Source organism: Lutra lutra, chromosome 3, assembly GCF_902655055.1.
Source record: "Lutra lutra chromosome 3, mLutLut1.2, whole genome shotgun sequence".
In the NCBI taxonomy this organism is placed as follows: Eukaryota; Metazoa; Chordata; class Mammalia; order Carnivora; family Mustelidae; genus Lutra; species Lutra lutra.
Window position 1 is genome coordinate 192,879,336 of NC_062280.1, and position 72,089 is coordinate 192,951,424.

At 38.5% G+C, this 72,089-nt stretch overlaps 1 long non-coding RNA gene across 1 annotated transcript; it reads left to right on the forward strand.

The window, feature by feature from the left end:
• Nucleotides 1–11,656: 11,656 nt before the first annotated feature.
• On the forward strand, nt 11,657–55,443 carry LOC125095493 (uncharacterized). Its single transcript, XR_007125918.1, has 3 exons — nt 11,657–11,761; nt 15,223–15,403; nt 55,163–55,443. It is a non-coding gene; the product is annotated as an uncharacterized LOC125095493 (long non-coding RNA).
• Nucleotides 55,444–72,089: the final 16,646 nt, after the last annotated feature.

Sequence of the window (72,089 nt, forward strand, 5' to 3'; positions counted from 1 at the left end):
AGAATCAGACACCTAACCAGCTGAGCCACTGGTTCCTTACAACCAGTTTTTTTTTTTTTTTAAGAGACTGGGCATATAAATTACAAACATATTTGGATAATTTTGCCCTACATACTATCTAGAAACTTGTTTCCAGCTATATTATATCAGCCAACAGATACCATGAAAATAAATATTCACAGTATAATTGTGAAGACATATCTTATTGGTAATACCCCAATATCTGGAGTTTTGGCAGGGAAGTCGACTAGAGCATGTGTTATTTAGTTGATGTATGATTTGATGACTGAATGAAGTTCATTGGTAGTTGTACTTATTAACGTATTTCTTGTCTTATCTTTACAAAATAACAGCAGTGGATATATAAGATACAGATTTCCTATCCTAATGCCTCTGCTCATTTACATATTCACTCAGTCACTCATTCCTGAATACCTAATTGTCCTATGATCTACATGTGGTGTTGGGAACCTATGCTGAGCTGGCAGAGCCTTCCTTTCAGAGACCAAAACACTTGGTCTCCCAGGGCAGGTACACACTAGCCACACATTCAGACAAATAAAGGCAAAATTCCCACTGCTATAGGACCCTGGGATCATGACCTGAGCCAAAGGCAGCGGCTTAACCAACTGAGACACCCAGGCATACCCCCCCCTTTTTTATTTTTAATGTAATGTATGAAACAACAAAGTAGTATAGGAACATAATATATCATTTACAAAGCTAAAAGTAGATTATATGTCTTTCAGCTGTCACATACTTAAACCCTAAAACAGGACAAAATGACTGGTTCTACCTGAGTTTTCATCACTGATCACACCTTTCTGCTTTTCCTTGGAGGTGACGACCTTTTTGGATTTTGTCTTTATCCTTTTGCTTAAAAAGTTTATCACCACATATGGTTCCCTCAAAAATCTTGCTTAGCACTCATCGCTTTTGTGCGAGTCTCCTGCAGCTCTATTCCCTGGGTATTAGTCACTCTCCCACTGCCAGAGAACAGACTCTGAGTCTTAAAAGAAAGGCAGCATGGTTTCAAAAAGGGAAATTGTGAAAGCCTGCTCAGCATTCTCTTCCACATTCTACATAGAACATAGAATGGGGCAAAAGTTGAAAGAGCACAGCAAAGGGCAAGAGATGGTGAACTTAGCATTTCAGAGGTTTGGCCAGTAAGACAACATGGGAGAGAAGCAGATAGCATGGGAGAAATGGTGAGGATGTTAGAATGGGGTGCGCTTGGGTTAGAATCTCAGCTTCTCCAGTTAGGAGCTGGGTGGCCCTAGAAAAGTAATTCATCTTTTGAACCTCAGGATTCCCCAATGGGAAGAGAGTCGAGATTGCTTCCCTCAGAGGTTGTGAAGACCTGGCACCTAGTCAGCCTTCAATAAGTATCAGTTTATTTTCCTGTGGATGAGCCCCACCTACACCCAAAAGTCCAGTCATTGGCTGGCTCTCTCTTTCCTATCTGTGTTTTGAATATATTCTGTTCCTTGTCTTGAATTTGTCATGTTTGACTATTGGCATGGCCAAACCACGGTGTTGTAATTTATCCAATTCCTTCTTCTTTGGCAGAATTTCCCCACAAATCTTTTGTCTTTAGGTTGCCCTGTCATCTTGCCTTAGTTTGGTTAGTTTTCTTGGCATTTCTGATGTTTCTCAAAAATAAAATTTTAGTGTTCTTTTATGTCAGAGTAACCCACAATAATAAAGCTTAGAGTCTATATATTTCAGTGAAAGCTGGACAAACACTGCAGCATCAGGAAGGACAAAAGTATCAACATCAGATTGATTCTGCTATGCCCAAGGGCCTATGAGACACCTGGTCATGCCTTTCTTGGCCGCTCACTCTGGTGCTGTGAACTTGACCTATGGAATGATTCAGCTCTCTCATTGTGCTATGCTTTCTGGAAAACTTGGACTTAGTCTTATGGCTAATGCCCCTCTCATACAAAGACTTGCAGGCAGTGAGCTAATATACTGACCCAGTAGGTGACTGAACGATGTGGATATTTGAGATTCAGAGGGAGATGCAGATCGGACATAAAGAATCATTCTAATTTCCTGCAACAAGAGCTGCATTAGCAAGAGAGAAGTGGTAACATGGTGATGTATCAGAGAAATATTGGCAAGAGTCTTGGGGAATAAAGTTTTCCTTCATATGTTTTCTTGTATAAAGTTGCACTTATATCAGCAAATTCTTTAAAAAAATCAGTAGATGACAAATTTTGCAGGTCAAATGTCAGTATTGATCAAAATGTTGGAAAGCGTAATCATCTTCTAGGACATATGCTATTGATTTATTTTATTGAGTTTCTACAGGTCTATTAGGGCTACTCCTTGGTGGGTGTTTTACATCTAAAAGCACAATTAAAATCCATTCATAATATCTGTTCAAATAAAGCATCTGTAGATAACAGCCACAGAGGTCCCCCCTCCCAAGCCACCTTTTGAAAAAGAATGCATAATTTTCTGTGTGCACATGTGTAACTTGGCTTAGGCACCAGGGAGATGATTGAAAACCAGTTGCCAAGTGTAGGGGGAAGGAGGGATGATGGTGGGCTTTCAAAAAAAGGTTAAATGGAACTGTTTTGGAAGGCTTAAGGATTTTTTTAAAGTAGTTCTGTAAGATAGGAGGTTTCTTATTGTGGGTGGCCCAGGGCTTATGGAGAATTATAGGACACTAAAAGAAGGCACATGTACATAACTTCATTTATTCAAGGAGTGTGTTAGTTAGAGAATAAATTCACCATTATTAGATTGCCAAAACCTGAAGACACAGGAACCTAGAAAATCAGATATTCAAATCAGCGATCAATTTATGACCACAGTCAAGATGTTTGAATATGATGTAAGATGTTTATAGATCACACTTACCTCATGGATGTGCTTCACATGGTTTGATGTATTCATTCTTCTGGGCCCCCAGCAGTGCATTTCTTTCATGGTGACTCTGATCTACATTTAATGGATGTCCTTGAATATGCAATTGCTCAACAAAGTTCATGGGGAGTTAAGAAGTTTGGAAAAATGTAAACTGAATCAATAAAGAAAAAAGATGAAATGTGTATCTACAAAACGGCTTGGCAAGGATGGAACATTTACTTCTTTTAAAAGCATTGACAAATGGCAAAGTGGGTGATCAATGCCCAAGCATTGATGCAATTTTTCTTCTTTATTCTCTGTCTATATTGGTGCAAGAGACACAGGCTAAGAACAAGAGTTAGATGAACTAAGTTCTAGTACCAGCCCTCCCACAAATGTCTTGGTTTCCTTATTTTTCTCTTCTGTCATATGGAAGTTGGAATACATGGTTAAATATTTTTTATTATAAAAAACACTATCTTCAACATCACTGAAAAGCTACATATTCCCAGGATAGTAAATAGCAACTAACATGAAATAACTTATTCTATGCCAGTTGGCTTGCTGATTGATTTGATGGTAAGCCATGTCCAAACTATGAGAAGCCCTGGTCCCATTCCCCAGGGAGGGAATGAGCTAACAGTAGCTCAGGTCATATCTGGTAGCTTACTAATCATAAACCTGTTCAGTATGTTCACAATTTGATTTCTGACTTTAATTTTCAAATACTAGGCAACATGGTTGAAAGAAATCCCAAGAAGTAGTCAGAAGAAGGAAGAGAAGCCCAACTTAATAAGTGTCAGCTTCCAATTTATTTCCATATACAGATTCTTGTCTAAAGGTGAGATAGATGGGAAGTATAATAGGAAATTAAAAATATGAATAGAGGCACCTGGGTAGCTCAGTTGGTTGAGTGATCTTGTTTTAGGCTCAGGTCATGATCTCAAGGTCTTGAGATGGAGCCCCAAGTTGGGCTCGGGCATGGAGTCTGCTTAAGATTCTCTCTTTCCCTCTCCCTCTGCCCTTCCTTGCCCCTGGGTCATGCACTCTCTATCTCTCAAAAGAATATATTACTAATGATACTAAGATAATTAACAGTTGATTCAGATTCAAGTCATCCTTTTTATGAGGTTTTGAAATTTTTGTGTGTGTGTTTTAATACTTAGAAGACAAAACTTAGAATCCTGGCATTGCCTTGACTCTCACCCAGTGACTTTGGCTTTGTCTGTCATGTCATGTTTCCAATCTCATCAGATTTTAGTTATCAGGAATCTTCACTTCTGCCCCTTTCTTTTCAGATGATTGTCTCCTGCTGAAAGACTTTCTCATCTTGGGCCCAAACAATGAGTTCTAATATCTTATTGGGACCATCATGGTCTTGGTGACATGTGATTCTAATATCTAAACTGAGGAATTATCTCCTGAAAACTGTATTTTTTAAAAAAATGAATTCTAAGGAAGTTTACTATTTTGCTTCATTTAATCATTGACTAAATAGGATTTTGATTTTATTCTCCTTTCATCATTATACATATGAATTGACACAATTAAATTGGAATTTCCCTTTCTTGAATGGACTTAGTGTTGTACGGTGAGCCAATTATTATGATACATCGAACTTGATGCAGATGCAGCATTTGGTTTTTAAAGCACGAAATAGAGCATATGTTAGATATTTTGCTATCTACACTTGACTTTCTAAAGACGTATTTGCTCAAAGACTTGATACAAGTGAAATAAAATCTTGTTTCAAGTCAACCAAATACCAAGATCATATCTAATCAAGTTTCATTTACAGCTGTGTACTATAGTGATATTCATTTAACTGATATTTTACAGGAGAAAGTCATGGTAATGATTATATCAAAAGCTAACAATCACTGAGAATTTCTGATTGATCAGGGTCTTCATAGCCCATGTGTTTTCCAAAGCTCACATCCCTGTGAAGTGGGCATTTATTACCATCCCAATTTTTACTTGAGGATTTGAGGTTTAGAAAGTTGCCCAAAACTTGCACAAAATCATGCATATAACAAAGGAGAGAAGACCTTCAATCGGCCACACAGACCTAGTGTTCTAGAAGCTCTCCTTGACTCCTGTTTGTATCTGAAACAGCTCCCAGGGCTTGAAGGAGGTAAAGAATCAGGTAGGGTGAATAATTCATAGTGGTTTGCTCAGGACTTTCCCACTTCCAGCACTGAAAGTCCCTTATTCCAGGAGACACGTTAGTGTGGGGAAACCCACGTGGTTTGTCATCCTAATCTCGGTCCCTGCCCTGAACCAACCAATCAGGTTCTGCCTTACAAACACCCCAACCAACTAAGATGTACACAATGTGTGGAAAGGATTGCTTTTTAACATGTCATTCATTGGAAGACTATTTTCTATAAGGTTTCTAGAGAAACTAAATCTCAGGACCAGCTTTCCTGTGTTGCACTGACAAGAGCTCAATGGATCTAGTCATACACAGTGCTCATGTGGATTAAAATTCTGAGTTATTTGTCACTAGAAATCCATGTCTTCTGAAGAAAGCAGTTGCCCCACTCTCCAGAAGAGACTGAACTCCTCCGAGTTATCACGATTTGAGCTCACAGTGCTGCAAAAACTGTATATGAAAAAGAGAAGCCAGTGTGATTACTGTCTCTGATCATAGCAAGAAGGAGGTAGGTTGTCAGAAAATTGTAATTTTAACTGAAAAGTGACATAGAAATGCATTGATAGAGTACAGAACACCCCTGACATCTGTATTGGCAGTCACCGTTTGTATTCTCCCTGGATTAGGAAGCTCGATCACTTTATTAGGGAAAGCCATACTTGTCATACCCCGGTTTAAATGGTATGGTTTGTTTAATAAGCCTTTCATATTTCACTTATACACTTTTATGCCTTGGATTTTGCAGATAAAATTCTCCCAGCATGTGAGATCTCAAGGGACATAGCTAGAATACTGAGAAAGTTGGCAATGACTATTTCTATCTTACAGCACAGATCAGAAACAGTTAGACCTGGAAGACACCTTAGGGAAAATAGAGCCCATTTATTTTATAAATGAGGAAATTGAGACTTATCTGAGTTAAGTGACTTCCTATGGCCATCCAGCGAGTTCCTAGTACAAACAGGCCTAGAATAGAGTGTCGTTGAGAACAGATCTGCCAATATGGGGTGTACCTTGAGCGTTCCTTATGTTACTTGAAATATAAATTAATAGCTGTTACAGTGAAAGAAAAATTTAGACTCTTACTGAAAAATTATATGATCACAGGTATCCATTTAAGTGGAATATGACGTTGCAGAGAGCTGTAGTGAAGGTTTGCCCCTTCTTGTACCTGGAATCAGAGAGCAGAAAAGCAGCAACAGCTCATTTAAGCCTCCGAGAATTACACTCTGCATTTGATTTATTTTTTAATCTTCGGAAAATTAATTAACTCTTCAGTATCTTACTTCTATAACCTGCAAAGTGGTTTCAGAAACAGTTCCCTTCGTGATCACAAATGATTATTGGAAGGAGGACATGCTGTTGTGTGCCTGCCATACGCGTTACAGAGCGGATCCAAGGGAATCTTCTTGTCATTATGTAAATTTCCCTGTCAAGGAAGAGAAGGAGGGAGGGTGGGCGTGGGGACCTCTGAGGCACAAGAGAAGATCCGCCGCAGCGAGATCAAGAGAAGGAAAAGAAACTATAATCAAAATTTAAAAGTCTTCATTTCAAACTCAGAAAGAGAGCAGAATAAGAGAATAAAGTGTTGAAAAAAATAGCGGAAGGAGCAAAGGTTTTACATTTTTAAGAGAGGAAACTACACACTTGATGAGGGAAGTAAAAATGTTTGATTCTCTGTAGAAAGGATGGACGGCGTACTCAGATTCTCAAAGAAAGGCTTCTCTTTTTTGAAGAAATGCCAATGTGTAAGAAGGATCTAGATGAGAGGTCTAGAAAGCAATTTTTGTCAGGAAAGTGTCTATGAGAAAGCTGATGGAGATGACAGAGACATCTGAACCTGAGCAAACAGGGATACCAGGCATGAAACCTCATGGTGTCCCTTTCAGGAGTGGGCAAAATATGATTTATTTGTGAGGGAAATTTCTGGAGAAGAGAATAAAAACCACTGCCCGAAAATCATCCGAAAGCTGTGAAACAGCAGCAGAATAAGACAATTTATGTATTATTTACAAATGAAATGCTTGCTAAAGACGGCATTTGTCTATAGTTATAAGACTCTGGAGGGTCATGTCGAATGAATAAGGAACTAGATTGTCCTTCAGGGTACACGGGGGTGCACACACGGGGGAAACTGCATCTTCTTCCTGCAGATGCCTGAGACACACGGGACGGCCTCACAGGGGCCATAGACGTAGGCCCCTGTATGACTTGCATGGGGGGCGGGCTCTCTCTTATGTCACTGTTCCTGGTGGGAGGCAATGGGCAAAGAAGCACCTTATAATTTGTGAACTTTGTGCCAGCAAGAGGTTTACCCGGGCAGCTTACAGTCAGAATAGAAGTTAGGTGACTTTCAGGAGTTCACCTGGAAGAGAGGGCAGTCCAGAGGGAATGGGGTTAAGCTGGATTTGTCCAGAACTTTAACACCTATTATTAGTATGGAAAGAAAGTTCACCAGACACTGTAAAGTGCTTGAGATGGATTGCTTCATCTTTTTTTTTTTAAATTTTATTTATTTATTTGACAGAGAGGGAGAGAGCCCAAGCAGGGGAGAAGGCAGGCAGAGGGAGAAGCAGGCTCCTTGCTGAGCAAGGAGTCCTATGTGGGACTTTATCTCAGGACCCTGAGATCAGGACCTGAACTGAAGGCAGATGCTTAACTAACTGAACCCCCCAGGTGCCCCTGGATTATTTCATCTTTACAACAAGTCTTGAAGGTGGGACCTGTCATCTTGTTTTATAGATAGGGGTTGAGGCTCGAACTAACTTCCGCACTCTGTTGGCATGACATTAGGGAGGAGCTGGGCATTAGTTAACCTGGTGTGTTTGAACCCGAGTTTGTGGGATTTCCAGGCTATGGGAAGCCACACAGAGGAGGGTTCAGAACCTGACCCTGAAGCTAAACTACCTGAAGGATATGCAGGAGAGTGCCGGCAAGTTCGTTGACCTCTTCGGGTCTCAGTTTTCTTTCTTCAAATTGTTTGTTAGGAGGAATAAATCAGTTAACTTGTACAAAGTCCTTAACATAGTTTCTGGTTTGTGTAATCTTTTCATAAACTCTACCTGTGGCTATACCACTCTCCAAGGTTGAAGAAAGACAAGCAAAGAGAGACTGTATCTGTGCTGCCCGTTGTCCCTGGTGCTCTACGAACTAATTGTCCAACTGGTGGGTTTCAACCATTTAACAGAAATTATGTTTGTTTCCTCATATGGCCATTCCTTCACATCCGTCCCTGATGGCTTCATACCTGACTTCTACGGCAGATGCCTCCCTCCTCCTGTAGGCAGCACTCACTCACGGATTGTTGATTTACATCCCCAATGCTGCTTTGGTTCTACCATTTTCCCTCTAAAAATTCTTCAGGTCTCTCTGATGCTAGCAAAATAAAGTCCCAGAGACACAAACTGGCTCATCACATCAAGATTTAGTTTAGATCACATTTACCTTAGGGGTCCTCCCCATGAACTCCCTGGTCCTGCTGAACTGGCCCCATCCATATCCAGTATCATAACTGATCTCTTAACATGACCTTACTGATCCCATTTATGTTTTAAACACCTTCCCCTGCACACCTTTCCATACCCTGCGGCGTTCTGACTGCGTCTACAGTGTCCTGCGGTGAAGCATCCCTTGTCACTTGTAGAGCCTATCACCTTGACCACTTGGTATTTGCAAAAGAGGGCCTGCCATGTTTAATTCTGCATGTTAATATCTCCTCTCCTTGGATCTGATAATAAACTCTTGGAACCTAGATTCGATGCTTCCTTTTTGCCGATAGGAGTGGAGCATGGAGAAGTTAAATGACAGAAGAAGGACTAGGGGGAGGGGCAACAAAGAAGAAACTTCATAACTAATGAAAATAAAAATGAAACACATGAGAGGGGGAAGCAGAGGAAAAATCCAAAATCACCAATATTTACATGACTTGTCGAAGACCTGCTGTTGGCTAAAGAAAGCCCAGAGGAAGGGATTGGCGCTGATTAGTAATGAGAGAGAGATTCCCATTCACTCATTAGAGGACTTGAGTTTGGAAAGACCGAAGAGAGACTGAGCAACGATGCGAACAACTCTGAGTTTTAAGAAGTAGGAGTTGAAACAATCCGTGTAAACTGTACGGATACCACAGAGAAGGATAAACTGGATCGAGTATTCGTGGCATGGATTAGTTCTATAAATAGTGGAGGTTTACCAGCCATACGACTGTTTCAACATGGAAATGATGTCAACAGGCATCATCAAGGCAGGGACAGCTTTGAGTTGGCTTCATTTCCTAGGGCTGTGAGAGAAAGAAAGTCACATTGATGTGTATTTTTTTCCCCACTCTTCTTTGCCGTTCTACCATTATAAAGAGACCACAGGTTTCTCTGGGCACAGCCACGACTAGAACCTATGATCTTTCCTCTGAACCACTAGGCTGGTGGGTGACTTCAGGTTCCCCCCTAGAGATTGTCATGAAAAGAAGTAGGAAGACAGACAGCGAGGTTTGTGAAGTCTGTGCAGCACCACACACACACGGACACACAGGAAAAGACGTGTGAGCGTTATCTCCATTTCTGGGCACTGCGAGATTCATGTTCTGAGGGGATTTTGCTGCTTTATAGAAAAGCTGGCCCCAGCAGGGATTGCCAAAATAAAAATTACATATGACACAAAGTATTTGGAGTCTTTCTGTAGAGAGGGGGAGATAATATCCATAAGGTATGCCATGAGAATTCACTTATAGGAGAAAATATATGGCAAATTGAATTGGGGAAAAATTATTCCCCACCAAGAAAAAAAAAAAAGTTGATACTGTGGCATGGGAATTTAAGAGTTTCTCAGAGGTGGCAGCTTCCTTTGGGAAGGAGAAAATATAGAGAAGGCTCAAGACACCCAAGGGTGGGGCGGATGATTAAATGGCGAGGAGAATGGTTTGAAGGGAGAAATATTTGGAAAAGATAGAGGAGAGGCAGTAAGGGAGAAAAACAAAGCAAGGTAGGTAATTTAGGAAAGAAATCAGTCCTTGGAACTGCGGAAATGCCTTTAGAGATACACAAGGGGAAGAGAAATTACCCAAATAACAGATTACAAAACAAATGAGAAAAGTCTGCTTTCGAATGCTACGGTAATAGAACAAAAAGCTGAAGATAAACCTGAGGCATGGACAATGCCCAGGCAGATGGCCCAGGTCACTGCTGCCACTAGCGCTCCCACGGTGACTTATTTATCTCCCAAAAGATATTGTTTAAAATAATTCACTAGGAAGGTGTCCCCTGTAATTCTCTGGGGGCTCTCTGGCCAAGTGACTAGATAGGATACTTGATAGAAGAAAACAAGTAAACCTTTGATGAAAGGGATTTGCTAAATCAGTCTTTGCTAGTTGTTGTTGTTCTTCTTTTTTTAAAATTTTGAATATATGCACTTTAAACAAGTGTTTCCAGTTACAAATAAAACGCCATACCCAGTATCCAAGGAAGCACAGCTTTAGTGCATCTCCTGCATAGAAAGGGGCAGGGCTTGAGGTTGATAGCGTAGGATGATGACTTATACCCTTCGCTCTAGAAAGCCTGGCGCAGTCATCTGCTCAAACATGGGTCCTGTCTGGCGCAGGGTTCTGCTGCGAAAGTTCTCCTCCTCCTAGTAGGCTGGTAGGAGCTTTGTACTTATGCCTTCCATACCACCGTGAAAAAATAAAGAAGAGAGAGAAAGGGAAGGTGTGTGAGTTATCTGATGCTCACCCACAATACAGGAAATCTTGCCTTCAGGTTTTCTTTCTTGTCTTCCGGGATGAGGCTATGGGAGGCGACAGAACCACTTAGGTTCATGTTGGTCTAGAACTCAGATTTTGTATCCCCTCATCTATTTGTTCCACCACCGTGATTGTGCTCTCACTCAATTCAAGGCACAATTCCAGGCACTTTTTTTTTTTTTTTAAGATTTTACTTATTTATTTGACAGACAGAGATCACAAGTAGGGAGAGAGGCAGACAGAGAGAGAGAGAGGAGGAAGCAGGCTCCCCTCTGAGCAGAGAACCTGATTCGGGGCTTGGTCCCAGGACCCTGAGATCATGACCTGAGACAAAGGCAGAGACTTAACCCACTCAGCCACCCAGGTGCTCCTCCAGGCACTTTTGACTGAGTCTGTCCTCGTTGTTGTAAGGTACAGCAGAAACATTAGCTGAGGCTTTATGGGTCCTCGCCTACAGGCAGGCTGTAAGACTAAAGATTGTCATCTGGTGCAGACAGAAGTCAAGCAGGCCAAAGACCAGAGGGCCTGGCTGAAGCAAAAATCCCCAAGAGGAGAATCCGTGCTTAGTGCCCATACCTCCCGTTCTTGTGGCCTTCCTTTCCTTAGGAGTTCTGTGGATTCTCTCTTGCTGCCTCTTGCTGCTCACACCCATTCCTGGGTGACCTTCCAGGGGCGTATTCCTCCCCCCCATGGTGTCATGTGAGCACCTTCTCCCTCTCTCTCTGCTTCCTAGCTCACCTTTCCAGAGTTGTATCCCATTGTGTGTTCTCTCTTCTCTAAGAGAATAAACTCTCAGTGCAGAATGCTATGTATTGATGTTGATGGTATATTTTATGATTTTCAGCTTATGATCACTTTTGTTTGTGTGTTTTCCTTGGCATGCATAAGAATCTGGACAATTGCGAGCAGTTACTGATATCTTCATCTTGCAGAAGTATAGAGCACGGAAGTGAGATGTTGAACATCAATCACGTGCATAGAAAGATGCAGAGCTTGGAGTTGAACCCAAGTATCTGATGGTAAGTCCAAATATAGTAACCCTCTCAGTGATGTTTTTGGCTGAGCATTCTTGAGACACAATGCTTAACCACTTAGATACTCCTACTGAATGGGGAGTTCCAAGCTAACTAGCTGCATGATCGTTCTGCAGTAAAGGGAGGGTTACCAATAATTAAAATTGAGTTTATAAAACCCTACGTTATAGAAGGTAAGTGAGGAGGGAAAACAGACAGATGGATAAATTTCTAAATACTTCTGAGTCAGAAAATCTTTGAGCAGGGCAGAATATTTGGTTTCTGAATAAATCATAATTTGATTTGATAAAAAGTTAGGCTGGCTGGAAAATCTATGAAGTGTGACAAAATGATTATTGTTTAATTGAAAATAATTAAATATGGGACACTTGGGTGGCTCAGTGGGTTAAGCCTCTGCCTTTGGCTCAGGTCATGATCCCAGGACCCTGGAATCGAGCTCCACATCGGGCTCTCTGCTTAGCAGGGATCCCGCTTCCTCCTCTCTCTCTCTCTGCCTGCCTCTCTGCCTACTTGTGATCTCTGTCTTTCAAATAAATAAATAAAATCTTAAAAAAAAAGAAAATAGTTAAATAAAAAGGTAATGTAGTTCAGATGAGTGAGGCAGCAAATTATCAACAAATATAAAAGCTACAAATTTAAAAGTAGGTTCTGGGGACTTTCATGACTGGAGATAAATATACTGGTGAAGCCATTTATTGTTATTCAAATGCCTAATAATTTGGTATTGATAACAAAGAGGTGAATTTCTGTTTTCAAGGTCATGATGAATGCATGGGGCATTAAGTCCAATATCAATAAATATGTAGGAAGAATAATTTGTCTGGGGAAGAAACAATTAGAATGGAAAAAGAGCCCATTAGAATCCTAGCCATATTTAGAGCCAATCACAAAGAAAAAAAATAATCCATGAGTCAGGACAGAAAACATTTTTTTTTTTTTAAGATTTTATTTATTTATTTGACAGAGAGAGAGATCACAAGTAGACAGAGAGGCAGGCAGAGAGAGAGAGAGAGAGGGAAGCAGGCTCCCTGCTGAGCAGAGAGCCCGATGCGGGACTCGACCCCAGGACCCTGAGATCATGACCTGAGCCGAAGGCAGCGGCTTAACCCACTGAGCCACCCAGGCGCCCCAGGACAGAAAACATTTTTAAAGAAAATAAATCTACAAGGAAATATGAAGGAGAAATAATTGCCCTCTCTTTGAAGCAAATATAATATGCTTCATAATATAATATGAAGCAAAACTAATAAGATTCAATTAGGAACTCCATTACTGTACGGCAATGGTTAGGGGGTAAGCTGAAGGCATGGGCAGGAAATGACAGTCTCCTTCATCCTGTTTATGCTAGAGACATGGGAGGAAGACAAACCATGGGATGACAATCAGCAGCCTCCTCATGCTGTGAAGGCAGGTGGCTGTATGCCTAAACTCACAGGCATGCAGAGGTCTGCTCCATAGTTCAGTTCATGAGCGACAACTCCAGTCTTTACTACACACAGAAAACTCATCTCCCTGGGAACAAGCCACCTCCCCCTGTCCCAGTGCCATGAAGACTTCTGGGTTTCTACACACCCTGTATTTTTATGAGCTCATCTCTTCTCACGCTGTCAATGGGAGAGAGCATTGGGCTCACTTGGAAACTTGAAAACTCAGCTCATTTCTAATAAGTTCAAGTTTTATGATTTGAAAAACTTTTATCAGTAAATAAAGGTCAACCATCTGGCAGCAAGTGTCTATTTGGCTCTGCTTTGGTTTTCTACACTATGTTATAAAAATATTACAGTCTAGTATGACATTAGCAAAGTGTGACATCTGGGCTTATACAAAATATAAGAGTTGGCAGGGGGACTAATTTCCCTTCTGAAAAATTGCCGTGGCACAAAGGAACTGAGGACAACCCAATGGCTGAGAATACAGCCCCAGACACTGCTGTCCTTGAGCCAACAGCATGCAGAACGTCTGCCTGGGAGGGGAAAGGGGCCTAATTACCCCAGAGGATCACACTGATGGATTGCCATGGGCCTTTGAGAATAGAGACTATTTTAGCAAAGGAGGAAAATTTTTCCCTACCTGCAATGCTATCTGGTCATACATTCAAGAATTAAATGAGAATACTTAAGGAAAAACCAAAAAAACAAAACCAAAAAACAAAAACCAAAAAGCAAAACAAAAAATCTGGAGGTATGGCAGTAATAAAGCTGGGCAACTTTTCAGTGGGTTTAGATGTTAAAGCATTTACTTTGGGGGTTGAAAAGTATAATTAAATTTTGGCACTGCTTTTAGGTGGTAATAATTTTTATTAAATTCCTTTTTCGTATGACCCTTTTTATGAGTTCAAGACAAACGCCATATTTATTTTTTTCCCCTTAGGCTCGCTGGGTACATTTTAATGCACTGTAATCTGAAAGATATCGAGTCCCTGACAGAAAGAATTCATGCGTCTGGGCAGGACCGTTGTGTGATCTCAGCTAGGAGCTGATTTTTTTAAGAAAAGAGAGAGGATCAAATTCAAAGAAAACTTCTCTTCTCATCTCTGGGCACTCAATTTTTGTGATGATTCAGGGACTCTTAATGGCCACTGGTACTACTCATAAATGGAAAATTACAGTAGCATTTTTTCATAGGAGTTAAAAAAATCCCTAAGCTTTAAGAAGCTTGGATATCTACAGCTCTGGTGCCTATTTAAGGAGAACTAGGGGATAAGAAATATTTTATCAGGAATCGAAATGATTGAAACCATGAAAATCCAAAGTTTTTACAAAATGCCGCATCATGGTAACAGGGAATACATTGGTGATTTGTGATGGTGGCATTTCCTTTTTTTTTTTTTTTCCCGGACTCAGTGGTGGTGGACAAGTTTGAATATCATTAGCTTCCTTCTGAGCTACCTCTGTCCTTCACCACCAGATTTCCTTTCTCAAGTGAGAAGAAGCAAATTATCACGTTTCCATCTGACTTCCTGGGAACGTGGTTCTCAAGGGAACACACAGGTCCAGATGGCTATTGAGGAAGTTCATGGAGAACCATCCCTGGAGAGCAGTCCTGGGCTCCCCTTCTTTAGCTCTTCCCACTACGAACCAATGCCCAGGCCAGGGCAGGCCTTACCTTTGGCTACTTTCCTCAGACTGAATAATACCCATCCTAGGAGTCAGTGAGAATGCCCGGGGGCTTCTGGAATTGGTAGGTATGATCATAACAGGGGCTGGGAAGAGTTTAGGGTGCTAGGACTATTTTTAACTCTCCTTGGGTGGTCCTGTCTCTGAGGAACTTACTTCTCAAAGAGCCTTATTACCCCAGAGTCGATGGTTATTATAAGGATGTGGCACTTTCTGTGACTGTGGAAGAGCTCTAGGGAGCCTTTTGCAGTCAGATTTTCCTGCCCTCCATTATACAAAGCTGTGGTCTATCTTGCTCTCCTGCATTTAGTATTTTCCTTCTTTCCTCAGGGGAGTCTCAAGACAGAAGAAGATCTTGACGTGAGTCCAGGGGCCTGAAGGCTGATGGGCATTTCCTGCACACCTGGGGATTCCAAGGGCAATGATCTGCATAGCCCTCCTGGGGTCCACGCAGCGGCTCACCTGGATGGATTGCCCCTCCTGTGCGGCTCTGGGCACTTCTGCTCTGCTGGTAAGCACCTCGTTGCCTGGGCCTTTCCCCTCCCAGGCAGACCCGGGACAGGGCTGTCTGTCTTTTCTCAGCCTCTTCTGAAATCCTATAATCTGTGGCCTTGGTGTTTGACTTCTATCACTTAACATGGTGTTTTAAAAGTTCACTCATGTGGGACCATATCAGAATTCCCTTCCTTTTTAAGGCTGATTAATAGTCCATTGTATGTAGATACTCCAATCCGTGTATCCATTCATCCATTGGTGGAGGTCTGTTTCTGCTTTCTGACTATTAAGAATAATGCTACCAGAAATAGTTTTTGTACAAATTTTTGTGTGCTCATATGTTTTCAATTTTTCCCTCCTTATTTCATTTCTTTTATGGGGTAAGTTCACAAAACTAAATCTCTTCCTTCTTATATTTTATTTTATTTTAAGTATTTTTTAGAGAAGCAATATGTGTAGTGGAAAGAGTATGGACTTTGGGGGACATATAAAATTGGGTGCAATTTCTAAATATGTTCTCCAATGTCTCCATCTTAGTTTCTTCATTTGCAAAGCAGGTATGTGTATACCAACTCAAAAGGATAATGTGGTTAGGAGTGCTAGACTCCTTTCCTCAGACAGCCTGGAGAATAGAAACCCTCCCATTGTCTCTGTCATAAGAATGGTGCTGCATGCTAGGAGATGCCCTTACTCGGCTTCTGTTACAAGCATGGTCTGAGTTATTTTCTGAACTGAATTCCTTGAGGCTTCATTGCATGAATGGAGGCTAAGCAGGGAGAAAGGAGAAATGAACATATTTTGGAAACTTTTGGTGAGAGGGAGGCTGGAACTGTATCCAATACTTTGCAAATATTGCCACATTTAATTCTCACAGTGGTTTTGTAAGATAGATCCCCTTTTCTCGAGAAGGCAAGATGGAAGCCTAGACATGTCAATTAATTTGTTAGAGTTCACAAAGTTAGTAAGTGGTAGATTTGGGGTCTCCTGTGAGATAAGTTTGTTGTGAAGGCTTCCATTCTTTCCATCATACTGTGGGTTCCAGAGCCATGAACATCTCCTACATAAAATGTGAAGGTTTCCTCATTTTTTTCCTAGGTCATGCTATGGGTAATGGGCATTCCCCAATTCTCAGTGACTCACAGAAACAAAGGTTTCTTCTTCTTAACATTAAAGGTTAAGTATAGATTTACTCTTCGTGTATTCTTCATTTGGGGTTTGTGTTAAGCAAGGACTATCTGGGATGCATCTTTCTTGATGATGAAGGACTAGAACAATGGTAGAACGATGCAACAACCTTGGAACTTCTGTTTTGGTGTCAATGCATCATTTCTGTTCAAAATCCATTGGGCATAGCCAGTCACATGGCCAGGTCCTGTCTCATTGTTGCATGGCATATGTGCCTCCCACATGGGGAACCAGTCTGGAGCAGGAACTGGTAGAAAAGACAGAGACTATTTTGAATAAACAAAGTAATCTTGCATGTGAGACTTCCACATTACTATGCACATGGCCTGAATAGCAGGAACTAGGAATCCATGGCTTCCCAGACTCCCTCCTACCTTGATGGCAACTTTACCCCAGTTTCTCTTGCTGGCTCTTTCTCTTCCTCTAACTAGCATCTAAGTGTGAGTGCATCCTAGGATGCATCCCAGGCTCTCCTCTCTCTGCACTCAAACTCTAGATGACCTCATCCAGTATGGTTCTAATCACCTTCAGCTTGCTGATAACTGTCTAATTTATCTTTCAAGTCTTGACCTCTCTTCAGGCTCCAATGGCCTTATGTTATCTCTACTTGGAATTCTAATGTGTAGCTCAAATGTAATATGTCCAAAATGGAACTGGTTCCTATCCATCCCTACCCTGGCTGGCATTCTTCCCTGTTGCCATAAATGGTACCATCTTCCACCCAGTTACTCAAAGCAGAAATATATGGTCCCTCCCTTACCCTCCCTCCCACATCAAATCCATCAGCAGCACATGCTATTTCATCTTTCAGATATTTCTCAAAATTATACAAGTCCTTTAGTGGTAAATGCCTGCACATAAGCTCAAGCCACTCTAACTCTTAGCTTGATCACTGCAATAGTTAACTAACTGGCTTTTGTACACCTTTTATTTTCTACCTAAACCTCCTTCTTCACATCCTCATCAGAATGATCTTACAAATGTATAAATTATGCCTTTTCCTCCGGAATTTAAGGAAAAGAAAAAATTTTCATGCCATGGGTTACCAGGCCCTGTGTGACCTGGCAACTGCCCCCTCTACTGGGGTAGTAGACAGTGTTCTCTCAAAATGTATGCCCTCCTTGAACCTTAGAATGGGACCTTACTGGGAAATAGGGTTTATGCAGATGTAATTAGTTATGTTAAGATGAGGTCATACTAGATAAGAGTGGGCTCAAATCTGATATGATTGGTATCTTCATGAGAATAGAAGAAACCCAGAAGCATTGAGGAGACACAGAGGGGGAAAGGCCATGTGAGGTTGGAGCCAGAGTCTGGAGTGAGGCAGCTATCAGCCAATGAATAGTGAGGACAGCCAGAGGCCACCAGCAGCTGGGAGAGAGGCACAGAACTGATTATCCCTCAGAGCCAACAAAAAGGAAATAACCCTGCTGACATCTCGATTTTAATTTCTGGCCTCATGAACTAGGAGAGGATAAATTTCTCTTGTTTTAAGGTGCCTTAAAACAAGAGAAAGTAATTTGTTATGACGGTAATTAGTTACGGCAGCCCTAGGAAACAACAAGAACCACCTCTTCTTGCATCATTTCACCCTTGTCCTCATGGGACACTGCCACACTGACCTTCATTTTGTCTCAAAGTTTAGTCTCAGCTTGGATCTTTTGAAAGTGCTCTCCTTATCCTCTTCCAGAGCTTTTGCGAGGACTGGCTCCTTTACCTCATCTATGCCTCTGTTCCTACTACTATAACCTCTGATTTTGGATCAACATGTTTACAGTAATATCTTGGCATGGATATATTCAGAAAGTATTCAGTGTATTTACTTCTTTGGTGTCATCCATTTTCACCCACGAAATCTGAAGCAAGGGTTTAGCACTTATATTGGAAGCATCTTCAATCAATAATATAAAGTTTGATTTAACTGTGGGTCAAATAAGATGGAGGGAAGGTGTGGGAATAGGAGGGTATCCCTTGGTCAATGAAATTCATGAAATTTCAGAATAAACTGATCCACTGGGATTGTTTTCAGGACTTTAAAAACTCCCACTGTGGTGGATTCATGGGAATGGTGTGTATGCCCCCTATAGCCACGAGGGGATTTCCTGGGTGAAGGTAGTCAGCACTTCTAGAATGTACATCTTGGAAGAAAGCAAATTTTGGAACTAAAGGTATATTTCACATGATTTCTTAACTGAAATCTTTCTGATAGAGAATCTGATAATTCTCTAATTTAGATTAAAAGTCCAGATATAAGGATATTTGTATTTCAGTACACACGTGACAGGGCCTCAAGATGAGCTTGAGACCCTGGTTGCTAATTACATGGGACTCTTATGAAGAAGGAAGAATACCCACAGGATTCCGAGCATTGGCTCTCCCTTCACTGGCTTGGTCACAGCAGGGCTATAGCATTTATCTGAGCTCAGGGGGAAAAAGGTAGAAATGAACATACAAACCAAACTGTATGTTACTTGTAGCTTGCAATGTGTATTTGTGTGATTAGAGTCAAATAATTTAGCAAACTTCTCACAGTTTTTGTTTCATAGGTTCATGTGGTTCTTCTCCCAGAATACTTGATACATTCTAAATCAGAGCTCCTTCATGGAGTATATAGATAAATACCCAAACAGAATTACCCTTGATTGTTAGACCTGGTGCCCCAAAGAAACTAATGAATCCATAACATCGGTGGGCAAGAAGGAATCCTAATATAAACTTAACTATTGATTTTAGGAAACAAAACATAACTTCAGTTCAGTGGGGCCATAAATGTTTTCATGAGTCACTATCACTCTTTTCCAACACTGGATCCCCACAGTAGTGATATTCTTACCCTGGGACATTCTCTGTGGCTGCGTGGAGACCCTTTAGCTCTGTGACTTTACCACAGTGGTAATTCTTACCTCAGGGCTCTTGGTCTGTAATGAGTATGCATTTCAGAACGAGAAGGTTCTTGTGAGCTCCTTGATGAAATTCTCTGGGAGATTTCATCAACAAAATTTCTGTTTTTCCGGACTGGGTGCATGAATTCAAATTCTTGATTTTAATGCACGTCACCAATGTGGTCATGCTTATGGGTATATGAGAATTCCATTTTTTTAAAAGATTTTATTTATTTTATTTGACAGAGATCACAAGTAGGTAGAGAGGCAGGCAGGGCGGGGGGGAAGCAGGCTCCCTGCTGAGCAGAGAGCCCAATGCAGGACTCGATCCCAGGACCCTGGGATCACGACCTGAGCCGAAGGCAGAGGCTTTAACCCACTGAGCCACCCAGGCGCCCGAGAATTCCATTTTTTTAAACTTATACAAACATGGCTTCATCTTTGTTATTTAATTAATTCCTCTCAACCATTGGGCAGGAATTAGCTGATACAAAACCAGAGTTGCCTTATGGCTGACCAGCTACCAGAGTCTAAGTGCCTTGGACTCAGGTTGCTTTCAAATTTTCCTGAATCTGGAGAATAGGTAGAGTATCAGACAACTGGCTCTGTAACAGACTGTGAAGTACACATCAGCAGCTGATTTGTTTAGATCTACTGTACAATGGGAAAAGATGATTAATACAACCTTAAAGACTTAGGTAAAATTGGGTGTTTATGTTGAGATGGGACATCTGAAGCACAGAAATATTTAAAAACCTGCCTAAAGGTGCACAGATCTAGTAAGTGATAGAATGAGGCCAAACAGAAGAACTGTTATCAGATGGAACTACATGTAGACATTTAGGCTCCCTTTCTGGCTGCTCAAGACTACAGGTCCTAAGTCTGCAGGACCTCATCTGTTCATTGTTATGTCCAAATCTACAACCTCTAAAATTTCTGTGAAGAGCCAGAAATGAAGGGAGGTTTTTTCACTGATGTCTTGGAGAGCAGGTTTGCTAATGGCCTAGAGACCATAGAAAAGAACAATAAAAAAGAAAGAAAACAAAGCTAGAAGTTCAAGGAGGAAAAGTGGTTTGAAACAATCACATGTAATAACAAATCCTTTGTGAAAAAAACAATTTGCTCCACCATATTTTAAGACTGGAACATGTGAAAATGCAGAATTATTTTTATTATAAATCTGCTACCTCTGGGAGCCCCCTCGGTGGAAACGGTGTAGCATGCATCCCCTTGGGGGGTGTGATAGATTCGCTATGCTGTGAAAGCATATTACCCATTTTGAAATGGAAGGCAGCCCTTCAGGTTCCAAACCTCAAAGGGCAAATTGTCTTTGCCTTCCATCTCTACATTCTCTTTCTGTCACCAACTCACTTGCTAATTTTTGTCTGAGCTCCACTTAAATATGAGCTAAAGCAAACTTAAATCATGCAGCTCAATTTAAAATAAGCAATGTTATAGTCTCAAAAGCTTTAATTAAAATTTTTTTTTCTATTTTTAAGAAATACTAAACTAAATCAAAAGCTCCTTTATTATTATTATAATTTCAGTTCTTTGGTTTATTGTGTTCTTTTTCTAGCTGCTAGAAGATATTTTAAATATGTCTTTGCTGAACCAATACTCTTACTTTTGTGGCTAAGCACAGAATGTCACATTTGATTGAACTATGAATTGAATAGTCCTCAAGCCACACACATACCTTAAGATTCTTTTATGCCAAAACAATTCTAAATGCTCAAAGTAGATTGCAACAAAGACTGATATAAAAATACAAGTGAATTTGTACACATTTGTATGAATTCATTTTAGTGCTCTCTATATTTCTTCTCTACAAGGATAATTTGAGTATCATTTTCTGCTATTGTTTTTAGAAAATTAACACCCAGATGCAGAATATGAAATACCTTTACCTTACATCATACACAAAAAAGCAACTCAAAATGGATTAAAAACAAACCTAAGACCTGAAAATTTTAAAACTCCTAAAAGAAAAGCAGGAAAAGCTTCAGAACATCGATCTTGTTAATGACTTCTTGGGTGTGACACCAAAAGCACAGGCAATGAAAAGACAAGTGGGACTACATTAAACTGAAAATCTTATGAAAAGAACAACCCACAAAATGAAAAGATAACCTATGGAATGGGGGAAAATATTTGCAAACTATATGTATCTGATAAGGGGTTAATGTCCAAAATATATAAAGAACTCATACAACTCAATAGTGAAAAAACAAATAACCTGACTATAGAATGGACAGAGTTTAAATAGACATTGCTCCAAGAAAACATACAGATGGCCAAAAGATATACGAAAAGGTGCTCAACATCACTAATCATCAGAGGAATGAAAATCAAAACCACAATGAAATATAACTTTATACCTATTAGGATGGATACTATTAAAAAAAAAGGTGTGGAGACATTGGAACTTTTATAAACTGTTGATAGAGTGTAAAATAGTTCAGCTGTCATGGAAAACAGTAAGGGTCCTAAAAAATTTAAAAATAGATCTACCCTATGATCTAGTAATCCCATGTCTGGGTATATATCCAAAATAATTGAAATGAGGATATGGGAGAGATAGCTGTACTCCCTTGTTCATTGCAACATTATTCACAATAGCTAAAATACAGAAACAACTTAAATGTCCTTTGATGGGTGAATGGATAAAAGAAAGGTGATATATACATATAATAAAATATAATTCAGCTTTTCAAAAGGAAGAAATCCTACCATATTTAACAATGTAGATGGACCTGGAGAGCATTATGCTAAATGAAATAAGCCAGTTACAGGACAAATACTATATGATTCCACTTCTATGAAGTATCTAAAATAGTCAAACTCATAGAAACAGAGAGGAAAATGGTGTTGCCATGGGCTGGGGAAAGGAGGAAGTGGTGAGTTTCTTGATGGATATTATGTTTGTTATGCAAGTAAATTATAGAGACCTATAGTACAAATAGTGCTTTTAGTTAATTTTATTGCATTATGTACTTAACCATTTTGTTAAGAGGGTAGATCACATGTTAAATGTTCTTACCATAAAAAAAAAAATACAAAAAAGTGAAGGAATACAAGGACATTTTTGGAGGTGATAAATATATTATTATCTTGTTTGTAGTGATGTTTTGGGGGGGTGTCCAAACTCATTAAATTTTAAATTTTATACACTAAATATTTGTAGTTTTTTAGTATGTCAATTATATCTCAATAAAGCTGTTTATTTTTTTATTTTTTTTAAAGATTTTATTTGTTTATTTGACAGAGATCACAAGTAGGAAGAAAGGCAGGCTGAGAGAGAGAGAAGGGGAAGCAGGCTCCCTGCTGAGCAGAGAGCCCGATACGGGGCTCGATCCCAGAACCCTGGGATCATGACCTGAGCTGAAGGCAGAGGCTTTAACCCACTGAGCCACCCAGGTGCCCCTCAAGCTATTTATTTAAATAAAAAAAAAGAAAAGAGAGAATTTGTTGCTAATGAAGATTTTCACTATGAGAAGGAAGGAAGATGGCCAGAAGATGACCACACAAGCTTTCTGAATACATTGATGTTATGGACTTCCTTTTATACCTAAGTAGAGTTTTGAAATTATAAGATTTCTTTATACCTAACTTCAAACTAAGAATTACCTTTAGTCAGCAGGATAGGAAGCATCTGGTAGAGAGGCTTTTTGGATATTCAGCATGAAGGAAGGGAGGCATTTGTCATCTTAACTTTGCAAATATTAATAGGGGCCCATAGCATACATTTGAAAGGAATCACAGTATTTGTCCAAACAATAATTAAGGGACTGTCATTTTGCTGAAGCTTTAACTTTCTACCTCTGAATTATCAACATGTAATGTCTTATTATGTATGGGCTGATTTCCTCATTATTAGATATAACTATTTCTGTGACAGGGAGAGGAAAAACATAAATTTGTTTTAACATTATCTGGCTTAAGAATGGTTCTATCTTCATTTGCCATTATGACTAACGTCCTTAATTTAATATTAAAGTATTATTCCAATATTAAACTAGTAGATGGTAATACTGATGAAGAGAAAGATAATGATGGCGATACTGTTGATGGTGGTGACTATGAAGGTATTTTAATTTCATTGTGGCCCCCAAATAATTGGTGTGGGTCTCTTGCGCCTGCCCAGAAAATGCATAAAAGAAAATGCACTCAAGCTCTCTGAGTACTTTCACACAACATATCCCTGATGGGACAGAGGGAATCATCCTTTCTGGGGTCAATGTGATGATCATCCCCAAACCATGGTGATCCTTACTAACATACAAGGTCATGCAAATATAACTTTCTAGTCTCTCATTTTGTCCTCATAATCTTGTTTCTCTGTCCTCAATCTTTTTTATCTCACTAGATCTGTACAGTGACTTTCAAGTAACTTTAGCATAGTTAATCCCACACGATAACAATTAACCTGAGTGTTTTGACCAAGTTCACAAAGTTCCTACTCAAGCTTTGACTCCAACCTACAATGCAGAATTCCCACTTCACTGTAGCAGGCTCCTCAATTTTGGACTGGGCAAGCTGCATATTTTATGTTTGTTTGTTTGGGTTTGGATTAGGAAGGTACCTGAAAATCTCTAATATCTCAATTGCTGTTTTTTCTCCTGTACAACAACTTTAGTCTAGAGTTTTGCATATGTACATGCAAACACTTACTGTATCTCAATATAGTATTTTTGGTTATAACTGAATCTCTTCACCTCAATATACATTTCAAAGGGGCATCTGTTGTAAATTAAATGGAACATTTATAAGAATGAGGAACAATCAGAATCATTTCCCCTGAAGAAATTAAAATATTACCAACTGAAGTTTTTTACTTCCTCATAAACCACCTTAGCCCCATTAATTCTCTTCTCATTTTTATGAACACCCTAGAGACTGTCTCTTTCTCAAACCAGTCCTAAATGGGAAGTCCCAAGGGTCCTTTTGGACACCCTGCTCATGCTTTGGAAGCATGATTCATGTTGCTAAATTTCAAATTGTTATTTCATCATGAGTCTCAAAAATATTACATTATCCTGATGACTCACTATTGACAGTTGGAGGTTACCTCAGATTTAAATTATTTCATGCTGGCAGTATGTGCATGAGGCTTTTGCTTTCGTAATTTTTCTCAATTTACTCACGCAGTTTAGAAAGGTCCAGATGGAGATGAACATATTGAACACTTAAAAAGAAATGTTTGTGTAGTTTATGCAGGAAGTAAGACGCATTTCTTAATACCCAGAGAAGGTTGTTTCCCTTTCTATTAGAAGTTCCAAATGAAATAAAATCTTGGACCGCTGCATTTCCCTGCAGTAGTTAAGCTGATACAGCAGATACTTCGGTTTTAATTATTTATGGATGAGACATGTGAAATGCCTGCCAAAGGTAGCAAAGGGAAAATAATGGCTGGTATTACACAACTGACCTTGAATCCAGCTCTGATTGAAATTAATTACCCAAAGTTTTAAAATCTCAGCTTCTTATATTGGTGGAAATGTCCTTCTCTGGTGATAATGAATAGTTCCATTGTCCCACTGCAAGCTTTGCTTATCACAAGTATTTATTTCATAAAATATGGTACATCTGATCCTTGCAGGGAAAACATTTATTAATTGACTTGATCTTTTTTTCTAATTCCTGCATATTGTGTTACCCTAACATTTAGCCCTTGACATTCCATTCAGGCCAGCTGTTATTTTGTAGAATGACTGTTTATAAAAATTAGCTCAATTTTGGGTTGACCTCTAGAACGTTTTGCCACTCAGAAGGTACAAACAGATGGTCTCATATCCTTTTCTTGGGTTCTCTATTGTCAATCTAGTATGTGTTACATGGGAGCAACTACATAGAGGAGATTATTATTCCTGTTAATTTTAATTAGCTGTTAGTCTTCTTAGGAGAGGATAGGTGGTCAGAATGGGGATAATGCTAGCTCATGACTATATAACCCAGTCTTTAGGAAGGATGTTTAGCTTAGAAGGCTCAGTGGCTTTCTCTGATAATTTTAAGGGTCTATTTAGTTTCTGTATACTTGAGTATCCACGACGATGTTGCCCCCCGCATTACAGGTGCTATTCCCCACAGTCTCTGGATCAGGGCATGCTTGGGATCATATCAATGGTAGCTGGGGGCAAAGTTTCTGCTAGAGGAAACCTCAGTGACAGGAAAATGAGAAGTGCCACACTGGAATGCTGAGAGAATTCATTTATAATAAACAGTAATTAAACAGGGATTATTAGGGTGGCACATTTACGATGTGAAAGTAGAAGTTGTGTCAACACCTTATAAAGTCCCCAAAGTAATTCTGCTGAAACATTTGCTTTGGGCTGAAGAACAAGGTTCTGTTCTAAGGAAGACGGGTTTTGCTGTTTGTTGTTTTGAAAAACTCTTCATAATAGTCTTTTTGGTTTTAAGACTTTAATAGAGCTTTCTCAAGGCTTAATATATAGCTCTGTGGAGTCAAAGAGACCATTCCTTATCACTGAGTTTTTCTCATAATCAATGTTATTCCTTGTCAAAAGATATCATTAAAGATATGCATGGCAACTTACTTTTTGGTGTTTTTGTTTTTGTTGTTGTTGGTTTTGTTTTTGTTTTTCTGAGAACAAATTTCAAGCTATAAGGCTACATTTAAAATCCCTTGTCAGGGAAGCCTGGGTCTCCCTTGGTTTTTACTATTTATCTCTGGCTTCATCATTCCAACCTACAGGCCTCACCTATCACCTGAGCCTCAGACAAAGGCAACTGGGCTTCCCCTGATGCTTGGTGTTGACTCAACCTCCCATTCTCATCCTTCAGAAACTTGTTAAAACTGAAGTCTTCTATATTTTAACTTCCCAGAGTTAGCTTGATGAATGAATGTTCTCTGATGTGTTAATGAAGAGGAGGTAGGATATCAGCCTCCTTTTCAATAGTTCAACATTTATTAGGCCTTCTAGAAACATTTCTGTTTAGTAAAAAGAATCTCTAATAATAAGAATCTCAATAAGGTAAGAATAAGAGACCAGTGCAACGATTGTCGAGTAGGGTTCTCTGGGTAAGCACCCTACATTGCTTATACACTGGATTTACCCCACGAGAATGGTGTAAGATTTCAGGTCAAATGACTTTTTAAAAAAAGGGTACATGGAAGAGAGAAGGGTATAAGAAAAAGGACATCTGTCCATCCAAACTGTCATCACCAATTTTCTAGATTTTCATTTGGAACATGAAAATCTCTTTTCCTCCCTTATTGTTAAAACACCATCCCATTATAATAGCCAGGTATGAGTTGAACTTTCATTTAAATCATATTTATTTTGTACCTCCAATATTCTAGGAACTTTCTAGTGACTAGGAATACAAAGGTGAATAAGATAACAAATCCATCTCCAAAAGTATGTTTAGCTAGGAAAGCCAACTACTACCAGATTTATTATTTCGAAAACCCGTATTTTGCCCTATTAAGTAAGTGAAGCTTAAGTAGTCTCAAGTATACATAAGAGAACATCCATCTTAAAGAAAAACCCTATGCACAAGGAATCAAGATGGTTGTTGGAACATTCAGTTTCTCTGTGGTCTTTCCTTGGTTTGAAATATGACCATTTTTTTTTAAGAGAGAAAATTCCAGAAGAGACAAAAGTCTTACTTGTGCAGAAAGATGTGGTGAGTCTCCCTACCTCCATCTTCCAAACAGGGCATTTATGTTTACAAGGTCTACTGAATATCAGTTTAATATGCCTGAAAACAGGAAAGAAACTCAACAGATTAATTGAGGAAGGATGAAGATATAAATTTTCCTCCAATTTTATGGAAAGAGAAGATAGTTTTTAATGGGAAGAACACTGCTAAGGAGAAATAGATAGGCTCTCAAGATCAGAGGTTCCTTCAGGGAAAAGATGTAGGGAAGCTAAGAACAGAATAGCTGGAAATTGAAAAATGAGAGACACCTCAGGGAACAAATGTATGAAGATCCTAAGTCAGAAAACATTTGAGAATGGAGAGCTTGGCAAAGATAGATTCAGAGGCAAAATGGGTTTAGGAATTGGAGAATTCTTTGCTTGTTTTTTTTTTTTTTTTAATAATTAGAGAAATATTTGTGGAACACACACCAATGTTATGAGGTTCTGCCTTCACATTCGTATTAAATATAAAATCTTTTCTGATTAATTTACCTATCTTTAAACCTTTCCCTAAAATATTGTTTCTAATTGGATAGCTATGGGATAGCCCAGGAAAATGAATTTACTCAAGGATTCTAGGTTGGCATCTAGGCAGAGAGAGACAGGATTCTGACATCATTCCTCATCAGCTTTCCTGCAGATGAAATTACCCAGGATTCTTCATGACAAGAGCATTTTCAACACAGGAGTTACATGCCTGTGTTTCTTGATGAGTGTGTAATTCACAGGATGGCAGAGTAGAAATTGTGTGAATATGGGAGTCATGCAGATTTCAGTTCAAATCCAAGTTCAGTAAGTTACTAATTCTTTGACCTTAATAAATTGCCATAAAAGACATATTTGTGCTCTTTTTATTCCATTTTTCCTAAGAATAACAGCATGATTTCTTTCCCTATGACACTAGATTGGCCTTTCCTTCATTTTACTAGAGATAATGTTTACGTAGACTTCTTGCCCTGAAAAATTGCAGTCAGTGAATTAATTCAGTTACTGTTCAGAATAAATGTACAGGTAAATTCTACTATGTCAGTTTTGCAATTTATCAGAAAACCCCAGGGATTAACCAGGATTGCTCCTGAATACATTATATTGCTCCCAAAACTCAGTCATTGAGTTTATCTCTTCAGAAAGCAATGCCTACTAGCAGGTAATGAAAAAAAAAATAAACATTTAAATTTACATATAATTTTCCCCTTTATTAACAATCTCTTTTGCTAACAATACCTGTTAGTATAATTTATATTTCTCATTACATCATTTTTTGTGCTTAGAGATATTTTACTGGGTACTACTGCAATACTCTTTGTTCTTTCCTACCTTCAAAGGTTTCTGTACTTAAATTTTTTTTCTGAATAACATGTCAAGGGAGGAATATATATTAAATACAGGGCAAATAATAAACCAATATAAAATACATTTTTGATGACACTAATTTATATACCATATATTGTGTATAAAAATATCTTTGGAGTTATGGCTAAAGGCAAAAGGAGTAAGATGTTACAAAGTTCCAACTGGAAATAGAAATTTTTAATTGTGAACCTGTTGCCTGAAAGTCAAAATTTCTTTAACGACAAACATAAATAAGAGGTCAAAATCAAACAAAATTTACAAAACTCTGAGCGGTTTTAAAGAACAAATTAAACAAAGAACAATTAGTATTCATTTGGTCTCCATTCATAATTAACAGCTCATCTATGTGTGTTTAAGAGCCTGAGAAGGAAAATCAGTTAACCACAGGATTCCTTATTCAAATTGAACTGCAGTCCTCCTTTGGACTGTCATTTTTAACCTATCAGCTTTTATGAATTCTATTTTTTTTTTTAAAGATTTTATTTATTTATTTGACAGAGAGAGATCACAAGTAGACGGAGAGGCAGGCAGAGAGAGAGAGAGAGAGGGAAGCAGGCTCCCTGCTGAGCAGAGAGCCCGATGCGGGCCTCGATCCCAGGACCCTGAGATCATGACCTGAGCCGAAGGCAGCGGCTTAACCCACTGAGCCACCCAGGCGCCCATGAATTCTATTTGAAATGGGACATCAAATATATAGATAATTCTTCCCTTTATAATTTTTAACTTTAAATTTCAATATAGTCAAAATGCAGCGTAATACAAGTTTCAGGTGTACAATACGGTGATTCAACAATTCCATTGGTTACCTGGTGCTCATCACACCAATTGCAGTCCTTAATCTCCACCACTTATTTCACCCATCCCCCCCATCCATCTCCGCTCTGCTAGCTATCCATTTGTTCTCTATAGTTAAGAGTCTGTTTCTTGGTTTGTCTCTGTCTCTCTTTTCTTTCCTTTACTCATTTGTTTTGTTTTTTAAATGCCACGTGAGTGAAATCATATGGTATTTTTCTTTCTCTAGATCCATCCATGTTATTGCAAAATAGGCCTTATAATTTTTATCAGAAGAAAACGCAATGATAGTATTCTGACCTGAAGACAATATAAAACTTTAAATGACACACGTTTTAAGGTTTGAATTGACCACATTTTTCTTTTCTTTTCTTTTTAGAATTTAATTTAATTTTTTGTGTGTTTGTGTTCCAAAATACATTGTTTATGCACCTCACCCAGTACTTCATGCAATACATGCCCTCCTTAACACCCACCGCCAGGTTCACCCACCCCACCACCCCCTCCCCTCCAAACCCTCAGTTTGTTTCTCAGAGTCCACAGTCTCTCATGGTTTATCTCCCTCTCCAATTTCTCCCAGCTCACTTCTTGTCTCCATCTCCCAATGTCCTCCGTGTTATTCTTTATGCTCCACAAGTAAGTGAAACCATATGATAATTGACTCTCTGTGCTTGACTTATTTCACTCAGCATAATCTCTTCCAGTCCCATCCATGTTGATACAAAAGTTGGGTATTCATCCTTTCTGATGGAGGCACAATACTCCATTGTATATATGGACCATTTCTTCTTTATCCATTTGTCGTTGAAGGGCATCTTGGTTCTTTCCACAGTTTGGAAACTGTGGCATTGTTGCTATGAACATTGGGGTAGAGATGGCCCTTCTTTTCACTACATCTGTATCTTTGGGGTAAATACCCAGTAGTGCAATTGCAGCATCATAGGATAACTCTATTTTTAATTTCTTTAGGAATCTCCACACTGTTTTCCAAAGTGGCTGCACCAACTTGCATTCCCACCAAGAGTGTAAAAGGGTTCCCTTTTCTCCACATCCTCTTCCAACACTTGTTTACTGTCTTGTTAATTTTGGCCATTCTAACTGGTGAAGGTGGTATCTCAATGTGGTTTTGATTTGAATCTCCCTAATGGCTAATGATGATGAACATTTTTTCATGTGTCTGGTAGCCATTTGTATGTCTTCTTTGGACAAGTGTCTGTCCATGTCTTCTGCCCATTTTTTGAATTGATTATCTGTTTTGTGTGTGTTGAGTTTGAGGAGTTCTTTATAGATCTTGGATATCAGCCCTTTGTCTGTAGTGTCATTTGTGAATACTGGAGAATCAACAACAAATTAAGCCAACCCCACACAGAAGGAGAGAAATAATCAAGATTAGAGTAGAGATCAATGAGATAGAAACTAGAGATACAGTAGAACACATCAACAAAACTAGAAGCTGGGTTTTTGAAAGAATCAATAAGATTGATAAACCACTGGCCAAACTAATCCAAAAGAAAAGAGAGAGAACCCAAATTCATAAAATTATGAATGGAAAGGGAGACATCATGACTAACACCAAGGAAATAGAAACAATCATCAGAAATTATTATCAACAGTTATATGCCAATAAATTAAGCAACCTTGACAAAATGGATGCATTCCTGGAAATCTATAAACTTCCAAAACTAAATCAGGAAGAAATTGACAACCCGAATAGAACAATATCTAGTAACAAGATTGAAGCAGTGATCAAAAACCTCCTAAAAAACGAGAGCCCAGGACCTGAGGGATTCCCTGGATAATTCTACCAAACATTCAAAGAAGAAATAATAGCTATTCTCCTGAAGTTGTTTCAAAAAATAGAAACGGAAGGAAAACTTCCAGACTCTTTTTATGAAGCCAGCATTACCCTGATCCTCAAACCAGGTAAAGACCCCACCAAAAGGGAGAATTTCAGACCAATATCCCTGATGAATATGGATACCAAGATTTTCAACAAGATCCTAGCTAATAGGATCCAACAGTACATTAAAAATATTACCCACCATGACCAGGTGGAATTTATCCATGGGATGCAAGTGTGGTTCAACATTGGTAAATCAATCAATGTGATAGAACAAATCAATAAGAGAAGAAAGGTGAATCACATGGTCCTCTAAATTGATGCAGAAAAAGCATTTGAGAAGATACAGCATCCATTCCTGATTAAAACCCTTCAAAGTATAGGGATAGAGGGAACATTCCTCAACTTCATAAATCTATCTATGAAAAACTCAGGGTGAATATCATCCTTAATGGGGAAAAGCTGACAGTCCTCCCTTTGAGATCAGGAACACGACAAGGATGTCCAATCTTGACACTGTTGTGCAACATAGTACTAGAAGTCCTAGCAACAGTAATAAGACAACAAAAAGAAATAAAAGGTATTCAAATTGGCAAAGAAGAAGTCAAACTCTCTCTCTTTCTGCAGATGGCATGATACTTTATATGGAAAACCCAAAAGACTCCATCCCAAACTACTAGAACTCACACAGCAATTCAGTAATGTGGCAGGATACAAAATCAATGTACAGAAATCAGTTGCTTTCTTGCACATTTTTCTTTCCTATATCTTAAACAACAGAGAACTATTCAGTTGTATCGATATATATGTTAAATGACTTCAAGGTAGATTATAAACCATACTTTACATGTGGAGCCATCATGGTAACAAGAATACTGTTACAACATGGTTTGAAATCTGAAGAAACTATGAATGCTATTGATTTCCCAGTTGTCTTCAATCTAAGATATATTGTACTTTGAAGTTACAATATCCTTCCATATATCAGTTTAGTCCCCTATGCATGCATGCATCCATTCATCCATCCATCATCCATCCATGCAGGATCCATCTTCTATTCATTCATTCATTCTAATTTCCATCTATTCTTCTGTGACAATTATCCATTGAATGGCCACTGTATGTTGGGAAACATAACAGGGGCTGGTAATACAGAGATCAACACAACAAAATCCCTAATTTCAAGTTGCTGAGGACCTCATGAAAAAGGTAGACATGTAAATCAATAATTACAACAATACCTTGTTGTAAGTGCCATAATAGATTTAGGTGTCCTTGAGAAAGACTTTGGAATGAGCACTTACATTTACCTGGCTGTTTGGGGCTGAAAATGGAAGAAGTGAGAAGGAATCAGAATACAGTAGATATATTAAATGTAATTTGAGTTAAACTGGTGACTACAGAGGATGAGGGACTACAGGAGCAGAGGAATCTAAAATGCAAAACGTGAAGCATGAGAAAGTAAGGTTGTTTGAAATAGTTGAATCACACAATACATTTAGCAATGGGAGAGGAGGGTGGCAGGATCATGGAGGAACTTGCTAACATACTGAGGTATTTATACTTGAGTTTGTGTAGCAGTATGTCTTAGACTAGAGTAACATATGGGTGCCTTTTCAAGGAGAATAGCTCTTGCTACTTCAATTGTTCACCTCAATTATTTTTATCATATCCTTACTTATATATGTACCCAAACAAAACAAAGCACAAACCCCTTAGATATAAATCTTTTATGTAACCAAAACAAACTTATAAGTAAAAAATGAACAATTATGAAACTATTACAATTGAATGTTAGAGAGATGTTTTGACTTCAGCATGTCTATGTGTCATGGCAGGGTGCAACTGATTCGCCATATCTCTCTCTTTAAACCACAGAGAGACCTTTGTTTGTGTATAATTCTGGGATGCCATTTGGGTTAAAGATGTTAACTTTTCCTGTGTCCTTTTTTTTCTTAGTCACAACACTGAGTGTGGCATCATTGTTTGCTAATGAGACCGCAGTGACAACAGGGCAGGTGCTGAAATCTCACAACCTGACTGTGTCATTGTTATCATCCCCAGCAAGCTTATCTTTATGTATTGGGTTATATCTGAAAAAAATGCAAAACTTGTAAATGCATAAAGAAGTCCAGGACCATGAAAATATCTTTGAGAAATACTGCCAGAGACAAAGAAGGGGCCACTGAAGAGTTACAAGCAAGGAAGAAATGTGGATGAATTTCCTTTTGGGAAGCTCACTCTTCAGTTAGAAAACTTGAAACCAGTCTAGGCAAAAGATGAAGATGAATTGTAGCAGCGATGGGAATAGGAAGGAAAAGGCAGATTTGAGAGTGATAGAAGTATAATTGACAGGATTTGGTTTCAGATTGGATGTGGGAGGTAAGGGAAATTGAAAATTCAAAGATGGTTCTCAGATTTCTAGCATGGTTGCCTGGGTAGCAGAGATACCATTGACTAATAGAGGGAGTGCTGGAGACAGAACAGTCTGTGGGTAGAAGACAATAAGACTGGCTTTGGATACATTCCATCTGAAATGCAACAGCTGTGGTAGAGTAGAATCTGAAATATGAGATTGGGGCTTAGGGTAGAAACTGGGCTATAGGGGAGATTTGGTCATCATAATCATAGCTGTGGTCATTGTGGCTTTGGACTTGTATGAGATTCTTACAATTAGAATTGAAAGCTAAAGATGGCAGCCCAGGTGATAATGATACTTCAGAGTGGCCAGATGGAAGAAGGAGGACTCCAGAAGGAGGCATATGAGGGCCACAGAGATGAGGAGATCTAGGAGAGTAGGTGTCATTGGTGACCATTGAAGACATTACTATCTTTTGCCTGATTTACTGTAGCAGGTTCCTAAATTATTGCTCTGTTTTGAGTGTTGGAGTTCTCAAATTCATTTCCATCTTTGTTGCCATCATGAGCAGTTTAAACCTAAACTGGTCATTCTCCTTCATAATCCAATATGTTTAGCAGACATTCATCCCTTGCTAATTGTTAATGTTTAACCTCTGGTCCTCTACAGATGTCACGTTTTCTGCCATGTTTGAAAACATGGTTTAAGTCAGGATACATTGGCATATTTGTAATGGTGGCTTCTCCCAACAGAAGCATGGCTCCTTTCCTTTTACTTGATTCCTATTTTTGAGCATCGTAATAATCAGGTCTAGGATATCTTCTCTACTAATATTCTCTCTCATGGTGATCTAAATGTTGTTGGTTTCCAGAGAGCCCCCCTGACCACTGTACTTATCTCTTTCCCTATTTATCTTTCTATTCATCTTTCTAGCTAGCTAGCTAGCTATCATCTTTATCTATCCATCATCTGTCATCCTGAGCTCTAAAATCAATATCCAATTGCTTGTTTGTACTCTCAACTTGGCTCCCGAAAAGACATATCAACTTTGGATTCTTCCAATTACCAAACTTATTTATTCCCAAGTAGCGCAACTTGAGTAAGTGAAAAAGTTTGCTAACAACCTTTTATCTCTCCCCTACACTCATCTTCAACATCCAAATATCATCAAGTCAGCCCAGCTAAGACCTCCATAGATATGCCCTCCCTGTAACCATATCAAAGCACCATTCTGGTCTCATTCTAGTTCCTTGTCACAGTACCCTGTGATTCTGGCACCTCCGAGGGGTCAGAGAAAGGAATGTTTCCAGTATCTGCAAAGGATGGAGGGCAGTGGAATGGTGTGGATGGTGGAATGTGCCAAGCCTAGGTTCGAAGCCTAACTCTGCCTCTTTCCAATGTGGCGAGTCTCCAAATCTTTCTGGATCTTAGTTTTCTCACCTGAAACAGGGAAATGACTATCTCACAGTTAAAATGAGAACTACATAAAAGCAAATATGAACAACATCCAACATGACTCAGATCCCAACACATAATTGCTGATAAAGTGGATTTCCTTTTACATCACCCTCACCCCTACTAACTTTCTCATTTTCCTATAGCATTGGTGAGAGCATAATATATTAGATCTCACAGATTGTGGTAAATATCATGGTCTGCCCCTCTCTGCAATTTCTTATTATGCAAAAATTGACTAGAAAGTAAGCCAACCAGGTCACTGAGAAAAAGCTTTGGAAAAAGATTAATTCCTGTCTGGGGTATCCTACTGGTAACAACCTCTGTCAGGAAACTCTTGACAGGAGACTCCAGCAGCCTTGAATCTGGAAAGATTAAAGAAAATACCAGAGAAACCTTTTCTGGGAGTTCCTCATCAGGTCCCAAAGAGTTCTATTGTGCTATCCCTTGGATTTCAGTCTTGACCCTGACCTTGAAATTTTCTATTCCAAACTCCATATGAATTAGTCTTTTGCTTTTAGACTGGCAGGGCCTATCTGACTACCATTTATATATGTCAAATAAGAGGTCATCAAATTATAGCCCTCAGGCCAAATTTGACCTTCTGGCTATTTATACAAATAAAGTTTTATTGGAACACGGCCACATCCACTTATTTACTTATTATCTAAGGCTGCATTCAGACTACAAGAGCAGAGTTGAGTATTTGTCACAGAGACTATGACACATAAAGTCTAAAACACTTACCATGTTCCCACATTTTCATATTACACTCTCTCACCCTTAGTCTTGCCATCTTTTAAGCAACAAAACATGTGTTGGATACTTACTGGATGTCCATCCCCAGATTAGACATTGAGAGTAGACAGGGCACCAACAGTGCTTCTGTCCTCAAGAGTACACAATCCAGATCAGTAACTCCCAACCAACTGCTGGAGATGGAATAGTATTACCCATATTCTCTCTTTGGTTTCTACTCCTAGGACAATATTAACGATAGACAAAAAGATTCTTTGTACACGAGCCTTTTCCCACCCACCTAAAATTTCTCCTGACTTGTCTCTCCTTCTCATGGAAGTTTTAGTCATGGGAATAATTCCTTATTATTATTATTATTATTTTCAGGAATTGTGGGAATAATTCTTCAGGGAAACAAAACAAAACAAAACACTCTTACTTTTCCCCTTCCCCAGATTCTTGATTCTTGGCTCAGCAGGATTGTTTGCTCTCTGGACTAGGTTAGACTTTGAGATCTCAAAGCCATTTCTTGTTAAAGACAGTTCATAAAATTAAAAAATACAGTTTCTTCCTTCCATGAAACCTTTCATGTTTCATTATAAAGTCTCTAGGTTATATTGTGCATCAAACACCACTTATAAACTCTTTGAAGTGTGTAAAGTGTTCTCTTTTGTTCAGCTATCATAGTAGCATATTGGAGATTAAGAGTTAAAAATAGTCATTGGCGTGTTGGCGTGAGGTGGCTGAGTTCAAATAAATCTTTTTCCCTAGAAAAAAAGATGTGTGTGAATGTTAAATATCTTGCAAATAGGGCTCAAGTTTGTGGGTATGTGTGTTCTTTTATTCACACTGACAGAGTAGAAAAAGGTATGTTGATGGATCAGAACAACCCTCAAGAGACATTTGTGACTGGGGCATCTGGGTGGCTCAGTGGGTTAAGGCCTCTGCCTTTGGCTCAGGTCATAATCCCCGGGTTCTGGGATCAAGTCCTGCATCGGGCTCTCTGCTCAGCAGGGTCTGCTTCCCTATCTCTCTCTCTCTGCCTGCCTCTCTGCCTACTTGTGATCTCTGACTGTCAAATAAATAAATAAAATATTTTAAAAAAAGAGACATTTGTGACCAAGTATATATGTGTATATGTGTATATGTGTATATATATGTTTATGTGTGTATGTGTGTGTGTGTGTGTGTGTGTGTGTGTATAATGATACAATAACCTGCTATTTTCAGATTATTCATCATGGTTGTCAAAACCTTGAGTTTATAGCAACAAATAAAAATTTAGGTGTTTTTCCCAACTCAGCTTAAGTTATCATTGCTCAATTTTTATTTGTGAATAAAAATTTTAGTGTACATTGAAAAAAATAGGAGAAAACATCAGTCCAATGAAATTATTTTCAAAACATAGTGCATTTTATATATTTGCACAGTTATAAAATTTCATTCAGAAATGAAATATATGAGGATATTATTTAATTCTATTTGATTTTTTTCTCAGATTTATTCATTATCTTCCATTTTGACTTTCTTTACCAAAAATGAGAGATTTATTACTTATCTTTAATTTCACCTTGACATATTTTATTATCATTGTTATTTTTTTATGATTTTATTTATTTATTTGATAGACAGAGATCACAAGTAGGCAGAGAGGCAGGCAGAGAGAGAGAGAGGAGGAAGCAGGCTCCTTGCTGAGCAGAGAGACCAATGCAGGGCTCCATCCCAGGACCCTGGGATCATGACCTGAACCGAAGGCAGAGGCTTTAACCCACTGAGCCACCCAGGCGCCCCTCATCATCATTTTTATTTTTACTTAACCAATTCATGTTTCTGATCTGTAAAACAGTGAGTTAATGTTAGGATTCCTCTCTGCTCTAATATTCTACAGTCAAGGAGAAGAACCGAGCTTGGCACACATTTAAAGATGGAGAAGGGGCAATGAAGCCAGAGTGAAAGACATAGTTCCCACCTTCTCTGAATCCTGAGTCTCAAATAGAGATATTTTCTTGATTTTCGCCCCCTGTCTAAATTGTCTGCTTCCTTGTACTATATATTATATAGTCTTCCTTTAACCTCCCTACATTTTACTTTTCTGACTCTATTCCCTCCATTCTGATTATTCAGTTTAGCTGTTTTTTTTCTTCTCTGTGCTTCTGTTTGGTTCTCCCAAACTTTGTCTTGAGTCATTTTCTCTTGCTTTTCGTGACTTTTCTTTGTTACGTTGCTGCCCTTAAGTGGTTTGCTCCCCCCTATTCCTAATCTTTAAAAACAATACTCCATTTTGTGGATGAGGAGAAACTTTTACAGAATTATTAAGAAACTTCTTTAGGTTCCCACAGATAGCATTAACATTGGTGGAGTTGAGACTCCAACTTGTGACGTTCCTACATTACCACCTTGGTTTTTAAAATAAATATTGTTTTCTATTCTAATGATTTTCTCTGGCTTCTTGGCACCTTGGCAAATTATGTTGGAAGCAATTTGGTTTGGTTTAGTTTGATGATTTCATTTGAAGAGATGAAGGAAGAAACTGGGACCCAAAAGCCAATAACGAGGTGATTGCCAAACTGTAGGAGTGCTATTCCAGAACAAATAAACAGCTATCTTAATTTTCACAACATCTAGGGATCTATTGTTATGACCTCCAGCAGAGTCTTCCAACTGTTATTAACAATTAATTTCCTAACTTGATTTGAAAGTAGCGGATAGTGGATCTTTTTATTTAAACTCTTCCTAGTGCAGCCCTGATGATTAAAAAAAAAAAGTTTCTAAATAAAGGAAGAATGATGAGGCACATGTGCAATCTCTATTTTATTTTCGTTTTTTCACATAGGGATAAGATCATGGTCTAGATAATTTCTTCAATTTTTTCACTCCATTGTCTGGGTCACCTGGCAGTTAGCAAACTCATGGGTAGGATATGGAGGTTAAAAGCAGGAGGAAAAATATTTTGTCCCCTCTTTCTATAAATTTAAGCCCATTTCCTCTTGTCCTTTCTCAGGGGTAAGCTTATATTTCCATTTTAAATATGAGCTCCCAAAGGGCTTTAACCATGGCATTTTTACTTAACGACATTTTATTTTCTCCTGTATGATGCTGTGCTTACATAACTGATCTACAGTCCTGGAGGGATAATGATGAACACTGCATTCCAGTGATTGTAAGCTAATATTTTATGGACCACTGTAATGAAAGTTTTGACCACTATGGTAAATCATACCTAGAACATACATAACTCACAGTCTGTATTGACAATACTGTGAATATATTGTACAACACTAGGCGATTGACTTGAACTCTCCTAATTGGGGTTCGGTGATAATTAGGCAGAGCAGGATACTATTTAACTCTGCACTGTGTATGAAATTAAGAAATTTAGAGCCAAGAAATTAATAATATAAACAAAAGCATGGAGTCACATTTCATCTCTTTGTGAAAACAGTTTTGCAGAAGTGGATTATACTATTGTAAACCCATGTTAATGACTACATATATATTTTTTAAAACATGGAAAATTGCAGTTTGTATTTGAATCCTAAAGTCACAGGATTTATAACAAATGAAAGTAATTAAAATCTATTGCTTTATTAATTGCCTGTTATAAAAACACTAACTGAAAGTCACTTTGCTATGACTTAGTGTAAATTAGTAAGAACACACATATTATTTCTCTTTTCTCCCCTTTCCTTCCTTCTTTTATTCCTTTTGGTTCTATCTCTTTTTTTCCCTCTTCTCTTGTATTATAAAAGGCATTACAAACTAAGTATGCCCTAATATATGAGATGGTTTCCTTTTGCAAAGCTTTGAAACTCGATGGTAGAGCAGTTTGGACAAATGTCTCCATGAACAGACTGTCTCTCTGACTTCTTTCACTTCGAACTTGCAAATGGAAAGGCAATTCATTTCAGTTTCCTGGCATAGCTCAGTGGAAGACCTCTTTTGTTCTGGTTTAGGGCTTCTGTTTCTCAAACCCTGGGAGGTTAAAAAGTTACCGTCACTGATTGACCGAGAAATGAGTAAATGGGTACCTGGAGAGATAGGGTGGTGGAGGTATGTACATTTTAAACGAACTCTGATTTTATTAAATTCATTTGCATAATTGAAGGATGCATGAGGGTTGCATGAAAGTGCTGAATACTTTTTTAAGTTTTTCATCTTCATAAATTCTGCAATTTTGTGTCTATGAATGTTTAATAGATTTTTCCTGTTCCCCCACTCCCACCTCCTTTTAATTGATGGTTCTAATTCATTCATGCTAAGGTAGGGCTCAGGAGAAAAAAGTAGCAATGAAGGCCCAGATGCCCTTATCTGGGCAGAGTCTCAAAAGAGAATCATCTGCTTTTGAGGAAAATGTTTCTTTTTCTCCTTGAATGCCCCCAGTAATGTCTGTATCGTGCATATTTGGAGGAAGGTCAGCCCAGCTGGCAAGCTTTTTTCATTGACTAATGGGAATTGGACTCTCTGGAACCCTACCATAGCATGGCATTTTTATGAGGTTGGTGTGTGTTGGAAACAGGGTAGATAACTGACCCTTTTATCATTTGCTTCTTTCTGACCAAAGCCAGGGTTCTTAATGTGATGTTATCATATCTTTGTGAACCCAGAAACTTGGGCTGCTGCACAGAGGATTTCTCTACACAATCAGGAGCTCCAAGAGGAAAAAGGGCCAAATTTAGACATCAGAGGTAAATAAGAAACCACAAAATTAGTGGTGTTGGTTGGTATGCACCAACAGATTCATGCTTGGTCTTTATGTCCAACCACGAAGGCACCCATCAGTGTTCCCGCACCCACTGTCCCCTGCAAAATACCCCACATGGCCAAATGATCTCAACTGTTACTCATTGTTTACTCTCTGCAGTGGATTGAATGTTCGTATTCTGCCTTCCTCCCATATTCATAAGCTGAAACCTTAATCTCAATGTAATGGTGTTTGGAGGTGAAGCCTTTGGGAAGTAGTTAAGTCACTAGAGTGGAACCCTCGTGAAAGAGATTAGTGCCCTTCAAGAAGAAACTAGAGAGTTAGCAGGATATCACAAGGCAAGGGGAAGATGCAGGGAGAAAACCACCATTTGCAAACCAGGAAGTGGACCCTCATTGGACACTGAATTTGCCTTGTGTGCTTTGACCTTGGACTTTCCAGCCTCCAGAACTGTGAGAAATAGGTGTTGTTTAAATCTATGGCATTTTGGTACAACAAACAAAGCTAAAACACTCTCCTTATACTCCACTTAAAATTCACAGGAGTAATATTAGGCTCTGTGACAACTAATGCCCATAATTATTTTGAAGATATTTTGGCAATGACAGTCTAGGTGAGATAGACCTAGAGCATAGGTGTTGAAGTTGGGAAGGTTTAGCATGACTTAATGCTCTCTCAGGGTGATGGGTCAAGGTTAATCATTTGGTGCCCTACTTTCATCATTCATACGGTGCGTCATTAATAATTATAATAATAATAATCACAACAACAAAAGCAACAACCATTTATCAAATCTTTTGATTGCTGTGCTAAATATTTCATTCGCATCATCACCAAATTTGAGAACCACCTGCAGAATAGTATTTTGCACTAAGTTTCCACAGCATGCTCAGACCGCACAACCATCGTATCACCTTACCTCCAACTGTAATTCAGAAGATAACATTCTTGAGAGCATTGTCAGTGGTTTGGCTTATGGTATTGAAGTGGCTACAAGGAATGAGGAGTATATAATTCTCTGGAGGAAAGAGGAAAGATCATGGCTGGGTTTCTAGATTCTTCCTTGGTGATCTGCCTTCCTCTAGCTTCTAAATCTCTCCAGGACTGCTGAAGAAGTAACTCAATGTTACAAATATGTCTGTCCTAGCACTCTTTTTTTTTCCCTACAAGAAAAGAATGTGTGGGTGGCTCTTGCAGTCAAAATTTTGATTTCCTTGCAAATCAAAACCACAGTGAGATACCACCTCACACCATTCAGAATGGCTAAAATTAGCAAGTCAGGAAACAATAGATGTTGAAGAAGATGTGGAGAAAGGGGACCCTTTCTACACTGTTGGTGGGAATGCAAGCTGGTGCAGCCACTCTGGAAAACAGTTTGGAGGTTCCTTAAAGATTTGAAAATAGAGCTACCCTACAACCCAGCAATTGCACTACTGGGTATTTACCCTTATGATATAAATGTAGTGATCCGAAGGGGCATATGCACCCGAATGTTTATAGCAGCAATGTCCATAATAACCAAACTATAGAAAGAACCTAGCTGTCCATCAACAGGTGAATGGATAAAGAATACGTGGTATATACATACAATGGAATACTATACAGCCATGAAAAACTGAAATCTTGCCATTTGCAATGACATGGATGGAACTAGAGGGTATTAACCTAAGCGAAATAAGTCAACCAGATAAAGGCAATTATCATGTGATCTCTCTGATATGAGGAATTTGAGAGGCAGGCAGGGGGTCATGGGGGGTAGGGAGGGAAAAAAAATGAAACAAGATGGGACCAGGAAGGGAGACAAACCATAAGAGACTCTTAATCTCAGGAAACAAACTGAGGGTTGCTGAGGGGTGGTGGGGAGGGATAGGGAGGCTGGGTTTATGGACATTGGGGAGGGTATGTGCTATGGTGAATGCTGTGAATTGTGTAAGAGTGATGACTCACAGACCTGTAGCCCTGAAGCAAATAATACGTTATATGTTAATTAAAAACAAAACTAAATAAAACAAAAAAAACCTTTGATTTCTTTTATCTCCCCTAGTCCTCTGGGGCAGGGAGAGAATCAGTGGTACTCCAAGATTTATTTCCATGAGGATTGTGTAGTCTTGGCACTTATGTGCTTTATTTGTGGCATACCAAGGGAAATAGAGCAGGAAAGGGGTCCACTGACCATTGCTTGGTTAAGACAATTTCAGGTTTTCTGAGTAATTTTAGTAATTAGTAAATCTCTGTAATTTTAGTAATGCTTTCCAAAGAAATCTAGGGACTCTTAGAAAAATTTCTTAAAAAAAAAAAAGAAAAGAAAAAGTAAAAGGATTTATTTGTTTATTTTGGAAAGAGAGAAGTGGGAGAGAGGCAGGAGGAGAGAGCCCGTAGAGGACTCTACACTGAGCACAGAACCTGAGAGACTTGATCTCACGACCTTGAGATCACGACCTGAACCGAAACCAAGAATCAGTTGCTTCACCACCTGAGCCACAGGTGTCCCCAAATAAATTTCAAAACGCAGATTCTGAGCATCTTCTCTAGACCTAATGGAGCAGAATCTCTAGAAGCTATAGGGCTGCCCCTTCATAAAGTCCTATCTAGAAGGTTCATCTGTCTCCCATTTGAGACCCACCACTTCTAGTCCCAAAATGCTAGTGGGGAGGCTCACCTATTCATGGGACAGACTAGACTGAAGGACTTTCCAGGAAATTCCACCTTTTTTTTTTTTTTTTTTTTTTTTTTTTGAGGTCTGACCTTGGCTTTTTTATGTGTGGACTCTAGCAGACCCACCATCAGATTCCATTTCTGGAGGAGATCAAGGATGGCATTTTCTCTATGTCAATGTCCACTATCCCATTCCCTTCCAGCTGTGACACAAGCCCATGATAGTTGCACCTTCTGTCATTTCTTTCTGCCATTGTGCAGGGCTGCCCACTTATAGCTTATTCCTGTATTGTTGGAAGGCAGCAATAATTGCAGGAGTTAAAAAAAAATAGTCTGAGTTTTGATGCAGGTATTTTCTGCTCATTTGAATACTCACAACAATTATTGCTAAAAGGATACGGGCATGCCAAAGAGTGTTACTTATAAAATCCTTTTGTAATGAAATCACTAAGAAAATCTTGTGAAGTTGATCTGATTATCAGTCAAACAAATGCACCAAGCTTTTCTCTGTGTTGTTTCTGCTTTTGATATTTGTGGTTGTTCCTTGCTCACTCTGCTACGGGCACATCTGATAAGATTAAGGTCGGACTTTCTATTTGCCTCTGTCACTGATAAATGAGAAATTCTGTCCTTTGTATTTAGGCTTGTATTGTATATTATGAAACCAAACTGATTTCGTTTAGCACCTATTTGAATATATTTGACTTATCACCTCCGAAAATCATTCTTTAGGAACAGATCTTTTTACTTTGGTGGTGCCTTTGGGTTCTATTTAAGATCTTATTCTACTTTGTAACGGCACATTCTCTTTATCTCTACTTCTATATCTATTTTTTCATGGCATACAGGCAGTGGACCCTTTTTATGTTTATATATACCAACAGAGGCATTTTTAATACTAGAGAGAAATTTTTTTCAAGGAAGTAATTTTATTTATTCGTTTGTTTATTTTTTTAATGATCAGATCACTGATACATTCTTCCGCATCCTCTAATCTATTTTTAATTCCCTCTAGTGTGTTTCTTAGTTTCAGTTATCGTATTCTTCAGCTCTGATTTTTTAAAACATTTTTTTATCTCTTTATTGAAAGTCTTACTGAGTTCTTTCATTCTTTTCTCAAGTATCTTTATGATCATGACTTTAAATTCTTTATGAGACCTATTGCTTATGTCTCTTTCATTTATTTCTTTTTCTGATTTTTTTTCCTTCTTGTTCTTTCTTGTGGTGCATATTCTTTCATCTCTCCACTTTGTTGAGTTCTGTGTTTGTTTCCATGGATTCCGTGAAATGGCTACTTCTCCTAAGTAGTCTCGTGTATGTATCCCCTATGCAGACGTGTGTGCTTGGTAACTTTTTCTGGCTGGCTGGAACTGTAGCTATATATGCTAGTTAGGCTTTTATACTGTGACTTTTTACAGAAAGCATAAAGAAAAAAATAATAACAAAAAGAAAACAAGAACAAAACCAAAAAGAAAAAGAGAAACAAAACGACAAATTAAAAAAAATAAAAAAATTTAAAAATTTAAAAAAGTTGAAATTTTAAAATTATGAAAAAAAAAACTTCCACAAAACTGTAGCTTCTTTTCTATACTTCAGAACTCCAGGGCAGCTGGCATGGGCTTGTAGACCCTGGGCTCACTGAAATGGACAGCTCACTGAGATGATCAGTCCCGCCTCTAATGGTATGCAGACCCTGTTCTAAACAAAGCTTTTAAGATGGTGTGGGAATATAAACCATAATTCTTTAGTCCCTCTGACATAGAGACCTTTCCTGAAGCTCCTCCACCACTTGGCAGAGTTTAATATTGTTTCTTTTATATACTCTTAGTTGGTCTTTTATTTTATTTTTTTTCCTTTAAAAAATTATTTTATTTTTTCAGTGTTCCAAGATTCATTGTTTATGCACCACACCCAGTGCTCCATGCAATACGTGCCCTCCTTGATACCCACCACCAGGCTCACCCAACCCCCCACTCTCCTCCCTTCCAAAACCCTCAGTTTGTTTCTCAGAGTCCACAGTCTCTCATGCTTCGTCTCCCCCTCCAATCTCCCCCAACTCCCTTCTCCTCTCCATCTCCCCATGTCCTCTGTGTTATTCCTTATGCTCCACAAGTAAGTGAAACCATATGATAATTGACTCTCTCTTCTTGACTTATTTCACTCAACATAATCTCCTCAAGTCCTGTCCATGTTGATACAAAAGTTGGGTCTTCATCTTTCTGATGGAGGCATAAGACTCCATGTATATATGGATCACATCTTCTTTATCCATTCATTCATTGAAGGGCATCTTGGTTCTGTCCACAGTTTGGTGACTGTGGCCATTGCTGCTATGAACATTGGGGTAGAGATGGCCCTTCTTTTCACTACATCTGTATCTTTGGTGTAAATATCCAGTAGTGCAATTGCAGGGTCACAGGGTAGCTCTATTTAATTTCTTCAGGAATCTTCACACTGTTTTCCAAAGTGGCTGCACCAACTTGCATTCCCACCAACAGTGTAAGAGGGTTCCCCTTTCTCCACATCCTCTCCAACACTTGCTGTTTACTGTCTTGTTAATTTTGGCCATTCTAACTAGTGAAAGTGGTATCTCAATGTGGTTTTTATCTGAATCTCCCTGATGGCTAAATTTGTATGGAACCAGAAGAGACCCTGAATTGCTAAGGAAATGTTGAAAAAGAAAAACAAAACTGGGGCATCACATTGCCTGATTTCAAGCTTTCCTACAAAGCTGTAATCACAAAGACAGCATGGTACTGGCAAAAACAGACACATAGACCAGTGGAACAGAGTGGAGAGCCCAGATATGGACCCTTACCTCTATGGTAACTAATCTTCAACAAAGCAGGAAAAAAATATACAGTGGATAGAAGACTGTCTTTTCAATAAATGGTGCTGGGAAAATTGGACAGCATAGAAAATGGACAGTATAGAAGAATGAAACTTGACCATTCTCTTACACCATACACAAAGATAAACTCGAAATGGATAAAAGACCTCAAAGTGAGGCAGGAATCTATCAAAATCCTAGAGGATAACATAGGCAGTATCCTCTTTGACATCAGCTACAGCAACTTCTTTCAGGATATGTCTCCAAAGGCAAAGGAAACAAAAGCAAAAATGAACTTTTGGGACTTCATCAAGATCAAAAGCTTCTGCAAAGCAAAGGAAGCAGTCATAAAACAAAGAGGCAACTCATAGAATGGGAGAAGATATTCCCGAATGACACAACAGACAAAGGGCTGATATCCAAGATCTGTAAAGAACTCCTCGAACTCAACACTCAAAAAACAGATAATCACATCAAAAAATGGACAGAAGACATGAACAGACACTTCTCCAAAGAAGACATATAAATGGATAGCAGACACATGAAAAAATGTTCATCATCATTAGTTGGTCTTTTAAATTGTATCTTTTTCTTTGTGCCCAAGGACAGAGGGATCTCTTCCTCCTACCTGAGCGCCATCTGTCCCCACTAGTGTTTGCAGGCTTGGAGGTAGAGGCTGCCTTTGTTACTATGTCCCCATCTGTCTTGCTGTTGTCTTGCCATTCTGTCTTTGGTTGTTCAGTAGCTCAGTACTCAGTACTCAGAAGAACAGTACCTCAGTTCTTCTTCAAGAGAAATTGTTCTATTAATAGGTGTAATCTGGTGAGTTCTGTGGAAGAGGTGAGTTCAGAGTCTTCTTAGTTCTTCATCTTGAGCTTGAACCCAAGAGAGATCTTATTTCTGCTATTAAAAATCTTAACTGTTTTCAGGGAACCTGGGTGGCTCAGTGGGTTAAAGCCTCTGCCTTCGGCTCAGGTCATGATCTCAATGTCCTGGGATCGAGCCCCACATCGGGCTTTCTGCTCTGCAGGGAGTCTGCTTCCTCCTCTCTCTCTCTCTGCCTGCCTCTCTGCCTACTTGTGATCTCTGTCTGTCAAATAAATAAATAAATAATCTTAAAAAAAATCTTAACTGTTTTCATACTGGCTTAAAAATCACTATAGATTTCTGTGGAATTCTAAAATAATTTGCATCACTTACAAATGAATCCTCATTCTGCTTTGTGCTTAATCTTACTATACTGCCATTTAAGTTGAAGAAAGTTTCATAAAAGGAATATTCTCTTCCCCAAGTCTTCCTCAAGTTTTCCCAAACTCTTTAATATTTTCAAGAAGAAGTTTTCTAAAGTAAATTCTGAGGTCACTCTGGGAACATGGTAGACTGAATATAAACTTCCTTAAACACTACTATTAACTATAGAATGACTTGTTTTTCTTGGGACAAATAGCTGCTGTGGCCAGGGACCGATGGTTTGGTGAAATCTTAGGGTATGGAGGAAGGATCTGCTGTCAGCTTGGCAGGGGTATGTGCTCATCCAAAAAAAGGTCAGCTTTGTCCTCATGTGAATTTTCCGAGTTTTACGATCTCACAAAGGCCAACCTCTGGCCCAGTCCATAAGGATACATATAATTTGAAAAGGATTTACCTAAATGGAAGCATGTTTAAACAAATTTATTTAAAACAAAAAACCCCTCATAATTAGGTTCATCATGGTAAAATTTATCAAACTCTCAGATAAAAACCAAATATTACAAATTTCTGAAACAGTGGTCCTCAAAGTGTGGCAATTTCATTCCCTAGGGGTTATTTGGCAGTTTCTGGAGACATTTTTGGTTGTCACAACTTGGGGGGGAGTGGATGTGGTGTTCATATCTAATGGGTGGGTGGCAGGGCTGCTGCTAAACACCCCACAACTCACAGGACAGCATCTACAAGAAAGAATTATCCAACCCAATAGGTCAATCATGCTAAGGTTGAGAAACCCTGCGTTACATGGGAACAAGTTCCCACAAAGGAGAAAAATAGTGTATCAGACTGCCGTTAGATTCTTCGTCTACAAGCGTAGCACCTACAAGAAGTAATATAGAATCTATACTTTGTAAACAAAGGACTGCAAAGGAAAAACTCTATTTCTAACCAAGAATTGTCACCCTTGTTTTAATTTAGGGAAAATTTTTTAAAAAAAGAGCACTAATATATAACAAAATGATGAGGCAGAGACTTCAAGATGGTTCTTTATTTATTCATCTATCAATTGATGACATCATTGAAATATAAAAATTAAGGGGAGACTGGGTGCCTGGGTGGCTCAGTTGATTAAGCATCTGCCTTCAGGGTAGGTCATGATCCCAGGGTCCTGGGATGGAGTCCTACATTGGGCTGCCTGTTCAGCCAGGAGTCTGCTTCTCCCTCTATCTCTCCCCACTGCTTGTGCTGTCTATCATGCTCATTTTCTCTCTTAAATAAACAAAATCTTAAAAAAAAAAAAAAAAGCCAAGGAGAGACTGATATTTTATAATATAATAATTATTGAAACAGAAGGTTCATTCTTTCATAGAAATGCTGATGATTTCTGGAATTTTTAATCAAAATCTAGGAGTAGGAGGAAGTAGTGATAAAGAGGAGATAGTGGAATTTCAGAGCTTCCTGAAAGGGGAAGGAAAAGAGAATAGGAAAAAGATGAAGCAAAAAGGCTTTAAAAGCTCTTATCATATGAGATAATATAACAAGGAGAGGTGGAGGAAGTGAATAATTCAGGAAGACAGTTTGGAGAAATACAGATTGTCTTGTTCATGGTCCATCTTACTGAGTCCTATATATAATACAGTAACCATCACTGGAATAGAAAAGGATACTATCCTTTCAGTTTGATGAGAGGAAAAATGGAATAGTCAACAGTCTCAACCAATCAGCAGAAGTGAGGGGTGAAAAGATGCAACCTGGTTGCATTCTGTATTCAACAGAATGAAAGGCATACCATCACATGAATATCTCTGATTATTATAAGTCACAGAGAATGGACTGCATTCTCCTTTTAGGAGGTAGAAATTTTTCACCTATAGTAAATAAAAATAAATATTCATATTTTTGGCTGAGATGGCTAGATATTGGCCAGATCTGCTGCCTTAAAAAAATAAAAACATAGAAATAGAAAATAGGAAAAGAAACATTTCTTATTTCCTCTTCATTAACAAATGTATTTTTATCAAAATTAATAAAATTTAGAAATACCTAAATATAACATTGTTGGTCTTATTTAATTATATTAGGCAAATGATAAGCCAAAATTTTACATGATCAATACCTCTAATCATTCTATGCCTTAATGAATATATAATAAACTTTATCATCCTATAAAATTGGTTTTTGGATTTTGATGGATTCCTGTTTCACATTTAGGCCTTCCATCTATTTTGAATCTACTTTTGTGTATGGTGTAAGGAAATGGTCTGGTTTCATTCTTCTGCATGTGGCTTCTTCTAGTTTTCCAACACCATTTGTTGAAGAGACTGTCTTTTTTCCATTGGATATTCTGTCCTGCTTTGTTGAAGATTAGTTGACCATAGAGTCGAGGGGCCATTTCTGGGTTCTCTATTCTGTTCCATTGATCTATGTATCTGTTTTTGCCAGTACCATACTGACTAGATAATTACAGCTTTGTCATAGATCTGGAAGTCTGGAATTGTGATGCCACTAGTTTTGGTTTTCTTTTTCAACTTTCCTCTGGCTATTCAGGGTCTTTTCTGGTTCCATACAAATTTTAGGATTATTTGTTTTGGTTCTATGAAAAAAGTTGATGATATGGTACATAAACAATGAATCTTGGAACACTGAAAAAATAAAATAAAATTTAAAAAAAGTTGATGATATTTTGAGAGGGATTGCATTGAATGTGTAGATTTCTCTAGGTACTGTAGAAATTTAAACAATATTTCTTTTCCAATCCATGAGTGTTCTATAGTTTTCTGAGTACAAATTCTTTGCCTCTTTGGTTAGGTTTATTCCTGGGTATCTTATAGCTTTGGGTGTAATTGTAGATGGGGTAGACTCCATAATTTCTCTTTCTTCTGTATCATTGTTTGTGTATAGAAATGCAACTAATTTCTGTACATTGATTTTATATCTTGCCACTTTTCTGAATTCCTGTATGAATTCTAGCAACTTTGGTTGGGGGCGGGGAGTCTTTTGGGTTTTCCATGTAAAGTATAGTGTCATCTGCAAAGATTTAGAGTTTGACTTCTTCTTTTTCAGTTTGGATGACTTTTATTTCTTTTTGTTGTCTGACTGCTGAGGCTAGGACTTCTAGTACTATGTTGAACAGCACTGGTGATAATAAACATCCCTGCCTTGTTCCTGACCTTAGGGGAAAAACTCTCAGTTTTTCCCATTATTTTAACATTTTAAATAAAAGAGTAGAAATATTAACACCTAAAAAGTGCAATAAAGAATTGTTAAATAAATTGCTGTGTCCTGAAGATGTACTATTTTTGAGCCATTAAAATCACATTGAATGAGAATATTCCTAAGAAAAAAAATTCAAGTTGTATTGTCTGAAAAATATCGAGCTATAAAGTAATATGTGTAGTATATAATCAAAATGGAAATAGGTATACAAAAGTGCTAACAGTATTGATTCTGTGTCTGTGTAAGGTTGTTGAGATTTCTGACTTTTTAAAGATGAGCAGGCATTGCTTTTATGATTTTAAAAAAATTAAGAAAATTATAAAACCTTTGTAATCAGTCTAATTAGATCATTCAGAAAATATATTGATGTTTTCAGGAGCCATGTGTTCAGCCTTCTTTCTTGTCTTCTTAGGAATTCATTTTCAGCCCAGATCATAATAAAGCAGCTGTGTGACAGTACTTGAGCTTTATATGGTGGATCCCATCTTTCAGGAGGACTGGGTTTTAAAGACAACACTTTAAGGAAAAATTGCATATAGATAAAATTACCATTAAAGATCCCTAGGGAAGAGGCCATATAGGAAAAGTTCTTATCAGTTTTTCTTCCAAAATTGTGTCAAATTCCCGTTGTTCAGTTGAGTGATTGACTTGTGTGTAGGGACCTCTGGGTGGCAAACTGATCATAATTTAGGAGGCAGAGGGGATGGATCAACTGGCACATCAAGAGATTCCATCTCTTGTCTCACCTTTACTGAAAACAGGCACTTCCTGAGCAGAGTGCTGGGAAGAATCATGGGCATGCTTTCCATTCACTCTCTCTGACCAACCACAGAGAGCACAATCCTCAGATGTTATGTGTACATTTGCTTTAAGGCCATTGTGCTTTTTTCAGTCAGCTCCATTAAGGGAAACACAAAACAAAACAAAACATTAAGAAAAATGTCAAGCATTAATTTGACAGTGTACTTGGCCCTGGTCTATTTTGTTAAAAATGTGTTGAGCTGGCCTCTGCTAGTAGAGATCATGCATTTTTAAAGGGACATTAGGACCCCCCCCCTTTTTTTTTCCAGAACAAGAAGTCATTTTTGGAATTCAAGACTGCAAAAAAGCTGCATCATTCTTGCTAAGACATTTGGTATTAGGGATATTTATTATACTCTAAAACCTTTCATCCTGACCTCACAATTCACTTTTCTCTTGTGTAATGCAGCCCCTGACTGAAGTGACTCAAATTAGGAGGAATTGCAGATGAATACCCATCAGAGTATTTTAGGATCACGTGCACACACAGTCACGTTCATGCATGTGGTCTGCTTTTTTAAAATGGAGAATACATTGCAAAGTGTTTAATGAGGTGCCAGAACTGGAGACTTAATACGACCTTCTGTAATTTCACACCCATATCGCGTGCATTTTGTATGAAGAAAATTAAAGTTTCCAGCTGCTGTTGCATGAGATGCAGAAGTCCCCAGTACACTTATAAATGATATTTCCCTCCACATGGAAGAGATTAGGACCACATCTGCTGCAGTTTAGTTGACAGACTTGGGGTAGATGGTGTCAGGAATCACGCTGCCCTGGAGTCTAGTAAGAGAACAGGAGGCCACCACCCACGGAGGGACAAGGTTCACAGGTTCTTATGGGACACCATTTAGGTAGGTTAGCTTAGTTCATTCAATAAGATGAGACACTACACACTGCTCCTTGCAACTTCTTTCATGATGTTTGCCTACATATGACACTCTACTTCAGAAGTATGCTAATCAAAAATTTGACTGAAGTCATCAGTTGTGGTGTGTCTCCATGATAATGAAGCAGTATCAAATATACAGAAGGTTTGCCATTGGGTCACTGTTAGGCATGGAGACAGACCAGCTCAAGGGAAGGGGACAGCTGGATTGTGTGTAGGTGAGTTAGTAAGAGACCTCAACAGAGGGGAAGGGGTTGTTGTTCTGTAGTCCAATTTAACACTAGCCTGAGACCCATCGTACCAGTTCCAGAGGACACTGTTTTAAAAAATGGCACATGTATTATTGCATGGAGCACTGGGTGTGGTGCAGAAACAATGGATTTTGGAATACTGAAAAAAAAAATTTTAAAACAAATGGCACACATATGACAGCAACATGGCTATCTCCTTTAAGGACTGTTCATGGAAATACAACAGCAGAGGCATGAGTGTGCTTATCATAAGTCATTTTGATCTAAATGATATTTTGCACTTGCTTTTAAAGAACCACTCTCTGCAACTTTTCTCAAACAGCAGTGGTTCCAAGTGTTGTTAGCGTCACCGTTATTTGTTCTTGATGTGGTGATTTCTTCTATGAGCTGGGGCTTCTTTTTTCAAATCCTTGGATCCCCCTGAGATGTGTTTGGTGTGTAAATTTTTTTTATGCAGCTGAGAACTGAATTGGTTGAGGTTTCTAATACTGAAAAGTCTGGTGTCATTTCAGATTGCATCTTTTTGTCAAGGTCTTGTCTTTGCTTTCATTGCCGTCACTTCGGACGTTGTATCTCTCTTATAGCCTGCTGGTCTGCCATTTGATGGCTCAAAGCTTCCATGTTTTATCTTTCTGGGCTATCAAGTGAGAGCCCTGGAGTAGCCGGACCCCCAAAGTCTCTTTCTTCTGAGTAATGATGATGGCTATCAGCAATGATAAATTTAATTCAGGGATATTAACTGGATCTCTATTTCTACTCTGAAATTGCTTTTGATTATAAGTTTATAAGCAAAGATTGTGATGAGTTTTTCTGACTTTTTCCTTTAGAAACCTCTAGGGTAACATTTGGCTCAAAACTCTTCTACCTTAATTAGTTTGCTGAAACATTAATCCGTGTGTTCAGTGCTAGAGGACTCCACTTCCCTAATGGTTTCTAGGCCTCCGAGTCATCTGTAGGACTGAGAGTTAATATAGAGTCTAGCCACTAGATTAACTTAAGGAATATAATGTGTAATGAGAAAGCACTCAGTAAAATAGGAATTGTATTTTATGATTCAGAAAAGCAGCATTTTGAGTTACCTGAGCGTGAGGTATATCATGCTCACCCACTTAAGCAGTTGCTAGGACTGCTCCTTTTATTCTTATTGTCTTGAAAATCAACCCACTCCGTCTCCTTCCTGTTACCACTGTTCTATCCTGGCCCCAGGTATTTCACTTCTGTACTGTTGTGCCCTACTTGAGGATTTTTCAAATGTCCAGAGGGCAGGGAGATGGGGGGAGGCGGTGGTAGAGAACAATACAGGGGTGAATATAAGGGACAGCGGGAATGAGGTCTTCTGTCTCTTGGAAGCCTTGACATCAGCCCAAACAGGTAAAGTCTAGCCTGGGAGGGAGCTTCAGTAATAGGATTACGTGGCCCTCACCCTCAGCCCCACTGATGTGGGCAGCTGTGGTAAGGACAGCAGTAGCCGTGGTCCCAGAAAGTACTGGAGAGCACAGGCACAGAAGGTCACTGATTTATGTGTTTTTTTTTCTGCTCACCTTGCATCAGTTAATTCACTCGTGCTCTTGAGAGCCATGATCTTGACAGCTTTTGGAGGTGGGAAGAGAGGGGAGTGCTGGGCATTTGGCCAATGAACAAAGTATACCCATGTTTTTCTTACTAGTAAAATTTGCTTTTTCATTTTATATTGGTTTTAATTTTTTTTTGAAAGGATAAAAATACCATTATTCATAGACACACTGAGTAATTCCTCAGCAGCACGTTTCTGAATGGGCAGTTGGCAGATTGCTCCAGGCAGCTGAGGTACGGAGTCCTTCTCTGTGACCTAGAACGTAGCATGGGGGAGATGTTGACAGGAGTCTTGAAGAAGGTTCTCAACCGATTCCTTCACTTTCTTTTCTTTACTAATCTACAGTCCATCATTCACTTGACTGGCCTCACCTCCAGAAAGCTCATCCCGGCTTTTCACTCTCCAGTACATTTTTATAATCTTTGATTCACCCTTCTGTTGAACACAGTTTACCAAGGACCTGGCACATGCAGGGAAAGGATCTCAACACACATTCCTGTTGAGCAAATGTTTATTTTGACTTTGTGATCTCTTTGGCTGTGAGTTCCTTGAATGTGGACTGTGTTATGGCATCATCATGACAGAAAACAACAACTGTGACAAATGAGTTAAGCATTTTGAATTGTGGTGTTATGGAAACACAGAGACCCTGAGGGGCAGGGCCCGTGCTCTACGCACGTTTTCAGCTGCTCTTCCTATCGTGTGCTGATGCCTTGACCTGTAGGTCCCTATCATATGTTCCTTATGACCAGGGTTTCTCTGATGATGAAAGTAAAAAACCAGAGACCATTGTGTTCTGTGTCATGCATACAGGTCTTTGAGGGAAGCAATTTCTACTCTACACACAAAGCTTTTGCTTGGACTGAAACCCAGTTTTAAAGTATCTCTTGTGTAAATGATGAACACAAGATTTTGGCACTGTCCTCTTGTGTGTTTTATATCCAGATTTACTGTCTGATCTTGGACATAGTTCAATGAGATGAGACTGTTAATGGTAGAGGAAAAGATATTTGTGAAACAGTATAACCGATAGCAATTATTATGAAAACAGAAAGCACTACATAAGTGCCTTTTACAGTCATAACTGTAAGAGTTAATTTGGAGTAACATTTCCTTATTTGCTCAATAAATCCTATTTAATTATGTGCTATGGCATTAAACTTCCAAGGAAAGCTATGCATGGTCTCCACCTGCTTTAAATACTGTGCGTCTCAATTACAAACCTGCCCTCATGAAACATTAGAGTCTCACAATCCATGTTAAAGCTAATGTTTAACTGGAAAACACATCAGTTAAATTTATCTTCTAGATTTTATGTAAAACCCATGCATGCTGGCACTTTGGATGCCATTAACGGAGACTGGAATCCTATTCTTTTTTAAAATTTCATTTTCTTTTTCAGGACCATGAAATACCAAACTGAACTTGACCTTGAACAGGCTTTCGGTTTTCAACTGGATATGAAAACCACTTAAGAATCATATGTGAGTCAATTTGATGGAAAGAGAAGAAACATTTAAAATTTCTAAGTCCTCTCTGAATTGCTAGACGCTCATTCAGCAATTCAGGGATGCAGCCCTGGATATACAATGACTTGAGTAATTGGTATTGCTATAGAGGGAACCTAACTTCTTTGTGTCAATACTATGCAATCCTCCCTCAAGTGCTGGCCTGCATCGCCACATTTACAACTCTATCTACTGCCAAATGTAATGCGAAGTGGATAAATGGGTCACTGGCTCTCCACAGGTGCGTACATATTCCTAAACCAGTCACAGTTCACAGAAAAAAAAAAAATAATAAAATAAAAAGTTTGGCTGGAATTCTGGAGCTAGCACACCAAGTTATAGGGGTATAGCTATGTTTGCAATTTAAACTATGTCTTAGTTACAATAAATGGGGGGGTATTTGAAAGTAAGCAGGTGACCGTGAAAAGAGGGGAGATGTTCTAGCTGAGACTGTTGTTTGAAGCGTGACAAGGAAGGCTGTTGGCATCAGCACTTAATCTGCAGCAAGAATAGGTACAAAAAGAAAGTCTTCTGTGACTCTACACTAAAAACGGAGCTTTGCTTTGAGAAGGTCCTGTGTGCCAGTGCAGCAGTCCCATGTTATAAAATTTTTATGAGTGCAAATTTATCTCTGGTTATTATACTCTGAAGTTGAAACGTTAAGAATAAGATCACAAAATATTACTTTTCCAGTTTTTGTAAATATAGGAGGATATTGCTTTGTCTTAGGGACCTGCTTTTTGATTCTAAGTAAAAAATATGTAGAAATTCTGATAATAAATTTAAATTTATTATTACAGTTATTTTATTAATTACATGACCATATATTCAATATTATTATGTGCCAGGCCTTGTGAGACTCACCAAAAATATGAGCTTGGATAAAATAGTCTTTGCCCTTGGGAGGGTTGGCTCAGTTTGAGGGAGGGACACTCAAAAGAATATTCCAGAAATTAACTACAGGATAAACACCACGATAAACACCATGATAAACATTAGTTCTTTCTCTCTCTTTCTCTTTCCTTTCTCTCTCTTTTTCTCCCCCTCTTTCTCCTCCTTGTCTTCTTCCTCTTTCTCCCCATCTCTCCCCAAATTCAAATTTCTAGTTATTTTAGAGGGCACCATGGAAAGATGATTGTATAGCGTAAAGACTGTGGAGTTCAACCACCTAGGCTTGCATGGTCTTAGTTTCTTAACTCTGGGTGAATTATTTTATTTCTCTCAGTGTAGCTTCTACATCTGTCATGATGCTGTTGCAAGGATTTGATGAGATCATTTGGGTAAACGACCAAGGGCCTCAGCTGACTCCATAAACACCCTGTCTTTCATGTTCAGACCTGAGGCTTGCCTTTAGTGAGGGGTGAGAAAGGCAGACGTGAGAAAAGTGGTAGTTCCTAACACCAGTGAGGATTCTTTAAAATAATCAATTAAGGTACAAGTATATATTTTATTAAATTTCCCTTTTCTTTATCTTTGTGAGACTTTGGTTAAGTTAGTTTTTCTGTGTCTTGTGGTCCTCTTTAAAATAAGGTGGTTTAAATGGATGGCTTTGAACATGCTTTCCTGCTGTATATCCTTCCTTTCTGTTCACTCTGAAACAAACAGGGAGGATACAAAACCAAAAAGGGAAAAAGATGATATTCCAATAGATTTAAAAATCAAACAGTGAAACAAAAATATGACTCTAGAAGAGATTAGTGTCAACTACTACCACATACATCTTTCTGTGCAAAGAACAAGATCCTTGACTTGACAAGTATGGGTGTACAAATGTGTCAATGGAGACCATATTAGAAATCGGGACTCTTCAGGAAAATCCAGGGGAAGTATTGTTTCTTATTTCAGTGGATCTGTTAGGATGATAGTAAAAGGATATATTATAATCAGCAGTTGGATTATTGCCAGTTGATGTCTAAAAATAAAATGAGGCCAAAGTAAGCTTGCAGAAGCTTTTCTACCTCTCAATCAAATGAATGGCCAACTTTAGTTCTCAAGGAGCCAAAAACCTATGTGTAAGGTATCTTTTGGAAAGATATAATTACAACCAATGACAACAAAAATGAGTGAACCATGAAAGGTCTATTAAGAGAGATCATTAAGGGGCGCCTGGGTGGCTCAGTGGGTTAAGCCGCTGCCTTCGGCTCAGGTCATGATCTCAGAGTCCTAGGATCGAGCCCCGCATCGGGCTCTCTGCTCAGCAGGGAGCCTGCTTCCTCCTCTCTCTCTGCCTGCCTCTCTGCCTGCTTGTGATCTCTCTGTCAAATAAATAAATAAAATCTTTAAAAAAAAAAAAGAGAGATCATTAAGAAGGACACTTGATGTGCACTTTTGGGGCAATACAGCTTGATATATGATTTTTTTTTATTGCCATGGAATAATATGGAATACACCAAAGAGTATTTCAGTGTCAAGAGGCACATTGGCACCTAAGTAAAATGAGGTGAATCAATTTTGTGGAAGACTACTATATAAATACTTATAAATTTAAATGTCAAAGATAAATTCAAAGATGATGGTTTTCTTCTTCGTTGTATTTCTGTCTTGTTCCCTCTATTACTATTTATTTCCTATTCTATCACAATACAGTTGTATCACCTATGAGTACAAATAAACTCAGGGAAATTTTATATTAAGTATTCTTAATAGTTATTTATATAAAATAAGCTTAAGAATAAGAAAAATGTGTATTTTTTTGGAATCCCTTTTAGAATTGCTTTCAAAGCCAATTTATGTGATGTATTTATTTTTTTTAAAGATTTTATTTACTTATTTGACACAGAGAGAGAGATCACAAGTAGGCAGAGAGGTAGATGGAGAGAGAGAGAGGGAAGCAGGCTCCCCACTGAGCAGACAACCTGATGTAGGGCTTGATGCCAGGACCCTGAGACCATGACCTGAGCTGAAGGCAGAACCTTAACCCACTGAGCCACCCAGGCACCCCCAAAAATGTGTACTATACTTAAAATTAATTCATTTTGTAGAGCAAAAGAGTCTCAGGTTTCTCAACTTCTCATTAAAATATTTCTCAATTCATGATTAAAATATTAAGAGTTATAGTAGTAGGAAAGTTTCAGTGAAATACCAGACACAACTATGCTAAGGTAGACAGAGAAGTGGGTTAGTTATTACTCAATTCATTGATTCCTGTTACGAACTAGACATTGGGAAAGCAAGCAGACTATGGCAGAGGTCTAGCTATCAAATAGCCACAATCTGTTGGGGAAGCAGGTTAATACTGATATCATAGTGATAATCACAAGGCAGTGTGGTGCATGCAGAAGAGACTCTCATTCTTACATAATGACAAGTAAGCTTTCTGAAAGGGCATAGCAGCCAGACTTTATCTTCTAGGATGATGAGTTTATAGACGTGAAGAGAAAGGCACAGTTAGCAGAGGAAGCAGAGTATGAAAAGACACAGAGAAGGGACATGGAACATTTGGAGATCTGTTGGTCTGAAGAAAGAGTTGCAAGCTGGAGATTGCTGAGAGATAAGGCTTCTGTAAATAGACAGGATGACATCAATATTTTACATTGATGAAGTAAGTCTGGGTGAAGGGTCTGGATTTATCTTCCCACATGGAACAGATAAACAATGGGGAAAAAATACATGAAAGAACAATTTTTAGACAACGCACAAGGTGGTACATGCAGTGAACCCAGACAGAAGAATCAAGCAGGTGAGGCTTACATTTGTTTTTCTTCCTTCTGGGAGGGTTTCCAGACCACAGCACAGCAGCGGGGAATTCAGATGGAATTCTAAATTTTTGCCAAGTTGAGAAGATGAGTCTGGGAGTTCAGAGAGGCCAATGTGGTCATACATACAAAAAAAAAAAAAAAAAAAGAAAAAAAGAAAGAAAATATTTGAAACAATCCAACATTCATTCCAAATAAAAGCTCTCCAGACATCAGAAAGAGAGTGATAAGAGACATCTCTGAAAAACGTACAGCTGCCATCATATTTGATGGTGAAAAACTTGAATTCTCTTCCTCAGTTTAGGAATAAGGCAAGGGTATACACAGTCATTATCTCTACTGATAGTATACTAGTGGTTATAACCAATAGAGTAAGGCAAGAAAAAGGAATAAAATGCATTGAGAGTATAAAGAAAAAATTCAGACTGCCATTATTCACAGATGATGTGATTATCTAGATAGGACATCCTACAGAATTTTGTTCATGGATCACAAGACACATTATAAGAAGTCTACACTCCTGGCAAATGATCTATAGATTCAATGCAATCCCAGTCAAAATCGTAGTAGACTTTTGTAGAAATTAACAAACTGATTCTGAAATTCAGATGGAAATACAAAGGATCTAGAATAGCCACAACATATTTGAATAAGAAAATTGAAGTTAGAGGTCATGTGCCCTCTGATGTTAAGGTTTATACAAAGCTACAGTAATTAAGATACTATTTTGTTGGAGTATATTTTTTTTAAAGATTTTATTTATTTATTTGACAGAGAGAGATCACAAGCAGGCAGAGAGGCAGGCAGAGAGACAGGAGGAAGCAGGCTCCCTGCTGAGCAGAGAGCCCGATGTGGGACTCGATCCCAGGACTCCGAGATCATGACCTGAGCCAAAGGCAGCGGCTTAACCCACTGAGCCACCCAGGCGCCCCTGTTGGAGTATATTTTAACAAATACATCAGTACAGGTATAAAGTCCAGAATAGAGTCCGGATAGACCCACAAATACATGGTCAATGGATTTTTGACAAGGGTTCCAAGATAATTTAATAAAAATCATAATCTTTTCAGTAATGATGGTGGAATGCTTTGATAGCCATCTGCAAAAAATAAACAATGAATCTGACCTCACAATAAATTCAAAACTTCAGCTGACATGGATCATACCTAAACTTAAGAGCTAAAACTATAAAACTGTAAAACGCAGGAGAAAAGTCTTCATGACTTTCGGTTTGGGAGAATTTTCTTAGAACACAGGAAACACAAAATGTAAAAAGAAAATTTAATAATTGAATTTTAACAAGAGTAAAATCTTTTACTGTTCAAATGACACTGTTACAAAAATTAAATAAAATACAGATGGGGAGAAAATATTTGTAAAACATGTATTTGACAAAGAATTGGTACCCAAAACTCTACCACTGAACTATAGAGACAAATAACTAAATTTTTTTAAATGGGCAAAAGTTTTGAGCCAACACCTTGGTTATGAAGATATATGGATGGCCAATAAGTCCATGAAATAATGTCCAATATTAGTTATTAAAGAAATGTCAGTTAAATCTACAATAAAATATTACTTACATAACTGCCTAGAATGGTTAAGAATAAAAAAAAAAAGAAAGGACTGATCATACCAAGTATTTTTGAGGATGTGGAGCAACTGGAATGCTGATACTTTGCTCATACAGGTATTCTGGAAAACAGTTTGAGTCTGTCTTAAAAATGAGATATATATCTACTATACGTGCTAGTCATTCTACTCCTAGGTGTTTACTCAAGAGAAATAGTGCATATATTCAGTCAAAGACTTCTACATAATTGCTCACAGCACTTTGTTCACAAGAGCCCTAAAGTGAAAACAAAATACATGTCTACTGATGAATGGATACACAGATCATCCATTCATTGGGTTTTTACTCAAGAACCAAAAGGAACAACTACTGATAGACCCAACCATATGGAGAAATCTCAAAATTATTATGCTTCATGAAAGAAGCCAGAAAAAATACATCCTTTATGATTTTTGTTTATACAAAATTGTAGAAACTGCAAGCTAATTTTTTGTTGTTGTTTGCTTGTTTTTTGTAGTGTTACATTTAAAAAATATATTTTATTTATTTGACAGAGAGAGAGACCACAAGTAGGCAGAGAGGCAGGCAGAGAGAGAGGGGGAAGCAGGCTCCCCGCTGAGCAGAGAGCCTGATGCGGGACTTGATTCCAGGACCCTGAGATCATGACCTGAGCTGAAGGCAGAGGCTTAACCCACTGAGCCACCCAGGCACCCCTGTAGTGTTACATTATTAATGGCTGCTTGGAGATGAGGATAGAAACTCGGGGTGATGGGCATGTATAGTATCTCGGTTATTTTGATAATTCTACAGGTGTACACATAATGTCCACTCTCACCAGTCTGTATACCTCTTTTATGTGCTGGTCAATTATCTCATTAAAGCTAAAAAGAAACAGGAAGCATTTTTACTTTTGCCATTAAATGTTATAGGAGCTCATTGTAGGACCGTAGGCAAAAATCACTGTCAGATTTGCATCTGGCATGGGTCTCTTTGGACACTGAAAAGGAGAGGAATTGAAGTACACTAGCAACTAGGGGATTAGCATGTTCATTCAGTAATCCAGGCAAGAGTGAATAGGGTTTAAGCTATGAGAAAAGCAGAGGGATGGAAAGATAGGGTCTAGGACATTATCCAGAGCAGGGAGAAAATCTGGATTCTCAGTTACCAAAGTTGTGGCTCATGAAATATGGTTTCCTTCTTTGGTAATGTTTCTTCAACAGGATAAAGCAAGGCACAATATCTGAGTATTAATTAAATAATATTATTAAATATTAATACCAGTTAATTCTGAGTATTAAATAAAATAATATACATGGGTATAGGCATCCAGTGGTAATGTGAATTGTCATATATTTGCTTTGAGTGTTTTAGTACTCTATCATCTTATTTAAGGCCTTGTTTTATGTCATTTTTGTATTTAGGTAGAATTAAATGAATGCCAATATTGTTGTTTAATGAGTATACAGTTTCAGTGTTGCCACATGAAGAGTTCCAGAGATTGGTTATACAACAATTTTAACATGCTTAACACTACTGAACTATATACTTAAAAATGGTTAGAATGGTAAATTTCATGTGCTATGTATTTTATCACAGTTAAACATTTTAAAAATGATGTCAATATAGTACACAAAAATTCTTAAAAATTGACATAGGGTTAGGGGCACCTAGGTGGTCAATTAACCATCTGACTTCAGCTCAGGTCACGATCTCAGAGTCCTGGGATTGAGCTTAGCAGGGAGTCTGCTTGTCCCTCTTTCTCTGCTCCCTCCCACTCATATGTTCTCTCTCTCTCAAACAAATAAATAAAATCTTTAAAAAAAATCGGCATAGTATTAGAAGTTCACATGTACTATGGATTACCTGGTCTTAGCTGAATCTGGTGTGTTATTGAGTTTCTTTCCCAGTGAGGTTTATGACCTGCCAATCATACGCAAGATGGCTCTTGCTAAATTGGCTTTTTGGGCCAAACATCCATATAGAAACCTCTACACTATATGTTTCTTTTTTGTTAAGTTAACTAGGCAAATAAATAAAACAAAAAATAAATTAACTAGGCAAATAAACTAAAGCAAGCTGTGGATACTCTCCTATTTACTCTCTTAGCTAAAACTCAAGTTTGGGATTTTAAGGGAAAATTGAACCACGTAGGTCTTCCAGAACCAGAGAAAATAAATCCAGAAAGAGCAAGAGGGGAGCACAGGTGAACATCTGTGGGAAATGCGTGTAAAAAGAAATTGCCTGCATTGCCCACACTTCCACCTTCCCAGCTAGGTCAAGGCCACATCCAGAGAGTAATGAGATTTGCTAGGTGCTTAGAGTTTTACATGCTCAACCCTCTCTCAGGAGGTAGATTTCATTATTAATGTTTTACAACTAAAGAAACGGAGATTAAAAATTTGCTCGAGATTAGAGAAGTAGGAAATTTCAGAATACATATTCAAATCACAATCTTTTCATTATAAAAAAGACATATATATTATAAAATATATAATATATATCATAAAAGATGTATATATATTTTGACAAATGTATATAGGAAAAAGGTATAATATGCAAGGATATGCACACAGTAACCAAATAATATAATTCTGTTGTTTATTTCATTTGTCTATAAAATTCTGGGGTAATACTTAACTGGGCCCCAAATATGTCATCCAATGTTGTAAGAATATTGGCATATGCTTTATTATAGCTTTATTCGGGTCTGATAAAAATTACTGAAATGTTTCATTCAATCATTTATTGTAGTTTCCATTTCCTAAGAACTGTGCCACTTGGTGAAAATAATAAATACATTGAATAGATTTTCCCTATTTAAAATGTTTGTAATTCCCCATACAGTCCATATATATTTCTTTTTATTTTCATGTAAAAGTGTTGTAAATTATGCTTATTAAAAATATACTGTGGCATGGGATTTTAAAGAAGTGTTTTTACAGAAGCACTAATACTGTAAATTCTATATATTATATTCTGGACTTTTTGTGCACAAAAATTATTCATAAGCAAATCCAAACTAGATTACTATATACGTTTTAGTCTCAAAGACACGTTTGGTGTAGGTATCTTTACAAACTAAAGCAGTAGGATCTTAAGATCTGATTTAATGTGTTTAACTCTATTTAAAATTTAATGATTATCATAATAAAGACATCATTACAGAATGATAATCCAAATGGTAATTAACATTTCTATTTTGTTGCTTCAAGGTCAACATGGTGGCAGAGCAGCCTGTTCCTTCCTTGCCTTTGTGACATTCCATTTCACTATGCTAAACATTGATCGCACAGATTGATATGGCTTTTGGCCTCTCTCTCTGAGCCGGATCTGAATCTCGGTGGTTAAAGGCAGGGAAATTAATGAGTCCACCACTCTGCCTCATTCTCTGCTTCCCTCTTTAAATGGTAATTATAGTGACACCATTCATGCTATTATGGTTAAGCATTTCCTTTAGAAAACCAGTCTTTCTTCTGAGATTAATACTTTGCCTACAAAACAGTCTACAAATTAAAATCACACAGAAAAACATATAAACCAATAATACTTAAAGCTTAAGAACAAAATTGAGAAAAAGAGTAAAAACAGGGCTGCTATGTAATGTAGTAGAAGTTGTACACTGAACAATTCCAGGAAATGCCTTTCACATGGAGCTGTGAATCAGCACTTCTATGCTACAAATTAGGTTAAGACACTTAAGCAGTGGAGGAAAGAAACTACAGCTGTAATAGGCTAAAAGTTAATCTATGAATAAGTACTCTAGAAATATTACATTAAAATTATGGAAGGCAGGCAGTCTTAGAGAAAATTTATCTACGGTGTTGTAGACAGTGTGACAGATCTAGCTAGGACAGAAGCTACTGAAGGTGAGATTGTAAGAGCTGGTGAGTACAGGAAAGTTCCATTACATCACATGGGAATGAGAGTTCACAAAAGGGCTCTTTTCCCCCCTATGCTTTGGTTCCTCTATTTGTAACAAAGGAGTAATGATCTCCTTTTCAGCTGGACCTGGGCAGCTGGCAAGGTGCAGCAATTGTTCTGAACTGCTGGAATTAACTAGATGTGTTTATTTAGAGATTAATTATTCTATCATGACAGATGGTCAACCAAACATGGTGTAGTCTGTTTTTTAGAGCATATTTTCTGGACTTCTAGTTTTTATTTAGGCCATGATACAAGGTGCTCTGAAACTCCACTCTATAGTAGTAGTAGTAACAAATTCATTTTAACCTTTGTTTTTTTTTTGTAACTGGAGGCAATGTCACTGAACCATGCTATAGAGGTCAGTGCAAGAGGGATCTATCAAATGAAAGGAAGAACATTTTGCTAACCCCACTTTTCTTTACTGCATTGTTTTAAATTCTTATTAAGCCATTCTTCTGGGTTTATTTATTGAATTCCCCACTGAAAATGTAAATAAGTTTCCATTTGTTTTGCAGCTGAAAGTAGTTCAACCCATACATGAGAAAGAGAAGGTCTGGGGCCTGGGGAACCAAGTTGGGGTCCTAGGAAAACCAAGAGACTGGTTTCCTGGACAAGATACCGGGACATTCTAGCTCAACAGCAGTCCCAAGAGAGAACACCTGAGCTCCCACAGAAGCTTATTATTCTCCAAAATGCCTGCGGCCAAAGTACTGATACAGGAACAACCAAGGGCAGATGATGAAATTCATGACTTTTTATATTTAATACCCGAAGGGCTTGAAGGGGAGAGCTGTCTCCCCGCTTTCTTTCTACTGCATGACTGGGAATTTTCCTAGAATCCCAGAGGTTGGGGGCTGTTGGCGCTGCAGGAATATTTCTTGAACGCATGAATAAATGGTTGTCTTTTCACAGAGAAGATATCATTTGATTCTGATAACAGACTCCTGTGACTGTCAAGAAGACTAACAGATATGGTCAAGATAATGTTCCTGATGTGAAGAGCTCAGAGTCTAGTGAGCATCTAAGAGCTGTCACTATACCAAAGCACATTAATAAGGTACATAGGATCAGAAATGTCAATGCATCTAACTCAGGGTGGGCATGAGGTGGTCAGGGAAGATTTGTGTGCCCCTGTAGTCTTGAAAGGTAAGCAGAGACCTTTTAGACACTCAAATGAAGGGAACTTACTCAAGGAAAAAGCTCTAAGTCAGTGTATATCTGGAAATCTCATCAAAACTGAGATTCTGTTTCAGCAGGTAAGGGGTGGGTGTCTGAGGTTCTTGGTTTTTGTGTGTTTTTTTTTGTTTGTTTGTTTGTTTGTTTATATATATATATATATATATATATATATATATATATATATTTTTTTTTTTTTTTTTTTTTTTAAGTAGGCTCCCCACCCAACCTGGGACTCAAACTCACAACCCTGAGATCAAGACCTGAACTGAGATCAAGAATAAGACACTTAACCAACTGAGCCATCCAGGTTCCCCTAAGATTTTGCATTTCTGATATGTCTTAGGTGATGCTAATGCTATTGGTCCAGGGACAGCCCTTTGAGTATCAAGACTCTGGAAAAGAAAAAAGAAGAAGCCACATTTAGACAAATATAAATAATTATATCCAGGGCACTATCTTCAAAGTGGTGGGCTTGTGTCCCAGGGGAATACTCAGGATGGGAGTGGGAAGGAAATATTCTTTTTTTTTAAGTGTCAGCTTCTGAAATTTCTATTTTTGTTCATGGTTAACATACATGATATATTAAAGCATTAATGAATGTGCAAGACATGCAAACATATAAATTCATACTTGTTTAAGGACAGGCTCAAGTTTTTACTAATAGAGGTTAGTGCTCAAAGAACAACAAGATGGGTTTAGGCAGGAGAAGGTGAGGCATAGACTTATCTCATTTTTCAGACGAAGACGCAGAGGCTTTCAGATATCAAGTGATTTGCCCAGTTTCACAAAGCTGAGGCCCCAACGTAATCCTTCTGACTCCTAATCTAGTGCTCTTCCCTCCCCTCTGAGCCGCTGGATCTTAGCTTGGAGAGCAGAGCCATAAAATAAGTCAGAGCACCAGGGAGAAACCTCACCTACAAATGCACTTTCCTTCTGACCTCTAATAAAACACAAGCAGAAAAGGAAAGTTAGAAGAGCCAGATTGTCTTACATAAGCATCTCATTTGAGATAAAGCCTGCCTTGCCAGTGCCGTTAATCACCTTACCTCTTCCCTTCCCCTAGGAATCCCCAGTGACAGAGCAACTACAAGCTGTTTTGTGTCTGTACTGCAGCCATCTCAAGATCAATTAGTATTTCTCACAAAGCTGTCGCGTAGAAATACAACAGGGGATGTGGACAAAGTCAACCCTTGTGAGGCCACTATGCACAGTTGGGTTGCCTACAAGCCTGTGGGGACACTGAAATGGCTAGCACATTTAACGGTGTCAACCTGAGCTTTGAATATGGCCATTTATGATTTTAATATAGCAGAAGAATGAAAACCATAACCTGGGAGGAGATGGGGCAGGAGGTTGACTATTATGGGTGGAAGTATTTGTTTTGTTAGCTATCTTGCAAATGAAATGAATGCCATTTGGACATTGCAAGACCTTTAGCAAGTCCCCTCCTCCAGGGCTGTGGGGACGATCCAGGAATCAGAACCGGTAAATGTTCTGGGCTTTCCTGCCCTGTGTATGAAAAGTAGAAAGTATAGGCAATACTGAGAAACAATTAAAAATCTACTTAGAATGTGCTTGTCTCTGTTCTTCAGGCACCCACCCCCTTACCTCAGCACTTGCTCCTTTGTTACTTTTGTTACCCCCGTGGCTCTGCCCTACAGTGGTTCGGACTCCTGCCAAGCCCTGATGCGGCATTCCTGACTCTGGGGGGCTCGGAGGCAACAACTCCCCCAGGCTCCTTACTGTTTTGCCCGCTGAATTATTCTTGAGTACTTTGTCACCATGATTACAAACTAAGTCTCAGCAACATCTTCCTGTGGATTGATTGACTCATTCATTCGTTCATTCACTCAGCTGTTCAGTTACTACGTTTAGCAAGGAAGCTTTACCTAGCGCCTAATCAGCGCTCATCACTTTGGGAGATGTGGGGTAGAGAGAATCAATACCATCCTCTCCTATAGGTCGGGGCAGCTTAACAAGCAATCATGGTCTGATGGGGTGCATGCTGGGCCGGGGTGGAAGCAACAACGCAGAACAGGTTTCTTGTCCAGACCTTGCATCTGTTGGTGGTGGGAGCTAGTACCCCGAAGGGCTTGGCCATCTCTGGACACAACAGCAAGCATCATAATGGCAGGCAGGAAAGTGGCACTTACTGAGTATTGGGCTAGCTCTCTTCATTATCTCTCCTCTATCATCTATCATCTCTCTCTCTTTCTCTCTCTGTAACTCTTGCATGTATATACATTTATACACATAGACATATACCCATATATATGAATAGAGACATAAATATAGGGATATACACCTGCACATAAAGGGTATATACATATATACTAAACATATATGTATGTATATACCTACAATTTAAAATTTTCCTCCAAACTATCCTGACATATTTCTAATTTATAACAAATTAAATTAAAATTTAAAGATTGTAAAGGAAGAACCTGCCAGAGTTACTCTGTACCCACACGGTTCTGGCTTCAAGCCCAATCCTATTTCTGAGAACCTGTCCTTACTCGGCAGACTCATCACCTGGATCTTCCCACCTTACCATCAATGTTTAAACTGTGTCCACAGAAAACAAGCATGGTCATTGTTGTTTCAAACTTCTTTTGGTTATGGAAGCTACTCATCTTTTCTTTTTATGCTGGATTCTTTCATATCCTTTGGGTCACTATATGAACACACCACAGCACATTAACCTTTGGGAAAGGAATCCATGAAAAGAATGGCAACCAGGTAACAGATGTTTCCATGTTGGTAACTCCCTTTTGGAGTGTTTGGGTCTTAGACAATCCTCTTTCAACAATTCAGAAACCGTATTTTAGAACTTCAGCAGAACATGTCTTGTGTTATGCCCTGAAATGCTCAGTAGCTGTGAATCTAATCTCTTGAAAAAATATTTTCATAGATAATAATAGAAACAGATGTTTCTGCCTAATCCTGCTAGACATTTTCTAGGTTTCGCATATTAAATATACGCACTCTTAGGTCCGAGATTTAAGAAGCCTGCTTACTTGAGAGAGAAGGAAAGGGCACACAGTGACGTATCAAAGCTCTTTCCATTTTCCCAGCCTATGGAGAGTACAGGTCATAGACCATCAGCTCACCTCAGGGCATCTTAAATTGGTTCAACCCAGCCTCTAAGCTTCCCTCACTTTGGTCAAAGTATAGATGTGGTAAATAATCACCCTATCAGGTACCCCACTTACTTAATCTCTTCGTCTGCTTGGTCTGCCATAACAGATTTTCATAGACGGGGTGGCTTAAACAACAGAAATTATTTTCTCACGCTTCCATAGGCTGGGAAGTACAAGAGTGCTGGCTGATTTGGTTTCCTGGTGAGAGCTCTCTTCCTGGCTTACAGATGGCCAGTCTCTTGCTGTGTCCTCACAACAAGAGGGAATAATCTCTTTCCCTATCTCTTCTTATTAAATCGCAAATCCCATCATGAGGGCTCACTTTCATGACCTCACATAACCCTAATTACTTCCCAAATGCCCACCTCCAACTACAACCACATTGTGGGCTATTGCTTCAACATATGAATTTGGGGAGGACACAATTCAGTCCATACCACTCGAGTTTAGTGTCCTGGGCATTTGTGATGTCTGATGCTCAGGTCAGGCTGGGGAATGGGATTACTCATACCAATGAGTCATACTGTCCTGAGGCAAAATCTTGAGTTGTGGACCATTGTCACTCCTGGTGAGTTTTTACAAGGGAGATACCAGAAGCTGATCAAGGAGATCCTTCACCAGTTCCTGAAAGAGTAGGCAATGAGAACTCCCTTGCCCTCAGAGCAGCAGTGGGAAGGATCACAGGATGAAAGAGGTGACTTCGTTCCCTCAGGGTTTCCTAGGTCTCGAGGGGCCCCTCTTCCTTTTAAAGCAAAGTCCAACACCCAGTGTTCCATGCAATGCCTGCCCTCCATACGCAAACAATGAATCATAGAACACTACATCAAAAACTAATGATGTGCTGTATGGTGAGTAACAGAACACAATAAAAAAAATTATCTATATAAAAAAAGTAAGTTCAGAGATTTCTCCCCCAGCTCCTGCTCCACATTCCCTCCATTCCTACCATCCTTCTTCATCCCTCCTTTCCCCAGAGGCACTTCCTATTACGTCCTTCTCCATGTTCCTTTATGATTGATCCCGATGATCCAGATTTTCAACCACTATGACAGGAATTAGTTTTTTCTGGATGGCCAGAAGGCTTTTTTGTAAACACTACCAGGATTTAGGAGTGGGAAGGGGAAGAAGCATTTGCATTGGTATTTATTTTACTTTTATTTTATTATATGATGAAGAAAGAAAAAATAAACAATAAAAATGTCACATTGCCCTTTTAAAATATCATTCACATTATTGCTCAATGAGAACCTAACTCTCAAAGAACCTACATAATATACCTTGACACCAATTGGTAAATTAGTAAAACCAAACCAAACCACATTTCAAATATATGACATTATTGTTTTTGCCTGGGAAGACATCACTGGCTCTTATAAATAAAATTGAACATCCCTTCCATCTGTGGCCACTATACCCATCATCTACTTTCATTTGAACATCTATCACATTATTTTATGATACAGAACTTTTTGTAAGTTTCCCACCCGGATCTGCACATTCTTTGGAAGAAGGGCTCTGTGGCATTCACCATGGTATACTTAGTGTTGAGTGAGATACCAGAGACATGGCAGTGCTTAATTGAAGTTTATTTGGTGAAAAAAGTCCTTTGAAGATCATGCAAACTTTAGTTTCTTCTAAGGCTATTGGGAATGTAATCCATGTGCCATAGATGTTGCTAATGTCACTTCCAAAACTGACCAGATGAGGAAATTCTTGACATCTTGACAACTCTTCATCTTGGCCATTGCACACAATGAATGTTTCTGGGGCTTAGTCCCGCCCCCATGGAACACAAAACAGACCTGGACTCAAGTTGCCATTACCTCTCATTAGCTAGGTGAGCTTCAGCAGTGTAACCAATGGGCCCTAAATCCTCTTGGGAAAACAAGGTGTGATCATACAGGGTGATGTCTTAGTTCACTTATATCCATTCTTTCATGTGCAACCATAGTATGAAGATGCTATAAGAGGTAAGGATATTTTAACACAAAGCTACACCAGACAGCTTTGAGAAACTTGGAGAAATTGTGGACAATTATTAAATTTGCCATAATTCCCCAAGAGGAATCCTTTTCTCATTTTCTCTTATTATTTTTTTTTTTTTTAGAAGAAACTGCCATAGAGGACTCATACCAGCTGTGACAATGCAGAGTATTATTGAAAGCAATACCTACACTGAGCAGACTGTAAGACTCAATACGTTCTGTGAGATTCAGTGAAGTTTCCTGGCTGTTTGTTTGGGGAGAAGATACTGGAAGGGTGCTGTGAGCTGACAAAGGAGAAATAGAAGAGTGGGTCTTTAGTCAGTAAAGTACTACCAAATGGTAGTATTCATTGGATAAGGCTCAGGATGACTAGTTCTGAAAAGTTGGGCTTGTTTTTTGAAAAAAGAATCTGCAGAGACAATAACGTATGGGCTCATGGTTTGCATCTCAATTATACATTTGCAGGCGCTTTCCTCATGTTAATGAGGCTTTTGCCACCGCATGGCCCCAGTGACAGTTGGATCCACAAACAGCAGTTCATCAATTGATTGCAGGTGTTTCCCCTTGGAAAATAAAAACTGCATGTACAGACCACAAGGTGAGGGAAAATCGATTTTCAACAGCCACACAATCTGGTGAGTTCTGAAATGCAGCTTTGGGAAACAAATTCTCTTGCCGCTGTTTTCATATATATACATGTATTCCATTTATAAAATATAGGACTCAATTTCTCAATAGTAATAAGGATTCATAAATTACAGATTGACGACAATGTCCGTAGGAAGGGACAGAACATTTGTTTCCTAATTAATAAAAGATAAAATCTCAAAATATTAAATGCCATTATCCACTTTTATTCTTATGGAAATTATTTGCATTTGTATTATATTTGCAAGTTTCTGTCAAAAGCATTTCTTAACATACATAAAAGAATAATTTGATTAGAAATATGTCCAATTTCAGTTTAGGCAGCTACCAGTAATGTATATAGCCTTGCAACCCCCAATTTTGGGATTTCCTTTATGTTTATATTTTATTCAAATTCTCACATAAATGCTAGACAAAATCAAGTGTCATTGGACCCCTTTTCCAAATGAGATTTTCTTCTTTATACACATCTAGACTTTTAGCAAAGAACCATGTTTTTCTGCTAATTGACCTTTTTCCTTCCTTACACACTTGGCTATGGACGATTCCACCAGCCCCAACTTCTGGCAACATTTTTCACACCTTGGCCCAGCTGTCTTAGAGTCTAAATAAGAATGCTATTATACCCCCAAAATTGCAAAAGTTGAGATATATTCTTTGAAAGAGAACTACAT